The sequence below is a fragment of the Wolffia australiana genome, chromosome 14 (assembly GCF_029677425.1).
Source record: "Wolffia australiana isolate 7733 chromosome 14, ASM2967742v1".
NCBI lineage: Eukaryota > Viridiplantae > Streptophyta > Magnoliopsida > Alismatales > Araceae > Wolffia > Wolffia australiana.
This window is the reverse complement of record NC_135848.1, coordinates 11305055-11377143: the sequence shown is the minus strand read 5'-3', so window position 1 is coordinate 11377143 and position 72089 is coordinate 11305055. Positions and strand designations below refer to the sequence as shown.

Below are 72089 nucleotides of genomic sequence, written 5' to 3'. Positions count from 1 at the left end.
TCTGTATTAAGATCTCATCATAATTCAGTAAGTCCAATCATGTATTCATGGACTTCATTATAAGCATCAAATGTGCACTACAATGAATATGTTCTATTAATGAACACGGAATGATATATGAAATATGTGATTGGCTTGTTGGTGACATATATTTTGATTGATGTTCAATCAAAATATTAAAGTATAAGATGATGTTCAATCAGCTATCAAAATATAGATATTTCATTGTATCTAGATATGCCTAATGATAGACATATATGTTCAGATGGTACTCTTTAAGGAAGCCTAATTATTAAATAATGTTGTCATATTTGATGGCTAGAAAGGTTAATATGAGGTGACAGGAGTCAGACATTTGAATCCCCAACATAGACTACTGATGCAACAGATTTAATAAGAGATTGGGATGTATAGAGATTGATGTAGAATTAGGTACTTCAGATATAGATCAATTTAGTTAGAGATAGATAACGTGTACTGAGTGAAGTTTGCAGATATAAAAATATATGGGTAAGAATATTTTGTGACAAAGATATTCAGATGTAAATAATATATCATGTTTTAACTATACAGAGATGAAGATACACAACTATCAACAGATTTAAACAGAGATTAAGAGAGAAATAGTGTTGGATGTAAAGTCCAATTTTTGATGTATCGATAAAATATTTAGAATTAAATTACTGTAAATGGAAATTATATGGATAGGATATTCAGTGATTAATACGGAGAAATATAAATGGATGGGAAAATACCCATTCAATATTTTTCTCTTAAGCTCTGTTGGAGAAACAGAAATGGATGGAAAAAAGCATTCAAAAATAGAGCAGGCAATATGTACAAGAAATAGAAACTAGTTAGATAGATGGGCACTATAATGAGATATATGTATATATATACTGTATATATATTAATGGCAATATGTGCACAATATTGAAATGGATACGATGAAAGAGAAAAATCAGGAAGATAGATACAGATCAATGTTTTAGATAATATATGGGAGGTGAGATCAAGAAAATACTTGAAATGATTTTGGAGACCTTAGATGTCTTGGAGAAGCCACTCTGAAGCTCAACATCTTAGACAGATATCAGAAAACATTGTGGACGTTTGGAAGGCTTTGGACAGATAAAAAAACAGAGAAAAATATGCATGCAAAAGACTCAGGAATTCTTTCCAGGCTTCGACCATTTGTACTTCCACTTTTTAATTCCCTTTTAGAATCTCCTTTAGAATTCAACCTATTCTTAATAGCAATATTTCCATATGTAGAGGACACTTTAGCCTCATTGGCTAACATAATTTGGGTAGAAATATTCTATCATATTGAATATATATGTAAATATGTATAAATAATATATGCTCATAAATGGACTTATATTACACTTTAAAAGCACAATATTAACTTTATATTTAAATTTATCAACGTCCTTATGCATGCATGAATTCAAATCATACAGATTTAAAAATAACTATATTAATGATAAGGAGAACCAATATATTTTAGTTCAAAAGATTGAGAGCTACATTCAAACCTAGAATATTCTCATAATTAGGCATACTAGTTGAACATCAATGAGTAATAGATGTAGATTAAGTATTTTACCTATTAAATGTCATTTAGGTTAAACATGATTTATATTAAGTACAGCATCTTAACATTGACCTCGAAAAGGGGATTACATCTACGCCTGTTGATTGACCCATGCATTCTCTTTCCCTTCTATTGCATAACAAAACATCACCTCCATCATAAGATGAATTATATATTATAAGCATCAATTTATACTAATACACACCAAAGCATAAAATTCACACAAACATCCATTGCTCGAACAACCCATGTGTCTATGTTCTATGTACATAGATCGTTTATTTAAATCAAATGTCACTCTTTCTTGCCTATTCACCATTTTTAATAATGGGAGGTAAACATTGGTTATTCCTAGAGTCGAGATGAACTATAATTATCTAACATTAGTACGCCGATTACAATCTAGCACATTAAGATTTAGATTTATTGTATACAGCTGACTTAGGAATATAATTTATGGAATTCTTTCACATCTTTATCTCCATGTAAAACTCTTGGCACTCATAATAGAACTTGGAAACATTTGAGGAACGCCACTCATGTTATCTCATATAAACTATTGAATAGAGAAACCTATTTAAGCATTTGTGGGTTTCAGTAAATGTTTTATTTTATCTGTTTGAAGTCACAAGAGATATATGGAGTGACTGGATATGATAATATGCATAATTGTGCATTTACAAAGTATTTAAATTAAATAAGAATGAAAATTATCATTTGAATTTATGAACTTTTTTATCAACAATTGACTGATAGAACTATAGTTTTATAGATTTTGTGATGAGATAATTTAATATGTTTATTAATGAAAAAACATAAAATTCTGTTGGATAATGCAATGAGTGCCTCTCTGTTTCTACTATTTAGAAAAATCATTTCCGAGTTTTCTTCTGGGAGATGAAGTATGGATAAAAATACAAGTATATGGAGGAGGCATTTAGTGGGTCACACCTTAGCATAATCAAATCATCATCCTATTCAAATTTTGTCTGCTTAGGCCATAAAAATTAGGAGAATTAAAATTTTATTTGGGCCAATAGACCAACATAAATTCACTTACAATCACATATTTTGCCTAATTACTTTGGTGGGCTTAGGCCATAAAAATTAGGAGAATTAAAATTTTATTTGGGCCACTAGACCATCATAAATTCACTTACAATCACATGTTTGGCCTAATTAAATAATAAATAAAAATTAATTGATTATAGTCTTTCACCATATACACTTTATTCATGGTTTAATGTTTTAATATGGTCTCATGGTTTATATTGTAAGGGAGCCCGCATACGCGGATCCATATTAGTGATATTTATTGAAATAAGAATTCTGAATCATTATAGTGACTCCCATTAATAAATTTTGATATGTTCATAATATAAATATATTAGTCTTAAGATTTATATCACTTCTCAGGTTGAAATGCATATGAGTGAAATTTTTTTAATGAAAAGGAAACAATCATTGAATCGTATCCATATTAGGGAAAATAACTTCAATGGATACTAATATTACATAATAAGTGCATTTTAGGCATTCAAGTAAAGACTAAGGATAAGCTTATTTTACTAAAATGCCCAAGTTTCTGTTTTGATAAATGTCCATGGTGAATAATACAAAGTCAACCTTAGGTTTAGGTTTACATCATAGCTTCCATATTTATTCATATCATGAATTTTGCATATGAATATAATGAAACTCACACTTTTATTGGATACCTACCTTCACGTACAAAAACATAAGTGGTGTTTGATAATCTGGTCAATGGGACCATCATGGAGTTAGGACTAGAGATCTTTATGGCATCTTCATAACCAGTTCCTTTGTGGTTGGTCAAATATTTATGTATATCAGACATCATTTGGTGAGTTAAATGTGATGGCCAACAATGAATTGACTGCCTATCTTTGATATTTATATCCCAGTTAATAGCTTTTATAGAATTTGAATATGTATGAATATTTACAATACTTTGAAGATGATTGTGTCATATATCTAACAAATTAATTTAGTAACTTTTTGAATTTGTATTCAATAGAAATAGTTATAACATCTATATGAATCTATATGCTCTTAAATGGTATCATTTGATAAACATTTAAACAAATTATAAAGGAGGACAGTGCCATGACCCAAGATGTTCATGAATGAACTTGGTCTGAAGATCATGTTCTGTAGTCTTCTACTAATCACTTTTTTATTTGTATGAAAAAATAACATTTATTGAGAACAGTCATAAATGGGATACATGAGAGCAAACTAAAGCATTGAAAATTGAGGAGAAAAAGGAAATAACACACTTAAAAGATGATTTATAAGACATCCATTCAAAGAAAAATTACAAAGTCAACTCTTGGTTACATTTCAGGTTATCCTAATTTTTTGGATATTTGATTTTTTTTTTTTACATTATTTTTAAAGTTACACACAATAGGACAAAAACTCCAGAGCTGCTCAATAAAGATATTAACTAATGAAACATGATTTCTCTAAATCTTCAAATGGTCTTGAATTGGGCCATGAGAAAGATTAAATCTACATCAACATACATGAGGAGATAGAGATAACAAGAAGCTAATGAGAGAAACAAGAGATAGATAAAAGCAAGGTATTTTGAATCATCTAGTTATACTTGATTAAAAAATCAAAGCATTTTTATTCAATATCTCATCAAATCTATTTGGTCAAAATTATTTGCTAATCTGTCATTTTATGGATTCACTACATATAAAAACTTTAATGGAATCCTAGTAGGCTTTAGGAATTAACTAGGTGAAAGTTTTGGGGGCTGAACAAGAGAAGACTTTAGGCGTTGAGTGGAAGAAGGTCAAGCATCATTGCTTTGTAGAAGATTTTGGATTTGAGGAAGACAAAGCTTCACTACCATTTTTATTTTCTTCATATCCTTATTACGCCTTACTTCCAAGTACTTTGCTTGGGCGCATAAGAACAAACCTTGTCAGGACTGATCACAGCCTCGAGATGGATACCACAAACAGTATAAAGGACTAGCCTAAGATAAATAAAAATAATTGTGTCTACCTATCCTATATATCATTCCCTGGATAGGTGGACCATAAAAGTCAGAGTTACCTGGATTGGGATTAATATCTTATTCACACATCTTAGATCATATCTTAGCCACTCGAAACTAACATAACTGTTACACACTACCATACTCTTGAAAATATTGTGAAAATTTATTGTCATATACTTTAATTGATTATTATTATTAATGATTAAAAAATCTTTTTTTCATTTATAGTTTTTGGAGTACCACTGTGACTTAGGTATTCTTTTATTATTATTATTATTGGCAAAAACACGGTGCCGGGTACGGCCAAGCCTAGGGTTGTGCCTGTAGACCGATCCATCCGTGCCCTGGACGCCACCCACGAGGTTTTTATTTATTAAGTGAAGTGTTTTTCAATGTTTTTTAGGCGTGGAGCGAGTATATATATCCCAATTACACTCGGATCCCACTCGTCCACAACCATAGTTTAAGAAAAGAAAAGATACATAATTGATACCTTCTAGGCGCTCGGGGAAGTGTGGTCGTCATCATCCCTCTAGAGCTGCCTGACGGTATCGGTGTAGGTCGGGAGATATCCTTGCTGAAGTGCGTGGGGGCGCTAGTCGGGGCGGGTGCAATCCGCTCCTCAAACTCCACCATTCCACGCGATTCTCCAATCCCACAGGCCTGCCGTCGCATGGGTTCGCCGTGTGCGGAGGGTCGATAGGTCGAGACTATCGATTCGGTAACATCCCCGAGCTGTAGAAGGAAGCGCCTGCCAAGAGAGAAAGACGGAGGAGGGGGTCCTTGTGTGTACCGCGTGATTGGCGAGGGCGTCAGCGGTTTGGTTGCCCTCTCGTAGCTGATGGCGAAAGCACTTGATTCGATGACGACATCGCATGATATCCTGCCATGTGCGGTGGAGGCGCCATTGGGAACATGGACCTGTACGAAGCATATCAACTAATACCCGTGAGTCTGACTCTACGACGATATTGTGAAGGTTCCGCTCCTTACAGAGGAGTAGACCATCACGTATCGCCATAGCCTCGGCTACTGTATTAGTCTGTACTCCATAAAAAGAAGAGAAAGCGAAGAGTATACTCCCTGTATGATTCCGAAGGATACCGCCTCCCCCAGCTGGTCCCGGGTTCCCCTTGGCCGCACCATCCACATTCAATTTGAGGATGTCAACTGGCGGTGAGAGCCAATAAACAATCATGTACTGAGTGCAGATAGGGGCATGGGTCACGGGCATCCCTAAGGATCCAAGGAGCTCGCAGGCGAATGCTGAGCTGCCGTCTCGAGGGGGGATGAGGCGGTGAATACGGCGTAGCCATAACTTGACGTGACGTAGGATGTCCACAGCGCGCATGGGTGTACCTGCAAAACGACAAGAGTTTCGCCCTTTCCATATCTCCCATAGTAGATAAGCTATGGTGATGTATAGGATGGGGCGCCGTTTAGAGTGTATTGGCGAGAGAAAGAGCTTGCCAAAACACTCAAATGGGGTCAGTAGACGCCAATGGTCTGTGATTGGGCGCCAGCATGCCAATGCTACCTCACTATAAAAGAAAAGGTGATCCATGGTCTCTATGTGGAGAAGTGAAGGACAGCAATGGCAGCGGGAAGGTAGTGAGTGCCCTACACGGATCACTCGATCATCAGTCGGGAGCCCTCGATGTAATAATCGCCAAAGGAAAAAGGAGACTCGCGTAAGGATGGCCGGATGCCAGATACAGCGACCCCAATGCTGTATAGGGGATTTTGGGCGAAAGTGTTCCCAAGAAGAGCGGCACGTGTAGGCTCCATCAGATGTGAGTGTCCAGATAGCAGAGTCAGAACTCGAGTCCAGTGGTGTAGTTTGGACCTCAAGAAGTGTGTCTAGGGGGAGATTGTGTTGCTCCCAGAGGTGTGACGTATTGCCTCTGAGCAATTGAGTCACCGTGAGTCTCACTCGGTGTGGAACGAACTAGGGGTGGCAAGCGAGGGGCTCATCAGCATGCTAGGTATCATACCACGCACTGATGTCACCTCGGCCTATATGCCAACGTGTGACTTGAGCCATCTCAAGCCAATGGGACTGCCACGCCCGCCACCTCCTAGATCCCCAAATATCTATCTCGCAACGTGCCCATTCGCCATATTTGACGAGGATAAAATTCCCCAATGGGGAGGATGTGGTACGCATACGCCATACAAGCTTCTTTTCAAGCGTGTCCTGGACGTCCGAAAGTCTTTTGATCCCTAGACCTCCTTCCGTCGGCCGACATGCTTTCTCCCAAGAAACCCAATGATGGCGCATCTCTCCCTCGAGGTGACCAGACCATAGAAAATGCGCACATATGCGTTCTACAGAGCGGAGAACGGTAAGAGATAGGGAATGGACCGCAAGGGTATGTAACGGGATACTCATGAGGACATGCCGAATAAGTTGGATACGGCCTCCTGGGGAGAGGAAACGAAGTTTTCATCCCTCTAGCTTCTTTCTAAGCTTACCCAGCACGACATCGAAATAGTGATGACGAGCGGGGCCAAGAAAGATAGGACATCTAAGATAATCGAACGGAAGGCATCCTCGTGAGAATCGTGAATGGTGCTGGAGTATCTCAGAGCGCCTTATAGTGGTGGAAGGTCCCACTATAAAGCTACTCTTCGAGGCGTTAATGAGCTGGCCCGAAGCGTGCTCGTACGCGGTAAGGACGCTCATAAATTCCTTAATAGATTTTTTAGATCCATTGAGGAACAAGATGGCATCATCAGCAAATAGTGAGTGCGAGAGAATCGGGCAACCCCTCTTTGTAAAGTACGGCTGGATGAGGCCTTGGTTGATCGCCCGCGTGAGTGTTCGGCTGAAGACCTCCTCCATCAATATAAAGAGGGTAGGTGAAATAGGATCACCCTGCCTGAGCCCGCGTAGCCGTAAAAAAGGCAGTGGAATTTCCATCCATCAAGAGGGAGAAGTGATTCTCCCTAATGCAAGCATCGACATGTGCAATGAACGCCTCTGTGAATCCGAAGCGCTGTAACACTTCGAGGAGGAAATTCCACTCAACTCGATCAAAGGCCTTCTCCATATCAAGCTTGATGATGACATTGGAGCTCCGGATACGAGTGTCTATGGACTGGGCTAGCTCGTGCACTAGTGTGATACTGTCATGGATCTGTCGACGCTTGACAAAACCACACTGCTCTAGCGAGATAAGTCTATCAAGGAAGCATCCTAGTCGTTTTGTAATGATCTTATATGCGACTTTATAGCATACATTACAAAACTGATGGGACGAAAGTCTCGAAAGGAAGTTGGAGTGTCCACTTTCGGAATGAGCGCTAAAAAAGTGGATTTCCAACTTCGTGCGACGACTTTACTCCTGAACACCTCCTTGATAGCTAGTACCAGGTCGGTCCCTACAATGTCCCAGCACGCTATATAAAATTCTGCAGTGAATCCATCTGGTCCTAGGGCTTTGTTACGGCCCAAGGAAAAAACTACCTCTTTGATCTCCGCTCGGGTCGGAAGGGTTACCAAAAGTGCATTGTCTTGGTTGGTCACCAAGGAAGGGATGGAGGAAAGAAGGTCCTCGCTCATAACAGTAGGATGTGAACAGAGGAGTGAGTGATAGTACTCCACTCCTGCGGCTACCAGCTGGTCAGGATCCTGACTATACGTCTCCAATAAGGTCATATAGTTCGGGCGCGCTCTGTGACGGATCGAGGCGTGAAAGAAACTTGTGTTTCTATCACCCTCTCGCAGCCATTGGATACACGATTTATGGAGATAAAATATCTCCTGTCGTCGCATGGCATCCTCAAGCTGCTCTCTGAGACATAGCTGGCGCTCTCCCATGTCATCTGTCCAGCACTCCTATAGGTGGCGGTCGACATCAGCTAATTTCTTTTTAAGTTCTTCGACCAGTGAATGGACGTCGCCAAAGATGTGACGATTCCACCATTTGAGGTGGAGCTTGAGGTTCCTCAGGCGATAACTAAAGTTCTCCATAGGGGATGTAGAAATCGATCCATGCCAATGTTTACGTACATAGCTATGGAAATCACCATGTTCTAACCACATGGTTTGGAAGCGAAAGGGGGGACGCCGGACCCGATGACTTGACTCTAGGAGAAGGAGGATCGGTGTATGGTCCGAGTAAAGTCTCAGAAGGATCTCTACTGTGAGGGTGCAATGCATCAATGCGGTACTATTAGTAAAACAGCGATCAAGCCGTTCGTATATACGCGCGTCCGCTTGACGTTCATTGCACCAAGTCCACTTCTCCCCTATGGTCGGCGGTTCCACTAATGAAGTCGCATGGATAAAGTCATTGAAGGCGTGCATAGAGCGTAGCCGAGGTGGGCGGCCCCCTTGGCGCTCGCTGATGTCCCGTATGCAGTTGAAATCTCCAGCTATAAGCCAAGGTAAATCAACTAGCTGCGAGTAGGAGTGAATGTGTTGGGCGAGTTCCGCCTAGAGGGCCTCCTGCTCGGTGGGTCTATGCAAGGCATACACGATAGTAAGTAGGTAGGGCTTTGGGGAGTATGGTACGTCAAAGGTGACGTACCGTGTCCCTTCGGCCAATAGTGCGATCGAATAGTCTCGCTTCGAAAGAAGCCAGAGCTTATTCGAGGGATGGCAGTAAACATGGTCCATCCCGAGTTTCCTCGCGATGGAGTGGGACTGGTCCGATGTAATCATCGGTTCGAGGAGCCCCACTATGCCTAATATGTGCCTAGTGATAAGGGATAGGAGATGTGTTTGGGTGAGAGGGTTTCCGATCCCTCTACAATTCCAAATGAGAGTTGGAATCATAGATCTATCGGCTCGCGTGACGCACCCGAGATCGGGTGTTGTATGTACGGCGTGAAGGTGGAGGTGATGCATCCGAACGGTGTCTCGAATAAGGAGATGTATCCATATCAGAGTCCTTCGAGAGGGAGACATCGTCCTCCTCTTTTGTGGAATCCCGACCACTAGTACCGCTACCCATGTCCTCCGAACTAGTGAAAGTGGCTTGACAGTTTGTCAAGCTGTCCATTTGGTCAGAAGGTATATGTGATGGGTGGAGGGTGGGTGTGGAGGCGGGGGAAGGGCTTGAGGGGATGGGGACTGGTGTGGAAGCTGGGGGTGGGTGCGAAGGGATGAGGGGAGGTGGATCGCATGGTGGTGGAGAAGGAAGTGAATCGCGGGGTGGTGGAGAGGTAGGAGGTGGGGCATGGGGTGATGGGGAGGGTGGAGAGGGTAGGGTGGGAGGAGATGGTGAGGGGCAGGCAGCGGGTGAGTGATGCAAGGAGGGGGAGAGGGGCGGGGAAGATGAATGTTGTGATGGGGCGATAGGAGAAGCATGGGACGGTACACTAAGAGAGAGCGTGGGAAGCGGAGTAGGTGGTCGAGGAGAGGCGGTAGATCGGGTGGGGGGAGATATGGACCTAATGGGACGTGTGTCCGTAATGGGGATGCTATTCTCGGGAACCTCAGGTACCGCTAGTAGGGCAAAAGTATTCGAGGTCAGTGGGGCAACACTGACCTCCTTGCCCTTATGGGAGGAGGCATCTATAGTCCGTGGTGGGGTTTTGGGGCACTTCTCAGCACCCTTCCTCACCCACTGGGAAGTAGAGGGGGCAGGCTTAGCCGTTGGAGGCTTAGCTGCCCTGCTGGCTCGTGGGAGAGAAGCTGATACAACGGTGGGTTGCACCGATGTAACCACAGGGCGCGAGCCGAGTGACGGTCTGTCGACAGGTCATCGCCCTTGGGTGACGGAGATAGTAGCGGCAATGTAGTCATCATAAGCCAAGGGTTGGAGGTATTCCTCCTCAGTGATAGGAGTCTGCGTCGCCTTTTGGCGACATGTGTGAATGGTATGACCTAGTACGTTGCAGTGTGTACAAAACCTCGGGAGGTTTTCATACACCACGGTCTGACGGATCATCTCATCACCATTTCGAATGAGTATCATGTGATGTAGGGGGGCAAGTAGGTCAACCTCAACATGTACTCTTGCGTATCCGGGATGGCTAAAAAGTTGGACATCTTTGTCCGCTCGTATGAAAGTGCCGACCATGCTAGCAAGAGATTCCAAAGCCGTAGGTGTAAATAAATGCGGTCGTACGCCAGGAAATCTTATCCACACCGGGACAGAGTGGGAAAAATGGTCGCGTGAGCTCCCAGTCTGTTCGGCGGTCCAACAGTAAGTATGCATCGTGGAGTCCATAGGGTGCGGCTCCAGGCCTTTCGGAAGTCAGCCTCAAGCTGGAATCGAATAAAGACGCTCCTGTGATTCCTTGCTCCAATGACCACCTGTCCAATGAAAAAACCTGGTGCTGTATAGACTCTCGTGATGTCATCTATGAGCGGCAGCTTCGTAGCGAACCGCCCGATCAGTGTATAGGCGACTGGCGCTGCCATTCGCGTTACCTCCTCCTTAGAGAAGGTAACTAAGCGTACTCCATCGGAGTCTCTATAACCCCTCGTCGGGATCGTGTCATCATAGAGAGGGGGAAGGGTAGGTTTGGGGATCGGAGTAGAAGATGATGTATGTGAAGCGCCCGCCACTCTCGCTGCCCAAGTAATCGTAGGAAGTGATCCCGTGCCGTTAGATGTCATTGTGGCCTGCGTGGGGGGGTCTACTTTGACCGGGGTAGGGTGGCCAGGAGAGCCCATGTCCGGTTGGTGCAAGTCAATCGCACTAACCCGTGCATCTAAGCCAGTGGGGGCCGATGCACCCAATTCGGCGTAGGTCGAGTCACTCGAGTCATTTTTGTTGACTTGGTCAAGATTGACTAAGTCAAGCGGTTTGGCTCTAGAAGACTCTGTCAAGTCGAGCTGCTGAGGAATGTTCGCTATGGAGTCAACTTGATCAAGGTTGACTGTGAAGTCAACTTGGTCAACGTTGACCTGGGAGGCAATATGGAAAGGGTTGACCATGGTGTCAACCAACATATCGCGACCCATGGTACCTAAGTCATCAAAGGTGACTTGGTCCTGATTGACCGCTTCGTATTGGTCAATTTTGACCAAGTTGGTCAAGTCGTCACGGTCAAAATTGACCAAGTGATCAGCCCGTGTAAAGTTGACCGAGTCAACGGGGTCGACTCGGTCAACTTGGTCATGTTTGACCATTTGGCCAATAGGAGGGCGATCTACTAGACTAGCTCGGTCAATATTGACCGAGTCAAACATGTTAACTCGGTCAGGATTGACCGAGTTGACTCGGTCAGTATTGACTGAGTCGACCCGGTCGACTCGGTCAGGCTTGGCCTGGTCGACCGGGTCGACTGGATGAGATTCGACCGGGTCGCTTCGTCCTTGGATTGCCGAGTCGACCGGGTCGACTCGGCAGTCCGCGACCCGGTCGAGTCGGTATTCATTAAGAAAAAAAAATTCATATTTGATTGAGGTAGCCAATTTTTTGTGAAGGGTAGTTACTCAATTAGTATCATTTGAGTGATACTATTGTTTTCATTGAGTTTATAAGAGGTTTTAGGATGAGCTAAATTTTTATTGAATTTTTTCTCACTCAACTAATGTAATGTGGTTGACTAAAACTCACTGTAGTCGAGAAGTAACTCAGAGAGGTTACTATATTATATTTATTACATGAGTGAGATAAAGATGCCTAGTGTGATGAAGAAAGGATGCATTAAGGAGCTCTGGCTTTCACAAGGACAAAAACGTAAGAGATAAAGCTTGGCAAAAGGATCAAGTTGGTGCAATATATGTGGTACAGCATTGATGTCGGACGTCGTCGATGGCATCGTCCGATGGGTAAATCGCTAAGTGTGAATGTAACTACGTGATGCGAATGACCTAGGTGAAATGTACGGGCAGGGCTGACAAGTGGGGATTCGCTGAATTCTGAGATCCGGAGCGGACAACCGGTGATAATGATGGTGACCTTCTGACCCTCGTCGGAGCGACGACGGTGACTATGGCGCCAAACGGAATAGTTTCCTAGGGGCTGGCACGTAACAGACGTGTTCGACCTGTACCTACGAAAAACACTCGTGACGTAGTTTTCTCAAAGTAACTCTCTCTCACCTAATCTAACCCAAGTGCAGTGGAGTGCATCCAAAAATATGCTGCAGAAAGTACTATAATTGACGAGCAAAAGGGTACGATGTACCTTGTCAATGGCGGCGTTCATCGTCGATGTCTTCATCAATGCACAGACCGGTGCGGGCAGGTGAGGGGAGGCATGCTGTCGTCCGGCACTGCTGAGCACAACTGGTGGCGATGACATGGCGCAAGAGTGTGTTAGTGGAGTCCGGAGGCTTGCGGTGCATGGGGCGCGGTCACATCGATCAATATGTGCCCAGCGCGAACAGGATGTCGTAGTGGTCGCGCGATGTTGCAGCAGAGACGGAGGTCGTGGCCTACACGCGGGGTGACTCACAGCAAGCTTGGGCAGCGATAGCCATGGCTTGCAAAGGCCGGATGCAATTTCACGTCGAACAGTTTTGACACGTGTCGAACACGGTTATGCACTACGTAACGCACACTCTGCAGCAAGTGTACAGCTGGGACAGGGGGAACTGGCGAGGAGTCGCGGTAGGAAAACGACAGCATGCACGTCCCAACAGATGACTGAGCAGTGCCCTCCGCTTGATAAGTGACGTACTCGGTGGTTCGCCTGGATCACCAGTGGTCAACTAGGGCAACTTGAACTGTGGAACGGTGGCACTCATTGAGTGCGGCTTGTACCCCATGCACGTCATCGCATGGTCGCATGAAATTCTGAATCCACGTTGATGCCAAGAGCGAGGAATATTCGTGAAACTCCAGCTGGAGTGGGAGAGTCAATCGTCGCAGACACGGGTGCGGACGCATGATGGCTTGGCCCCAACCGATGGGTAGATCGATCGCGTTGACCCGACGCAGTTAGGGCAACGCTATCTGTGTCAAGCGTCGACTACGAGAACTGTCAAACGCGCCGGCGTGCGTTGAGGGCGTGGACGACGGTGCTCGTGGCCGTTGGCTCAGCGTAGGCGGATGGCACAGAAGACACTAAAGTGATCCGGCCGGGAAACAACGTCGCCTCTCTACTCCTCCCTTCTCTCCTTCTTCTTCCTCCTACTCTCTTCCCCTTCCTCTTCTTGGGTGAGATCTAAAAAATGAGAATCTAACGGCAATAATAATTTCCAGATCTAAACAAGGACATGGTCCCATCATGGCCTTATATAGGGCCATGATGGGCCCTTACATGGAGTCCAGAAAAGGGAGCCCAATAAGAACCTCCCCCCCCATTTACAACATAATTAAGAAAATAACAAAATAAAACAACGTGAAAATGAAAACGATACGAATGGATACGAGAACACAGTGATACGGACGCGTCACGATGAGTAGGGGCACTCGTCGTGACAAACACAAAACAGAGATTAAACCAACGAAAACAGATAACCAAAAATGCGAACACGTGCTTTACCCGGTGTACTTAAACGTGGGTGTCTTCTTGGATGCTTTGGCGTGCCAGTCGGGTTGGACACGGATTGGCGGTGATGTTGTTGTCAACGATGATGGCTTCGTTGACAATTCGTTGTCGTTGTCTGGACCCGCTCCGTCAAGCATTTATTCAATATCATATACATGTGATGCGTATAATGAAGTCCATGAATATATGAAATAACTAAGTGAATTATGATGAGATCCTAACACATAGATACGTATAATTTAAACATGTATGTTAAATATCGCCATTGATAGGATATTTGATACTTACATCAAAATACATAGATATAATTACACTCTCTAGTCTCACTCATATGATATATAGACCTGGAAGGTAGCAGTTAGTATGGAAACATTATCGAAATGTATTGAGTCCTCTTTAGGGGAAATAATTTAATGAATTGATTTGGAAAAACCCTAGATGAGAATATACCAAACTTCTGATCAGCCTAATTCATGTCACGGTAGGGGATGGGTGGTTGTGATTTGACTATGACCTAAGAAACCATAATCATAAAATTAGAACCCATTTAAGCGTGGGTGTAGCAAGAAGTTCACAAAGATGCAGAGTGGTTCAGAAGGGATCAACCACCATTAGTATAAGAGGAGAAAGCTCAAGGAAGAAAGAGTGATAAATTTCTTGGCCAAAGTAAAGGATATAAGAGAAGAATTGTCAGTTTACTTCCTAAGGCATCAATACTAAGTCGGCTGACTTATAAGATTTGAAAGTTAACCATAACAATGGTTACTTTAGGAGCAACAACTGGACGTGGGACTATATGGACAAGGTAAATTAGTAAAATAAAGTTCTATGAGAGACTCATTATACTTCTTAATGTCTTGTTACCCTATGGAGTGAAACTCAACCTATCAATTGAGTTAAATTGTTCCTTCATAGATAAATCTGTATTTTGATATAGATATCTATGTAGGTTGGATAGTAAAGGTTGTTGGGCCATTGGCATTATAATCTAGACTAATATATGGGACTAGAGGATCTCATGCAAATGGTCATTTTGATCTCAAAAAAGTTTCAGGGTATTAAGCAAAATTCCTGCCACGTACAACAAATAGGAGGCCCTTAATAAGTGTATCATGCCAGAATTCTTTAGTTTACTCTTGTTCTTCTCCCTTATTCACTTGGCTCCCCTCCACTCTCGATGCAATAACAATAGTGTAACATCGGTGATGGATTGACAGGGGTTGTCAAGATGAAGAAGGGTATTAGATGATTCCATGGATACAACAAATGGTTGCACTTGTGAAAAACTCAACACATCTCTATTGAGGAATAAAAAAATTACCAATATGATTCATGCAAATATGATTTGATCATGGTTTCAAAGATTTTATTATGATTTTGTTATATGTCTTCGGCTACAAAAATAATTTAAACATTCACCTGAATCACAGCCCTCGAGTCCAATAATGGAGAGCAACGAAGTGAACTCATGAGGTCTATCCCAAGGAGTGGGAGTGAATTTTATGCACCGAGGAGTTCCCTAAGATGAGTGTGTTTTTGTATCATTAGATATGTGTCTGTAAATGATATTATTGAATATAAACTTTATAATTATATATATAAATAGTTTATTAGGCTCCAAAGTAGGTGAAATATTAGGATGTGTCTCCCTGAACCAGGTTATAAAATATGGGATGAAGAGAGCCAATGTGTTGGTTTAATACATAATTTGGAGATCATAATAATGATGACGGGAAAAGATGATCATTCAAATTTCAAAATTAGTAATTGGACTTATACAACACGCAGGGCGATTCAAATCTATGCTATGAGTCTCAATTTTATTTATATTAAAAAAGTTTACATATTGACCTTAGTGATAGTGTACTTAAAAAAAGGATCATTGATCCTTATTATCATTTGGGGAGAACGTCAAGTAGTCGTTGATATAGGTTCTTGTAAAAATTGTCTCAAATTAGTGATACAATATTATCCTTAAATATTTATTTGCTAAGTTAAATATTTACAATGGTTTCCATGATAATTTGTGCATGAATTACATGTCAAAACATAATACATGCAATGCAACTGTTGAAATTAGTACTTTATAAGGACCTAATCCCCAGAATTCGTTCCCTAAAACAAGCATAATGTGGTTGGGTAATCATTTCATAAGAATAACTGGATTCCACTGTGATATTTATATTTGATTTTTTCTCTATAAATTAATATGATATGAAATGACAGGTACTCTCCATGCAGTAAAAGGATTGTGAGATTCATATATATTCTATTGTAAATAGAACAAAAGTATCAGAGGCGTACTTTTTTATTTTAGAGAATAAATTCACATAGAGGTGTGCATATAATATAAATATGTTTAGATATAGTTTTAGCTATATAAATATCAAGAAAATTTAATGTAGATGAATGCAAAAAGAATTTCCAACGACAATTTGCTATTTCAACGATAAGGCTATTGCACATTTTATGGTCATTTCTAATTTGAGTAAAGTAATTCAGGTTTCCCCCAATTCAATGCACCCATAAGCTTGATGATATTAAAATGTTATATTTTAATCTAATTATATGGGGAACTTACAGATTAAGGAATTAATGGGGAGAAGATCGTGATGCCTAAGCCCTAAAATATTGGCCCACAACTAATATTCTCAAATATAACCCTCAGAGTTCACCTTATTTTGGATCATTTGTCTCTTCTCATCTTATGCATGTTAGCATCCACAATTTGCTAAAAATATTTGTTCTGCCAGACAGAAATTTGAAATCATAGGACAAATTGAAAATCCTACAAACACTCCATTGAAATTTTATGCCTCATGAATTATATATGATGTGTCAATCATTAATAAAACCTATTGTCTTCTAGCCAAAATTCATTAAAAGATGGTAGACTTTTATTTTGTAACATAATTGCAATTTTTTGTGACATAATTAAAAATGTTTGGATTTCATAATTACCAAAGTTAGATACATAAATCAACAAAAAAATTTGTAGCAAAAAGTGCTCACCATCTGACAAAATATTAGGAAGTGTACAATGCACTTAAATGATCATTTTTAAACTATTAAAAATTGGAAAACATGGCAAAGACTTTTAAATATGGTCTACATAGTTGTCATAGAAAATTCAAGGCATCAGAGAATATGAATTCGTAGGTTTTTCTAACTAAATTTATTTCTGTAAAGGAAATTGATACTTAATACATCATTTAATATAATTTTTCCTTAAAAATAATTTATACGATTTTCTCATTTACTCTACTAAATATTAAGACTTTTGGGAGCTGTAAATCTGTGTAGCTAATAATATCAATCCATATTGAAATCTATGAATAATTTATAACAGACAGAAGCACCTAATTTAATCCAAAAGCAATGTTAGGACAAGAAATTCAAAACGTGTGGCGAAATGGAGGTCTTCCCTACAAAAATATCCCTACATATACCATAAAATTGTCAATTGTTTGCTTTCCACTCCCCAGCTTATCGTTGTGTGCTCAACCTACGATACTATGATGACATAGGTGATTAAATCAGAACCTAAAAATGATTGAGGACATAAATTTGAGAATAATATTAAATATTAAAAGTAGACAAAGACCTTGATCATACTGGGTATTATTTGACAAGTTTTATAATTGAAGTAGCAAATATAGTTTCTTTGGTCATCTCAACCTCAGAGTAGAAAAACTGTGATGAGTCCCCAAAGCCACAAGCATTAATAGTCATCAATCGCTTTACACACTTTTCCGCTTCTGTTTCTAAAAAATCAATTATCAGTTCATTAAATATATATAGTGATATTTTTCAACATTTGAGTTTGTTGAGGTTGATGGTTTAACAAATGTTGCTGAAAAGATAAGAAGGCCGAAGGCATCCAAAATGTCTAGATCCAGCAACGCTTCTTTATCTCAGCCAGCTGAGTAAGCACGTTGAGGGCATGTGCGAGTAATATTTTTTTAGTCGCACTAGTTGATCCAAATTAATGAAAGTAAGAAGCGGATGAAGTTATTGGTAGAGCAGTTCCAATAGAAGCATGTTACCACATGAAACCTGGAAAAGTGTCATTCCCGGAAAAGCCAGGCGCAAAGTGAATCGCTATCGCGGTGTGCTAAACAAGACGTCTGACAAAGCAAAAAAATGAATGGATCGTGTAATCATCCGAGAGCTGTGGCCAAATAATTTTCGAAGGACCACAACAATAATCAGTAAATTTAGCCCAAGATATTTTCACATCAATGTCGTGTCATTTATATCTGACAATATATTTTCATTCAATATTTGTTGAGTTTCAAATATAAGAGTTGATGCGTTAATAAATACTGCTGGAAATACTGCTGGAAAGATAAGATGCCGCCGGTTCGGCGTACACTAATGTACGGATACGCCAGAACGTCTTCATCAAAACCAGCTAAGCGATTTTATTTCAAAAAAAGAATACTGGATTGAATAGCATGGGTCATTTAAAAACGACGAAATAGACAAGGAAGTCCACAAAAAGCAGAAAAAACCCATATAAAAAATAAAAGTTAGGCCATACAGAAAACCCTCAAGTCAGGCCACAATTTTATTTCACGCTTTCACAACGGACCACCTCACTTTCCTCCAAACCATTATAAAATCAAATTAAACCACAAATCAAACACTTTGATTACTCTTCTTGGATGAAGCTTCCTTCAAGCACATGTCGTCGTCTTTTCCTTTGCGTCGAAGCTGAGGTCGGTACTGACAACGATTGTATTGTCAGCTTCCGTACATTAGTTTGCGCGTCAACGCTTGTCCTTGTTTATATTCGGCCATACGGAAAGGACGACCGACCCTCGTGGAACGCTTAGCGATCTGGCATGTATCGGGAGGAATCCGATTCCTCTTCTTCAAAACAAAGCCAAAGAAAAAAAGATCCTCGAACTGAAATGGTGGAGCACACAGACTTCTCTTTTTTCTCTTTCGGAAGTCCTTGCGGACGGAACGCATCAACCGGATATGGAAGAATTATTTTCCTCGGAAGGGGGAGGGGGCCGCCGGATTGAGAAAGAGGGAGAGAGTTTTAGAGGGAGAGATTAAGATACAGACATTGATGAGACAAACAGAGAGAGATATTAAGAGATCGGTGGAGAGAGGTTTAGAGAGAGACATAGAGGGAGAGGATTGCGAGAAGGAGAGCGACTGAGTGAGAGATAGGAAGATAGAGAGATGGATTGATAAAGAGATTGAGAGGATACCACAAATAGATTGGACGTATGTGACAGAGACTTCTGGAGATACTGAGACAGAGCGAGAGTCTGTCTGAGTGTCTGAGAGATATGAAGAGAGAGAGAGAGAGAGAGAGAGAGAGAGAGAGAGAGAGAGAGAGAGAGAGAGAGACTGTCCGACCGATAGGAAGGGAGAGGAGGTTGTCTAAAGGATTGGGAGAGAGGAATTGTCTGAGAGGTTCGGAGAGAGAGATTGTCTGAGAGATTGGGAGAGAGAGAGATTGTCTGAGAGATAGAAAGAGATCTTGCCTTCTAGATATGGAGAGATAGATTTTCAGATATATTTGAGATGTAGAGAGAGATAGAAAGAGAGAGAGATTGTATGAGATACCGAAAGAGAGAGAGATTGTATGAGATACCGAAAGAGAGAGAGATTGTCTTATAGATAGGGAGAGAGAATGTCCGGGAGATAGAAAACCAAGGGGATTGCCTGAGATATAGAAAGAGAGAGATTGTCAGGGAAATAGAAAGACGGAGATTTTCTGAGAAATATCTGAGATATAGAAAGAGAGAGATATCGTCTTATAGATAAGAAGAGCGAGATTGTCTGGGAGATAGAAAGAAAGGGAGATTGTCTGAAATATATCTGAGATATAGAAAGAGAGAGATTGTCTTATAGATAGGAAGTGAGAGACTGCCAGGGATATGGAAAGACAGATTGCTTGAGATATAGAAAGAGAGAGATTATCTTATAGATATGGAGAGAGAGAGATTGTATGGGAGATAAAAAGACAGTAAGATTATGTGAGAGATGGAGAGAGAGAGAGATTGTCTGAGAGAGATTATCTGATAAATAGGGAGGGAGAGAGAGATATAGAGATCCGTAGGGAGAGAGATAGAGATAGAGAGATTGTCTGAGAGATGGGAAGAGAGATAGAGTTAGAGAGATTGTCTGAGAGATGGGAAGAGAGGAAGAGATAGAGAGATGGGAAGAGAGATGGAGATAGACAGATTGTCTGAGAGATGGGAATAGAGATAGAAATAAAGAGATTGTCTGAGAGGTGGGAAGACATAGAGAAAGAAAAGGGAAGTTATAGAAAGATATTGACTGAGGCCTCTGGGACCATAAAGTCGGGCAAAACCGTCATCACGTCCCCAAGACCTGGCGAGTGGCGACGCCGCACAATGTAGACCATATCGTAGAGATTGGACCGAATTAATATATAATGATGAGTAATCAAATCATAAGCAAAAGATGGGCCCCCGGCTTAATGAGAAGAGCTTCCGCGGACCACGGCCTATATTTACCGCAGCTCCTAAGAGCAACTTAGTCTCCCGCGGTTGTAGGGATCGGTCATCTCCCACCATGAAGAAATCCAGAGGCGTCAGCGTGGGAAGAAAGCTTCTCTCCGTCTGGAGATGGGTTCGGCGGAGACGACGGCGATCGGCAAAGCACAGCGAATACATGCGTTTGTTACCAGTCTCCTCTCCATCGTCCGCCTCGCGACTCAACGTGGAGAGGACGGCGATGAGCTCCAAGACCACTGGTTTAGGCCGTTTCTTCTCCCAGAACCAAAAACCCACGAAGGGATCCTCGTCTCAGCCTCCGCCGAAGGGTTATCTCGCCGTGCATGTTGGTCTGCACCGCTGGGAACAGCCTCACAGGGCGGTTGTACCAGTGTATTTCTTCAACCATCCGCTGTTCGAAGAGTTGCTGCAGAAGGCCGAGAAAGAATTCGGATTTCACCAGCCGGGCGCGATAACTATCCCCTGCCAAGTTTCTGACTTTGAGGGCGTTTGCACCGTCGTCGCCGCCGAGGAGGGTCAACGTCGCCGCGGATTCCGGCGGCGATTTCTTTCGCTTAAGCGATCGTAGCCAGGACGTAATCACCTTTACATTTTATGTTCATAGACCGAGATCATGGTTGAATTTGTACGAATATAGTGGATTGAGATTGATGAGTTCATTTTCTCATCTGTCTCCAATGGGTATTATTCGTATGCATATACACCGCGCGGTGAAACACTAGCTCGATTACGCCACTGGTGTTTGACATGGGAAAGGTACCTTAGAATGAAGGTTTTTTATGATTTTTGACGACTTGCTTCAGTGTGAATATTGGCCGAATTTGGCCGGTTGGAGGGCCGTTCTTGTAGTCTAATCGACCAAAAATCTTGTTCTAATGATGCTCGATGACCGGAGACTAGGTTTGCCAGTCTAGATTGCTCACAGAAAATCGAATGGGCGCCTTGGTTAATTAATTCGGCCTAGTCCATCCGATCGCCCCTCTTAACCCCGTCGATTTTATTTTCTTCTATTCTTTTTCATGAAAGCTCGTTAACCCTTTAAACCAGAATATTTACGAACGTGAATAATTTTTAAATTCATATATTTTACATTTTAAATATTAGCCTTGTTTGATTTTTTATTGAGACCACAATATTTAAGTAAATCTGAAATGAACCAAGTTAATGAAATAGTTGGGGATAATTTAAGTACACATTTATAATTAAGATAATTAAATAAATAATTAAATGATTTATTAACCTATGAATTTTACAATATACCAATTGGAGAAACAAATAAGCACAATACTATGCAACTTTCAATGTATACGATTGAAAATTCTAAAGTGCCAGTAGTTACATTGGCTGTTACTAATAATAAGATTATTAATACTTGTATATTAATATGATTTTGAATAATTATAAAGATTTTTGTAAGTTCGTTAGTTATGTGTGATTGTTGACACTATAAGTTTAGTAATTACTAACTCTACATCATTATTAAGTATACTTTTACGATAATTTATTTGATACTATAATTTTAAAATGGAAATAACTTAAAAGAAAACAAGGCATGAGTTTATTTATATTATATTTACACATTATGTATACAACTGAAATATTCATTCATTTGGTACATACTATTAATGTGCTGATGTACATGTATAAAAAACTAGTTAGTAAATTCTGAAATTTGAATTGGTTCGTTTTCTATTGAAATTAGAATTAATTTCAGAGTATAACATAGTTTTATTTGATTCTTTCATGATATAATTCAGTCGATAAAATTTAGCCATAAGTTTACACAAAGGGGTCTGTTAAGACACTTTATCAAATTATTTATGAGATATGTCAAATTATTTATGAGATGTGTGCACAAATGCTAAGTTTCTTTCACCATGAGCACATTTTACATTATTTACATAAAAATAAATTTATTCAACAAATAAGTACATTTAACGTTTTGGAAAATTTCCTGAGAATATATCAAAAGCACAATATGTTTGGGAAAATTATAGAGTTTTTTGGCTTAATTTTACTCAATATGATTTTCTATTAAATTAAATTAAAATAATGAAATAACTAAAAAATTTATATTGGAATACTATAAATATGTATGGAAATGAATTATTTTAATTATTAAAACTATTTCAAAGCATCAATTGGTGATAATGAGATGGAACTGTGTATTATGAATGTGTGTCACCATCTACTACATAGTTTTACTCAATATTGTTCTCTCTCTTCATCAAAACGAATAACCAGAAATCCACCTGTAATATGAAATTCAGAATTAAAATAAAGGTAATACATAATTCTTGTGCTAGAGGAATAAATTAGTTGTCATTCTTTTCAGTTTTGTGCATAACTTTATTTATGTTTTATCTACCAATCACACATATGGTTATTTGGTAAAATCAAAATAGAGCCAAGAAATATCTATTCATTGGTTGAAATTAGTTTATACAAATTACCTAAATACCATAATTTAAGTTTCTTGATATTTTGTTTCCATATTTTTTTAAAAGTAGCCAAATACTTTATGCATGTTTATTAAAGTCACAATATTTAAAAAGGAGGAATAGAAGAGGAGTGAAAATATCATGGATTGTTTTTTAAAAAGTATGAAGCTAATTACTTTTGGAAAGTTTGTACTTTATTTCATATTTTTTGAAGTACCAAAAAATGAATCTTGAGAATAAAGGTATGAAAATGAGGAGATCAAGGATACGAGTATAATTGGAAGACACGCGAAGGAATATGATTGAAATTTTATCTCTAGTATTATTTATTGATTTACTTTTACATGAAAAATTTACGGATTCAGAAGCACATTTAGATAAACCTATGATATTAATAGTTATTTATTAAGTTTGATGTGGAGAGAACCAGGAAATATGGATTTTAAAAATAAAATCATAAAAGTGAATTGCGTTATTGAATGATCAAAATATTTTTTAATTCATATTTATAAATTTTATAACAGTGAGAAAGGAAAAAAGTATTTGAGAGTGGACGAAAAATAATTTTTCTGTTGATTTTAAGAGAAAAATACAAAAGGATTGAAATAGACGTGAAGAGATATCTAATTGAATTTACATTTTGATATCAAATTGATAATAAAAATAACAATACAAGTGTCATGAATATTTGATTGAGAAAGATCAATATCTATAAGTAGACTCTTAGATATGAAAAAGATAATATTAAATTATTGGAGGGGTTGGTGAAGAGTCATCTGATCTTTATCGAGCTGAGGAATAAGAGTAACATCAAAGAGTGGAGGTACGTATTTCGATGTCGCTTAGATTTTTTAGTAAAAGAGAAAAAATGGTGAACGTTAATCGCACAAATATCTAAAAACGAGATGAATAGAAAGATAAATCAACATTATAGTGCTGAGATAAGTACAAACTGGTAAAACATTGAAAAACGGTTAGGGGATTGCATGAAGTGTGAAGAGAGTGAGATAAATGAAACATTTGAATTAAAATAATTTTAAATAGAAAAATGTTTTTATTGGGTAATTGGTGCTCAAATTCATATATAAATATATAATTATTTAAGTAACGTTTTTTACATCATCTATGGTTATCTTTATTCTTGCACCATTATTTGGTTTTCTCAAAAAATAGTGGCTGAAATTGGAGTTAAATAATGAACCTGAGTTTCTGAAGCCTTAATAACCAGTTTTTTGTAGCATTTTTAACATATAAACATATTCATTTTGCTTTTTTCACTGTATTAACCTAACTTAATGGTCTAGGATTTGGTTATGAAGATCTTTGGTGGGATATAGCGTGAGTTTGAGGCTCAAGGTTATACGAATTCACAAGAGAATATTTGGAAATATCCAGAACCTATAAAAATACTGTGTTAGATCTTAAAAAAAATATTATGGGATCCTACGCAATACAAACAAAAATTTTGTTTATGTGTTTCTTTTCTCTTACTAGATATTCTCGCTCTTCTAAGTACATAATCAATAAAGGGCGTGAAATTATTTTGAGTACAATTGTCAGTTATAACATAGAGTAGTTGGTTAGCCTGGATTCATACCATATGAGCTTGATAAGTAAGTAAAATCAAAATAAGGATGAGTACATTCGTATGGCTAATACTACAACAAAAATGGATTACGAAGTTCTTACTTAGAAATTGAAGATCCATATGAAGCCTAACAAGAGTCTCAAATGTTTTGCCTTCATTCCTATATGCTTTTATGTCATCTATATCTCATGTCTTAATTCTGGGAGTCATACTCTAAATAATCCCTAGTCAACCCACTTCAGTTATTTCTTCTTCGTTTAAATGAGAGTTAATGCCTAATCTTTACTAAAGAACCATCAGAGATTTATTTTAGAGTGTTTAAAGGAAAATTTTACAGGAGGGAAGGAGTTAGAGTGAGAGTAGGTACACACTTGGATAACATCCTGACATCACTTATGGATATAGCTCCCTAAACTCATCATTGTTATGGAATTTGAAATTTAAACTTACCAAATAAATTTTGATTTTTCTTACTGATGAGATGAGGTCAACCAATACATAGATGTTACATAATTTTTATTATCTTTTGTTGGGAAATTTTTTTAGATCTATTTTCAAGATAATCAGATAAAAATAAGATTTGAATATTATGATCATCTAGAAGCTGAAAAATTACGATGATCAAAATGTACAAAGATGGTCATCAAGTAACCTTAATGACTCATGAAGTATAGCACCTTTTTTCAGACCATTACATGTGCATTGGTTTCCTTATTTGGTTAAAAATCTCATTCAAACCTTGTTCTCCTTTCCTTCATGTCTAGTTATTCTTTTCCTGAAATGAATGAAAGACAATGGTCTCATCTTTGTTGTGTTAAAATATACACATTTTCATGAATTATAATTTAACAAAGTCTGACACAATTCTAATATGTTACCATGTAGGGAAAATGCAGCATAACATCTGAAATATGTATAGAGAGGATCTTAAATCCTGGTTATGAATGGAACATGATCATTTAACATCCTGGTTAACCGACCTTTGCAACTTGTGTGGTGATGATGCTTTCAAAGTTACTTTTTATATTTTTTGTGGTTACTTCCATGGCATGTTTCTTTTCATTAGGTATTTCATGTTTTTTAAGATGTCCAATCATTAAAGTATATTGTGAGATGGTCACGATGACAAAACACAGGAAGTGTCACGTGCCATGAAATGTTTTAGTAAACTATGTCCCTTTTTTTTCATTCTTGTCTTTCTCTCTCTCATGTTTTTACGTGTTCTTTCACAGACCTATTGGATCAGGATAATTTTAACTTGGATAAATATTTTAACTTTTACAATGTAATTTTTACCTCTTTTTTAGATTTTAACTTTTACAATATCTATTACAATTTTCATCACTGTGATTCAGATTCGCGGGTAGATTTGTCTTACCCCAATGGGCATTCTTATTCTATATGACATTTTAAACACTAAATGGATTGGAAACTGTTAGTGAGATAGGTCTTATATGGCTAATGGGCCTTGTGCTATTAGCCCATTATCCTCTTATTCTCATTTCTCTCTCTCCTAGGGTATATATACCCTTCACTTGTAACCTATCTGTTATGAGATTACTCTTCCTCTCATCGCTTCCTCTTCCTTCCTAATCCCAACCTAGATTGGGATTCCACATGGTATCAGTGCACTGCTCTTGATCCATCTCTCCTCATCCCTGGCCCTCTGCTGCCACTGTCTGATAGTCAGACTCACCAGCCAAGCCAGAGGACCCCTCTCAACCCGTCTCTGCCGCAGCCCGCCGCCAGCCACAGCCGTAGCCCGCCGCAAGCCGCCGCCAGCCGCAGCCGCCGCCAGCCGCAGGTCGCAATCGCAGGCCGCAACCAGCCACGAAGCCGCGCAGGCCGCAAGCGCGGCCGTAGCCGCAGCGCAAGCCGCAGCCGCGGCCAGCGCCGCCAGCCATAGGCCGCAAGCCGCAGCCCGCAACCAGCAGCAGCCCGCCACAGGCCGCAAGCCGCAGCCTTCGCCAGCCGCAGGCCGCAACCGCAGCCCGCAGCCAGCCGCAGCTGCCGCCGGCCGCAAGCCGCAGCCCGCAGCCAGTCGCAAGCCGCAGCCCGCAGCCCGTAGCACGCAACACGCCGTAGCCGCCGCCAGCTTCGGCAACTAGTCATCACTAGCCATGACTACAGATTCTACCCTCAACTCAAGGTCTCTACTCCCTGAATCCAACCCGGCACCGTCTCCCGTCTTCACGGTTGCCGACTTCGGGCGAGATCTACCCTCCCCCAAGATTGGTCTTCCTCTCCCGCCTGCCCCGGACTGCTGTCGGTTGAGTGCTCCGCAACTCTTGGCCTGGATTAAGTTTGTTGAGTCTACGCTGAAGGGCCGTCTCCTCCACAATCATTTGATCTGCCCGTCCCTGCCGTCGACCGATCCGCACTACGTTGCATTTGACGCTGAGCAGAATTTTGTCCACTCTTGGCTGTTGAACCACACGCTCTCTCCCTCGGTCTATGACAAGTATCTCCACTTGACTACTCCGAAGGAGATTCGGGATCATGCCCACAAGTACTGTGGTCACGATGCCGACCATTGGCGGATTTTTTCTCTAGTGGAGCGCGCTGGTGCCCTTCGCCAAGGAACTATGTCCATCATGGACTATAGTTTGGCCCATACTGCACTCTGGTGGGAAGTCGACTACTACATGCCCGTTGGCGATCCGAACGGGGTTGATAGACGTCACACCCTTTGCCTTCGGTTTCTGCCCTTTCTTAACCGCCTCAATCCCGAGTATGCCGAGGTTCGACGCAGGACTTTGCGCACCAAGGGTACTCTCCCGGATTTTGACGCGGTGGTCAAGGAATTGATAGAGACGGAGAGCAGTCTCCGTCGTGATCGCTTTGAGGTGGAGACCTCAGCTGACTCCACTGCTTTGCTCTCCCGCCCTGGGGATTCCTCCGGTCTGCTGTCGCGTCCACCGGAGCAACCCAAGTCCCTTGCCCCGGACCCGGCCTCAGACCCGCGGGACAAGCTGGTGTGTACCTACTGTGGCAAGCGCCGTCACACGGCGAAGCGGTGCAGGAAGAAGCAACTTGATCTTCAAGCTGCCAAGGATGCCAAAGCCCATGTCGCCGCCGCCCCGGCCTCATTCCCTCCTCCGCCCGGCAGCTCTGTGGTGACCATGGAGCAGTTGCAGACCTACCTTGCTCATTTGACCGCGCAGTTGACCGCCTTGCAGACCCAGCCTATGGCCTCCTTCAGGACATTTGGTGCGTTACTTGCCCCTTCTTCAGATCAGTGGTACTGTGGACATACGGCTCTCACAGCCCCTCTCGTGTCGGATACCACTTGGGTGCTTGATACGGGGGCCACGTTGTATCCTACGAGCGGCATATTGGGACTCGGGCTGTCCTCACCGCTGGAGGTGGACGTCTTCGAGTGGCTGGCATCTGGACTATCCACGTGGATGGTCTCGGCCTCATTCGCAACGTCCTCCACGTTCCGTCTCTCCGTGCCTTGCTTATGTCTCCGCAGCGCCTTGTCGATGCAGTTCAGTGTTCCTTCCACATCCAACCTGACGGGATCTTCTTATCTAACAAGGTGCGGAAGACTACACCGATTAGGCGAGACCGGAGGTTGTAGCTGTTCGATGATGGGAGCCAATCGTGCTTTATGGTGTAGTGAAGTCCTCGACCAGCTGCTGATTCTCGCCGAGACCGCCTCCAGCTTGCTCACCAGCGCCTCGGGCACCCACCGTTCTCTACTTTACAGCATTTGTTTCCTTCTTTATGTATGGGCTTGGACCTTAAGACCGTTGTTTGTGAGGCGTGCCAGTTAGCCAAACATCGACGCTCGTCTTTTCTTCCATCTGCTTCCCATACGACGGTGCCGCTGTATCATATTCACAGTGATGTTTGGGGTCCGGCTCCACAGCCCAGTCTGAAGGGGCACCGCTGGTTTCTGATTTTCGTAGACGAGGCCACCCGCTACACGTGGACTTACTTGCTTCCAGCCAAGTCTGATATAGCGGCCACGGTTCGACAGTTTTGTGCCATGGTTCAGACCCAGTTTGGCCGTCCCATTCAGCGTTTCCGCTCGGACAATGCTCGCGACTATGTCAACCAGGAGTTGGCGTCCTACTTTGCCGAGCGAGCCATTCTGCATGAGACGTCGAGCATTGCCACCCCGAAGCAAAATGGCATGGCAGAACGTCGTATTGGCTATGTGACGTCTACTGCCCGCACATTACTGCTGAATTATTGTGTCCCCTGGACGTATTGGGGAGAAGCCATTTTGACGGCCACTCATCTCATCAACCGCCTGCCCTCCCAGCCTCTTCAGTTCTGCAGTCCGATTGATCAGATGTCCACTGCATTTCCTACCGTCACGTTGCGTACCAATCTCCTTCCCCGTGTCTTCTACGTCCATGACACAGCTCCCACCTTGACGAAGCTTGATGCTCAGGCTCCCAAGTGCATCTTCGTCGGCTACTCCTCTCTCCAAAAGGGTACAAATGCTATCATCCGTCCATTCGACGGTTATTTATTTCTGCGAATGTCACTTTTGCTGAATTTCAACCCTTCTTTGGCTCCTCCTCCTCGTCCGGCCTTTCGCTGGGTGAGGCCTCTTCGGCTCCTTCCTTGGACCCCTTCCCGGTCGTCGAGCCCCCGGCTCCTCCGCCTACCACGGATGTCGCCCTTGATCCTCCTCTCATCCCTCATGACTCCTCTCCTGCGGTGGCCTCTGACCCACGTCCTCCCACGGTGTCTCCCCCTCAGTTTTCCTCCACCCACGGTGAGCTCCCCCCTCCTGATTCCTTGCCTCCGCTATCCCCTCTCTCTGAGTCATCTGCCCCTGCTGCGATAGCCTCTCCCTCCACCACTTCCGCTCCCTCCCCCTCTGGCCATCCCTCTCCGTCGGCTTCCCTTGGGGCTGACGATGCCTCCCTTGGTTGGCCAATTGTTCTTCGCAAAGGGGTCCGCCAGTGCACTCGCACACCTCTTTACCCATTTTCTCACTACCTTTCCTACGACCGACTGAGTCCTCCATACCATCTGTTTTTTACCCGCATTGCGTCCGTTCCCGTCCCACACCGTCTTGACGATGATCTTGCCTGCCCTCATTGGAAGGCGACGATGGACGACGAAATGCATGCCTTGATCAAAAACCACACGTGGGATGTGGTTCCTCTTCCGCCTGGTAAGAAGGCCGTGGGGTGCAAGTGGGTTCACACCCCGAAGCACCGTGCTGATGGGTCCCTTGAGCGTCGCAAGTCTCGGCTTGTTGCTCGGGGCTTTACGCAGTCCTACGGGGTCGATTATTTTGAGACCTTCTCCCCCGTGGCGAAGATGGAATTCGTCCGTCTACTCTTGGCTCTTGCTGCTCATCATGGGTGGTTGATTCGGCAATTTGATGTCAAGAACGCCTTTCTTCATGGCGATCTTGAGGAAGAGGTCTACATGAGCCACCCTCCCGGGTACTCCCTTGGTCCTCCGAGAACCGTCTGTCGATTGCGGAAGTCCTTGTACGGACTGAAGCAGTCTCCGCGGATGTGGTTTGGTCGCTTCTCCTCCGTCATGCGTGCTGAAGGTTACACCCAAAGCAACGGCGATGCTACCATCTTCCTCCGCCGCGGCCCGACCGGGGTCGCTATCCTGGTGGTCTATGTCGACGATATCCTGATTACTGGCTCGGATACGGTTGAAGCCTCCCGCCTCGGCCTTGCTCTTGCTCGGGAATTTGAGATTAAGGCACTCGGCCCCCTCCGTTATTTTTTGGATCTTGAGGTCGCCTACTCATCTCGCGGCATCTTTGTCTCCCAGCACAAGTACACCGTTGACCTGCTGACGCTGACTGGTATGACCGATTGCTCCCCACTCAGAACGCCCATTGATCCCACCGTTAAGTTGGGTGAAGGGGGCGACTCTCCGCCGGTCAACCATTATCAGTATCAGATGCTGGTGGGGAAGCTCTTATATTTGACCCACACTCGCCCCGACATCAGCTTCGCCGTCAACCTCCTCAGCCAGTTCATGCATGCTCCCCATGAGATCCATGCCAGGCCGCCAATCGGGTCCTTGCATACCTGAAAGGCTGCCCTGGGAAGGGCCTTCTCTTCCCACGGAGCTCTGACACGACTATGAAGGTCTATACGGACGCTGATTTTGCCGTGTCCGTTGTCGACTACCGCTCCACCACCGGGTACTGCGCCTTCGTGTTTGGTGGCCTTGTCAGCTGGAAGAGCAGTAAGCAGGACAAGGTGTCCCACTCCAGTGCCGAGGCGGAATTCCAGGCTCTTGCCGATGGGGCTTCGGAAGGCCAGTGGATCTACGGGATCTTGCGCGAACTTCGCGTCAAGTATTCTGGCCCGATTCACTTCTACTGCGACAACAAGTTGGCTATTGCCCTCACCAAAAATCCTGGCCAGACCGGCCGGATCAAGCACATGGAGCGTGACCGCTACTTCTTCAAGGAGCGGATGGACGAGGGTATCTTCGACCTCCATTTTGTATCTTCCTCCGACCAGGCCGCCGATGTCTTGACCAAGGGCTTCTCTAATCCCCTCCTGGTGCGCGCTGTATCCAAGATCGGCATGGACGACATCCATACCTCGCTTGCGGGGGGCTGTTAGTGAGATAGGTCTTATATGGCTAATGGGCCTTGTGCTATTAGCCCATTACCCTCTTATTCTCGTTTCTCTCTCTCCTAGGGTATATATACCCTTCACTTGTAACCTATCTGTTATGAGATTACTCTTCCTCTCATCGCTTCCTCTTCCTTCCTAATCCCAACCTAGATTGGGATTCCACAGAAACGTTAAAGAGCATGATTACTGGGATGGTATCACCTTTAAAAAAGGGCAAGTTTAACTCATCAACAATATTGTATAAAATATGGTGATTTTAAAAATGTCAATTAATGAGTATGCTGACTCAGAACTGGTTTTAGTATATGGCCCCTAATAAGCTATGAGACATGAGAGATATTGGAAGGAAGTTCATTTTTACTATGTAGTGATTACGTTGATGGAGGAAGGATTAGAGTTGGTAACAGAGGATATTTGAGTCAAGGACATTTGAGATTGCTGATCAGATGGATCTGCTTTAGAATCATCCAGTTGCGCACCTGAACTTAGGCATGGAGGACGCAAACGAATGATGAAAATGGACGGACAGACCGTATCGGAATGGAATTCCGTTCCGATATCCGTTTATCACAAAATTTTCCATCATTTTTGTCATTCATTTCTGTTCCGTTATCTGTAGGTTTTTGTCATTCCTCCGTTCCGTCATTCGTATATTGACATAAACGGAACAGAATGACACAAAACCCTCCCCCCCCCTCTCCCCCCCCCCCTCCGGTTACTCACAAACTCTGAGCCGGTGGGCCCTTTGGCACTCTTCAGTCTCGAAACCCTACGCCAAACTCTTCAGTTCCCCTATTTCAGTTCAGTTCAGTTCCGTCCGTTCAGTTCCCCCCTTCGTGTTTGTCACCTTGCTGCTTATTCTACCGGAGCCCCTCTCCCCGTATCTCGCCCCTCTCCCTCTCTCTGTTTGTCCCTTCTCTCCCTCCCAAAGCATCTCTTCTCCCCGCTATCCCCTCACCTTCACTTCCTGCCTCGCCTCGCCGCCGCGGTCGGCACTGCCGTCCACGCCGATGTTTGCCCGCCATTCCCGTCGGGAAGAAAATCCCGTCTAAAATTATTAGCATGTAAAAATTAAGTTTAAAATTATACATTGATATTTTATGTTGTCATCCGTTGTTTTCATCATTTGTCCGTAATTTTCATCATTCGTTCATTCGTTACAGATGGCAATGACAAATGACGAATGACGAATAGAGGACCGTTCAGTCATCCGTCAATCGATCAGAACAAAACGGAATGACAAAAATGGAATGGCGGATGATGAAATCGTCATCCGTTCTCCATGCCTACCTGAACTCTACTCAAAGGGGCAGTGCACTTTTTGCTTTCATAGGAGAATGCAATGTCTAAATGAAACAATCACATCCCCCTTGTTCATGATTCTTTTCCCTTGTCATATTTTGTTTTTGTAAGTTGATGATTATGAGCACTTTTCCCCTGCTTTGTTTATTTTTTTATTCCTTTTTCTCCTTGTTTCTCATTTTACTTTTGACCAGGAATCCTCGGTTGTGATGCATTACCATACATCAACTTAAAGCCTCCACTACTGAACCAAAAACCATGACTTCATAAAAAAATTCTTCCCTCAAACTGCCATCCACACCTCAATTTTTGATCTAGAGTATTGTCTTTATGCATTTAGGATCATGAATATGTTCCTGGGGGGATCATTAATCATATGAACATCATTTTAAAATGCAAATACTTGATAAAAATATTCTATATGAATTTAAAAATTAAGCACATACCCAATTTAAGGAACCTTTTTCATCCGTGGTGTTGGAAAATTGTGCATAGTACTCAGGCTGTTTAAACATATTTCAAGAATGATATAGATTTTTGGATTTGGCCTTAGCTTCATTTCAAGTTGATGTTTTAAACATTATTTTACTTCGATCTCCCTTTGTTTTTTAAAAATATTGGGTATAAGAAATCAGAAATCGCATTTAAGTTATAGGTTCATGAAATTGACTAATGCACCGACATTCTTTTTTCTTTTGTACCAATCCTCCCTTCTCTTCCCTCTCCACCCATAGCTACCTATCACTGCACCAACCTCATTATCCACCAGTACACGGTAAACTGTTGACAATCTATGCCACATGAGACGAGAAGAATAAATTTAGGAGCAAAAGGTTGTGACGTTCTTTCACAATGTTATGAATAAATAAACATTATTAATTAAAAATAACCTAAAGAATACTACGATCTCTATGGGCATTCTCATAAACTGATGCCTGCGCTTAAACCTTTTGGAGAGTTTCTATGGCTATGGAGATAACACCACTCCTTTTTGTCCTCTCAAATGATATTTTTTTCCTAAAAAGCACAACTTTAGGCACAACATTAGGAGCAACATACTTTAGGAGCATGTGATTTTTGTTTGTAAAGTTGTCCACTACCCTTGATAACCTCCTCCTTTCTGGTTTTTGAGGAGCCCCGTTTTTGTTAGTTTAAGAACAAAGTCATGGCTGTATAAGTGATCCACTGACCTGAGACACCATGGACATCTCGTGTGTAGACAACTACATTTTTACTATGACTTATGAGCCTCTTATCATGGGATTCAAATCAGTTATAGATCAGATGTAATAAGAAGCTTATGGAGATGATTGAGTTGTCAAGATGGGATCATCCACCCTTGATATAAGAGGAGATTGACTCAAGGAAGACGATGTAAAAAAATCCCTGACCAGGGTAGTGAGGATATTGGAGAGGGCATTCTCCAATGATCCTTGTTAGGCATTAGTACTAACCGAATGACGGATTAGGGTATGAAGATAAACCATAACTAAGCCGTTCGAGAGTCTCACACAAATGATGGATTATACATATACGGTAACCGATGACAGTAAAGGTCCATGAGAGAGTTTGAGACTACTCGATATCTTCTAGAGCACGAGGTGTAGCTTTGCACCCCACTGGCTGGAAACTTAACCTATCAATTGGGTTAAATTGATCCTTATTTAATTAATCTATATGTTGATATAGTTAATTAATAAGGTTTGTCAATAAATGTTATTGGGCTATTAAAGTTATTAACTAGAATGATACATGGGCCTAGAGGGTCACACGCAGAAGGTCATAAGGGCATTGGTGGATATATTTTACTTTGTAGGGTTTTTAGAAAAACCTTAAGTAAAATATAAAGAGGGAATGGGGTCTCATTTTAAGCACCCATGCAAGCCTGATTTAAGAGCTGCTCCCTCTCTCCACTCTCTTCTCCACTCATCCTAGCAAGAGTATCTTCATGGTGAGGAGATCTTCAAGCCTTTCAAGAAGAGTTGAAGAAGAAGACGTGGAGATCCAAGTGCCAAGTGATCGCGTGGATACTTCTAGAGGCCGGACGCGTGAGCAGCTTTATAACGATCTCGAAGCAGCAAAGTCAAGGGTGGAGCAAGTTCTCCAAAAGGTACTTTCAATGTTTTTTTAAAGATCAATTGTGAATCAATCTACACGCTTTAGCATCCATGGAACGTGTTTTCCATGGCCAAACCAAGGCACCAAACCCAACATTGCTTATCCCCCAAAATGTTCTTCTGATTTCCCCAAAGGCTTAATCTGACTAACCGCAAATATCTAACAATATTAGTACATTTCTAAGCAATATTTTCTTCTCAAATACTCTTAGTATGACAACTTCTTAAATAGTTTTCAAGGGAAGAACCAATTTCATTTATTTTAATAGGAATATTCTTAAATTTATTAATTCAGAGATAAAATTTTATAAATTTAAATATGAACTTTCTGCAATTAATACCACCCTATTTGTGGTCGTTCTTTCTTAAAGTCCTTGATGGGGGACCATCGAAACGACGCCGGGACGGAACGAGTTCAACCACGCCGGGATGCTCGCGTCGACACTGGTCATCCAAACTTCAAGTATCCCGCGTAAGTGGTATTTTCCGTTCCACGCCTTATATGCTTGATTATTTTCATTTTGTTCGAACTTACGGACTAGGTCAGTGTGTTTGGGGCCTCATCCGTCGTTATTTTTCCGTTCTTTTGTAACCGTAGACTAGAGGTCAGACCATGTCTCGCAACGGTTCCTTCTCCCATGACGTCATTTGGCTCCTATCCTTCCTTTATAAGGGGATAGCCTGCCCAAGTGAAGTTAGCTGTTGTTGAATTGAAAAGCCAAGTGTTGTTTTCTTTCTTAGAGCTAGATAGAAAGGTAGAGAGTAGATAGAGTAGAAGGATTAGGAACGTCGCCGCCCTTCATGTCGAGCACCTCCGTGAAGACGTCACCACCACGCTCTCGTCGAGATCACTCTGAGACCCCTACGGTGACGCCGGGTCATCCTGTCCGCCCTGTTAGAGTTTTTCTTGATTTTTCAAGATAGCAGTTTTACAATAATCTAAAATTTTTAGGTATGTTTACCACATCATTTTAATCAAGATATCAACATTTGATAGTAATCTTTATGTGATTAAGTTTCACAGAATCATCAGTAAATTGAGCCATAAATACTCGAACATAGTAATTAGAAACTTAAATAAGTTATTAGACAAATCAAATGGAGTCAAATTCATAAGTAGAAAAGTGTCATCAAATATGCTTGTATTCATGTCATATAAAATATAAGTCCTAAATATATTATTTGACTTGTTCACCATATGGTCAAAACCTAATCAATAATCAGAGATAGCGTTGATCTATTCATAAATCATCAGTGAACTCTTCTCCGATATTTCACTGCCTCAGTAAAGACTTCATCACATCGTGTTATTTGAACTATTTCCTCTTATACCGAGGGTGGACAATCCCATGTTGACCTCGTAGTCAAATTCGTGAACTTCTTGATGCACCCAAACTAAGACTGTTTAGAATCCCATGATGAGAGACTTGTATGTCATAGTCAAAGTCCAATCGTCTGTCCACAATATGTCTTTGGTGTTTTAGGCCTAAGCACCATTTACATAACCATGATGTGAATCAACCTTATTGACACCTTTGTATACTAGTGTTCAGGTTTTTTTTTTTATCAATTTAGTGTCTTCACATAGAAGGCTATGGGACTGTTCATACTCATCATATGAGTGAGGCTAGATAATGTTATTCTATCCATATAATTCATTGTCCTTCTTGAGTATTATTTGGGTAGAAATATTTAAAACACATGCTAAAAGATAGTGATCTCTATTTTACGATCTCATCATAATTTACTAAGTCCGATCATGTATTCATGGACTACATTATGAGCATCACATGTGCAGTATAATGAATATGATCTATTAATGAAGATGGAATGGGATAGGGAATGTGTGATTGGCTTGCAAACCACATATAATGAATATGTTTTATTTATATATGACTCGTTGCAATTTAACGGTTAGGAGTTTTTTGTGTGCTCTAATCATTATGGAACTGAATCACATATCTTGGTTGAGAATGACTCTGGAATTCATTTGTAGTTACTTTGCTGGCTTCAAGGAAGTTCCTATTTTTTTCTAATTGAGTCACCCCCCCTTATTCTATTTCTCCGGCCTTCATCACATACTAGTATAATTTATCCCACAGACAACCAAAATTATTATCAAAAAAATAAAGAAATGGGTGACAATATGACACCAAATATCAAAAGAGGTGGAAAAGGCAGCTGTGAGAAGCAAGAGGGACAATGAAAATTGAAGACTATTTGTGAAGGGTTCCCTTGGTTTTGGAAAATGGATCACAATTACAAGTAATTAGGAACATTTTGGTTGAATGAACAAAATACAAAGTTCAGATTGAGCATATCAAGAGGATTGAAGCTATCTAATAGATTATCCAAACTATGTCCATAGAATTTTTATGAAGTTTCAAGAGGGGGTGGGACTTAGTCTCATGGTATGTCTAGGTGCTCCCAGTATAAATCGTCCAGTTGAAAAATGAAATAAGCTGTTTCAATTCATTCTGAATACCACTAGTGCAAAATCACTTCTTCCTTTGAATCTCTAGGATGAAGCACTGAAAATCACTTCAGTTAATCAACAAACATATACAAAAAAATGAACATTTCTTGTGAGCTTTAGATATCCATAAATGACAAAGAAAACATTTACGTGCATGCATGCAGTTGTGAGTGTTGGGTTCTATAGGCCCAGATCTGGATGAACATAACAAAACGATGCGCAACGGAAGTCTTTTGCGAATCGAACGGCATCAACGAAAACATTGAAACAATGTACCTTTGCACAAATATGATTTTTTATTTCTTCGATCCCGGAGCGAGACGAATCGAGCTGCTCAAGTGTGCAGCCTCTAGACGTATCCACGCGGTCCTCGGCACGTCAGATCTCCTCCTTCTCATTGACGACCCCGTTCTTTCTCCGTCGGCGTCGTTATGTCGTCCCGATCACATCAGGGATGGAGAGGAGTGTGGGTAGAGTGGAGAAGAAGGGGAAAGGCCCCTGACCAATTCTGGCCTGGGTGAATTTCTTTCAGGGCCTTTCCCTATTTATACTAAGTGGGTATTTTTCATAAAACCCCCAAAACTTAAGTATATCTTCCAACATCCAAAAGACCATTTGCGTGTGATCCTCTAGGCCCATGTATCAGTCTTAGTTAATGACTCCAACGGCCCAATTAACTATATCATCATATAGATTAATTAACTGCGGATCAATTTAACCCAATCGATAGGTCGAGACTCCGACTCGTGGGGTGCCAAGCTACACCTCGTGTCCTAGAAGATACAAAGGAGTGTGTATCGACTCACTCATGGAACCTGTTCATCATCAGTTACCGTGTATGCATATTCCCTCATCCACTTTACGCTCCTTGGATGACTTAGGGTTTGGTCAACTGTCAACCCTAATCGGTCGTCCGAGTTAGTACTGATGCATTTGGAAATCATCGAAAAACTCTTCTCCGATATTTCACTGCCTTGGCCAAGGACTTCGTTGCATCGTCTACCTTGAGCTGTCACCTCTTATACCGAGGGTGGACGATCCCATCTTGACCACTCAAATGCCTTCGTGTACTTCTTGATGCACCCGAACTAAGTCCGTTTAGAATCCCATGATTAGAGACTCGTTGGCCATAGCCAAAGTACAACCGTCCATCCACAAGACGTCTTTGGTGTCTCAGGTCTAAGGACCACTTACACAACCATGACGTGAATCAACCTGATTGACAGTTCGGTATAATACCATTCAGGGATTCGTACGGATCAATTCAGTGAACTCTTTCCACTAAAGAGCACCCACTATCTATCCTTAGTGTCGCCACACTAATGGCTACGGGACCAGCCATACTCATCATATGAGTGAGGCTAGATAGTGCTATTCTATCCGGATACTTCGATGTCCTTCTCGTGTATCCTTCGAATAGGAATGTTTAGAACACATACTTAAAGACTAGTGATCTACGTATTACAATCTCATCATAATTCACTAAGTCTGATCATGTATTCATGGACTTCATTATACGCATCACATGTGCACTATAATGAATATGTTCTATTAATGAATATGGAAAGAGATGTGGAATGTGTGATTGGCTTGCCGGCCACATATATTTCCATCAGTGAGGATGATGTATTACCTGATATTCCCAAGGAAAGAAAATTAAATTCGAAGATAGTCAGTTGTTACTTTTTTGGGTATCATGAATAGAGTAGGTCTTTTCAGTTGTATGCCCGAACTACTAACAGAATTCATGAGATGAAAGTGTCTACTTTATGACTCCAATAATGTATTCTGAAATAATTTGTTACAAACTGTCTCATTTTAATATTTTATATATTGGGCAATTTGATATGTTATGATCTCATGGAGAAGTCCTTAATAAGCAATCATAGTGTGTTACACCATGGCAGCGTAATTAATAGCATACTACCAGGCGAAGACTCATGAGAGATGGTTTTTTACATTGTCAAAAGCTTGAGAGTTATTGATGAAACCGAAAAGACAACCAAATCTCTATTATCACAATTCACTGGTTTTTCTGATCCAAAACAAATGAGCATGAAAAGGTATCAGCACATGTACCTCATAAATGTGTGTGTATATTGAAAACAAACTCCACATCATCAGATCTACTCACAAATGTAGTCATGTTGAAGATCTTTCATGAACCGACCATTTAAGTCAGCCGAATCAATTCCTCAAAAGGATATGTTAGCATTAGGTTTAGTGTCTAAGTTTTGACATATACAGGAGTGAATTAGATTCTTTAAAAATTATTCACTCTAATCTAGTTAACTATAAAAAAATAAAGTATGCCTTCTATAAATTAAGATAGACTATAGGGTAGATTTTTTAAAAACAATCAGCTTAGTCTAACATTAAAAATCAGCTTTGGGTAAATTTTTAATGTTGTTCATGGGCATGTCCCAGGGAAAACAGTCAAAAGTAAATTATACAAGGATAAAGGGCTAGAAAACTTTTGTGTTCTTTGACCTTCAACTTCCAAAGTCTTCCCCAAGGAGTGATGATGTGTGACCTCTTTCAAATTGGCCCCCCAAAGTCTTCTCTTCTTCATTCCCCAAAACCTTTGCCAAGTTGACCCTAACAGCCTACTAAGATCCGCAATTTTTTTCTGTTTAGCTATTACAAATAGTCCATGATAAGGATATAATTTTAAAAAATAAAAATTTTAGTATAATCAATAATAAGTAATCAGTAAATATATTTCAATGGAATATACTATGAATATTCAATCAAGTATAACATTTTTTCAGTACACCTTGACTTGACTTACAACCTGATGATGGTCATTCCTTCTTGTTATCTCTATCTCGTGTATTATGTCAATGTAGATATCTTTCTGAGGATCAAATTATCCACACGCTTCATACTTGTAAAAATCAAGATTCTTTGTTTCAAATATCATCTATGCACTTCTAGGTGTTTGCTCCTATTATTTCTTGGAAGTTAGAGATCCGAAACAATAATTTGAGATGATTTCATGATTATTACTTCCATTAATATGGCATCAATCATCCCTCCAGTAAGACGCTTCATTTTCTTTGTGATTGTGCAATGCTTTCCTTTGTTCCCAAAACTTTCTGCAATCAGGTCTCAAATAGATAATAATGGATTATATGGGTGTAAAAAATAACTCTTATTATTGACTCCTATTATTGACAAATATCCTAAGGATGATCTTCAAGATAAGTTTACTAGTGATACCAATGTTGAGGGACAGTATTATCTTCATTGTAACTTATTCTATCTTCAATCACATGGTATCCTTCTAGAGCCTATGGGCTTTTATGCATTTTAGAAACAGCACTTATTTTAAGTAGAACTTTAAGAATAGTTTGCACGAATCTCTAGGGGATGATTTACAAGACACTATTTTTCACATGAATCTCGAGTTGAAGTTTCTTTTACTAGAAACCTATTTGATTCTGTATCCAATGGTATGATGCTTGAGCCTACGCATTTCTATGGATAATAGAACTTCAAAAACAATTTTATTAGATCTTGAAAGGACAATATTGAGACCAAAAATTTCATTTATGGTGCAAACTCTAACACACAATGCTGTTCTCATTTTAACTTCATCAAATATGCACTAAAACATGATCCTAGACCTTATTGATCTGTAATGAGGTTATAAAAAAAACTTTGGCTGGAAACATTTTCATAAAACAGCTTTTACATTTCTGAATAAGGCCAGCTCTAATGCGGGCTTTCTAACAAATAAGAGTGATGCATTAATTTGAAATTTTTCCTAGATCTTTCTGCATGTATTTGAAAGTGAAATTTTAGGTCTGTAATTTTCACAAACCAATCATTAAGATATTTTTAAAATAAAAGAAAACAACAGGGCACAATAGTTGCTACAAATTTCAATGGACATACCTACAACTTTTCCATTATCTTCACAAGTCAGAAAAGATAAAACAGAATTGTGCATTTCCTTCGTCAATTTAGCATAACAATTCCTAGAACATATGATGGATGTCTGAAAATATTGGGAAGATAGCAGTTTATTCACCTATATTTAGAACTGATATAATAATTTGATTATTCAGATGATAAATGAGATTAATGAAGATATCCTTAAGAATGATTAATTATTTTTTGTGGTAAATAGATAATGATACATAATGATACACATGATTCTGCCAATATATACTCTCTATCTGGGACATCATTAATTTTAACATCTTTTATGACTATTCACTGATGAACCAGAAATTAAGGTTAGAAATGTCACTCAAGGCTTATTGTTTGTGCAAAAATATTTATAGTATTCCTTACAATCACAGGGGGAGCAAGGGACAAACCCATAAGGAGAGAGTAATCAATAAATAAATATCATATTTTTATTTTTATTTAAATTTTATGAATTAAATCTAATTTAACAATGGCAAACTATCAAAAAGTAATTCAAAATAATAATAGGAAGGTTAGAAAATATTAGTCATTTAATATAATTTTTATTCAAGTTTTATAAAAGTATTTTGAGAAATTCAGTATGATTTTATAGTTTAAACAATACTAATTAATTCTAATTTTTATACGTTAGCCAGCGCCTTAGGAGTGTGAGCTGATAATGGGAGCGATAAATGTGAATAAAGTGGAATGGATGAAATAGATATTGACGTTGATAGCAACATAGATGAAGGTGGATACAGGCTGAGGAGCAGTGGAAGGGGGCAGACTGGTGATGATATTATGGTTGTGAATATGATGAAGAGGGAGGCAGATATGCATGGAAGAGTGGGGGAGTTACAGATGACATGTGTAATGGTCAAAACATAGGCTATTAATGACAATAACCAAGGAAAAAGGATGAAGACATGATTCAAAAAAGACAAAAATCACACTAACCTCGTCATCACATGCCCAACAGGTCGAGTTGTGCCTTCTCTTCATGAGTCTTCAGCTGAATGTCACCCCTTCAATCCTTAACTCTTATAGTGCATTTATGAATCCAAAGTAGATTCTGAATGAATATATAACTTGTCTAAATGTAATTAAGAGAAAAATCTAAGGGTGCCTGTTTAGAAAGGATTTGGGGATTTATTTATAGATCCAAGATATTGGATTGTTAGAGGACATAAATATGGAAATAACCTTAAAATTCAGCATGAATGTTCTTTTTGGATTGTTAGGTATCATCATTTGAATTAAGAGCAATTTGAACCATCTGATTTTTCTCTCTCCTCCAGTTTCTCTATCCTCTGTCAGAGAATTGCCAGCGTGGCATGCACTTCTTGAGTGGAAAAAGTCAAAATACTCATATGAAATAATTTCTAATTCATATAATATTTTATTTATGAATTTTAACGTCAAAACATTCTGCAAAAATGCCATAAATCAAGATAACTCTAAAACTAAGTAAAGTCTTGAAAATATTTAAATAATTATTTCATTTATAAAATTAGTTTGAAAATTTATTTTAAAATTCCATGAAATTAAAAAATGTCAAAACTTTATTATAAGAATATAATAATTCATTTTAAGCATTAATAGCATATATTTATCATCATTTTAATGAAAATAATCATATAAAATATCATGTTATTTGTGATTTTCAATCATGAGATACCAGTTAATAAGTGATCAGGTAACTCAATTTATTTCTGGGAATATCAATAACTATTGGAAGAATTAAGCATAATACTATGTTTATTGTATTTTTGTTATGAAAATAGTTTGAACTAGGCTATAGAGGTTTGAGTTTCTCTCTATACAATATATAAAGGTCAAGTTATAGAGACACGTCATGGTAAACCTCTTTTTGGGCATCCCATTACATCTAAGGTAGAATTGTCTATTTTTCTGTCCACGAGGAATTGTCTCCCACATCTAAGACCTTACAGCTTGTTCGGTTTTAAACTTCAAGAAATAGACAGTGTATGGTTTATGTATACTGATGCCGATCATCCTCAGGAAATTGATGCAAGCATCCTTCCTACACTATCTACAAAGAGATGATAAAAAATACAGTTAGAGAAAGATAAAAGAGAGAACAATACAAAAGAGAGCTGAGAGTAGCAGACCCAAAATGAAAAAGACGAGAAATGAGTGGGATATAACAGAAATGAGAGAGACGAGAAATGAGTGGGATAGAACAGAAATGAGAGAGAGAGAGAGAGATAAGAAATAAATAGAGTAAGAAGTAAGAGAAATAAAACAGAGAGAAATATGATAAATGAGAGAGAGAGAATGAGATGTGAAATGACAGAATGAAAGAGAGAGAGAGAGAAATAGATGAGAAATTAGAGAGAAAATAAGAGGATAAGAGAGATTATTTATAAAAAGATGATAAATGTAGAATCCATAAGAGAGACATGATATACCAAGAGACCATAAACATAAAGAGATAGAGAGGAAAGAGAAAGAGATGGAAAAGGGCAAGATAAGGGAAGGGGAGACATAAAAGAAAGAGTGTAAATAGAGGAGATAAGGAGGAGAAAAAAAGAAAGATACAGACTTTGGAGTTAGTCATAGATTTAATGTCTCTGACTTAATTGAATACAGAGGATTTTCCAATATTCCAAGATAGCTGATTGAACCTTTCCATTTTATTCAAATTCACACAAACCCTACACTAATTAATCAGCCTTCAAGTGAAAAAAAAAATTACAATATTATTATAGACCAATTTATCTCCACTCTGAGACGTGTCAAAATAGGCTTATTAAAGATTGGCCAATTTACGCATTTCAGATGTTTTTTAGATCTCATTGCCCAAATTCCATAATCCCGTCTTGTGGGAACATTTGTTTGCCACACCAATGATCTCTTTGGTAGAATTAAATTCATCAACACAGAAGGAATTTATTGGAACCAAGATATAAACACCACTAATGGGAATCAAAAAATGTTACATGATGAGACATTATATGAGGAGCCGTGTCATTAATAGCACCAAATCTTCCTACATCAAGAAAGAATGCTATGAAGAGTGTCATGCACCAAATGAGAGGGTTTTTTATCCCTTGCGTCTGATGAGGAATATTTAATGATGTTTAGGAAGATGGTGTAATACTGAACTTGAAGATGACGAAGAAGACACTGACATAAAGACATAAAAGAAATGACAGATGATAAAGAAGGTTAAGAGGACGACAACCCGGAGGATGTTGACAATGAGACAAGTCATTTTGAATCTGAAATGAAGGAATCAGCTGAACACGTTGATGACTTCTTAGACCCAAAGTAAGAGGAAAGATAATGTTACATCAAATCAAGGCAACTAGAAAGAGATGGAGGACACCAATGTTGTCAAGGGAGAAGCAATTTATCATTAGGGCAATAGAAATATCAAGAGAGCCAGCATGGAAGGTGAAAACTAGTGTGACTTGAGTTTCTATAATGCGGGGAAAATGATGGGAAATGTGTAGAGCATTTACCCTTCTCTTAGTCCCTCTTCCTTGCTCCCTTTCTCTCTCCTTACCTTGGATTTTTTCTTCTTTGTCTCTTCTCTTCACCTCTATTTTTCTATGTCTTCACCCAGACACTCACTTCGACTTTACTCCATTTATTATTTTTCTATCTGCTCTTTCATTCTGCCAACTGCTTGCCATCTTTGACTATTGTAATTCTCTCCCTTTATTTTTTATTCTTGACAACTTTCCTATTTGACGTATCTCAAAATCTCACTTCTTTTAAAATTATCCCGTCTCATTGTTTTCTTGTACCTGTGTGTTTTCTTTCCCTTTAAAAGAGTCATAAGCCTACATGCAGGGACACCTTTTCTTGAAATTTATTATTAAGTGTTTTTTATTTGAAAATAGTGATATTCGGGTGATAGCGGCAATGAGTATGACCATAGCTTCATCATCAATCATCTCATCCTCTACAGCGATCAGCTTCTATCTGTTCCCTTTCAACCATTCTTCAATACCTCACCTTCTTCACTCATCCTCTTCAACATTAGACCATTAACATCATCAACCTCACATCGACGTCACACCCTTCACTCTCCATCTTGCCTCTCACTTTTCTCACGTCTCTATCCTTTCTCTCATCTTATCACATATTGTGAATTCACATTCATCCCTTCCCTTGCTATCTCCCCATTTTACAGGTGTTCATCTTCTCTCGTTAAGTTGTTTCTTTCACTACAGTCAACATCCAAACTAAACACGCTAATCATTTTCATTATCTTTCCCAAATTATCGATTATCCTCTAAACTTCTCGATCAGTACTATATTCCTCTTCCTTTGTACATGTTTCTCATGACTTCCCTTTTCCGGCCATACTATTTATTATAGCTGTAGATAAACCTCAAACAAGGCCATAATTCAACATTAGAACAACAAAACTATTAGCTCCCTTCTTTCAAGATACCTTGTGACACCTTAATTTAGACTTAATTGTTGGTTAATCAAGATTATTTACTTTCTTCGAGTGTTTTTGTAATTGTTTGGCTTCTTCTGTTCTAAACTATAACTGGGTAGTTTTGTACCACTTGATTCCATTAAATTAGGGACGTCTGAACCATTCTCATGGTGGGTCATATCTAAGTCCATATCTCACGCATTCAAGCCCCTTCCTATAGGTTTAAATTCATTGAGATCACCCCCCCAGTAATATATTACATTGTATTAACTAAATTTGCATGGCCCTGTATGTTCATCTCACGTCACAAGATATGAGGGAAGAGAGATTGAGATAAAAAAGATGAGAAGCAAAGGAGAGTTAATAGAGAAAAGAGAGGAGAAAACAGAGATGGAGACACATATAGGAAAATATAGAGAAGAGATGAGAGAGAAATAGATAAGAAACAAGAGGATGAGATTGCTGGAGAAAAGAGAGAAAGAAGGTGAGGGAAAAAGGAGAGAGAAGTGATGACAAAAGAGAGATAGAAATGAGGAACCATAGAGAAATATGTAAGGGAGAAAGATATAATAAATAAAAGGCAGAGATTGAGATATGAAGATTTGAGAAAAAATAGAGATGAGCGAGAAAGATGAAAGCGGTATTGAGTTCAGCTTGGAGGTCTGGCCACATCATCATCACATCGACCAATAGGACTTTAAATAACAGTAGAATAGTAATAAACAGAATTGTTGAGATAATTACTAGTCAGGAGTTAGTCAAGGATTATAAATTTATTGGCTAAACGAAAAATATAGGTTTCAATCTTAGATTGGCAACATAGAGACAAACAGGATCACATCTAAATGTAATCATTACTGTGTGTTTTAATGACTGTGACTAGAACAATAAAAGGATAAATTATAAATCTTTCCTTTGTAACTTCATTTCAATATAAATAGCCAAACATCTAGTGTTATCATTTCAGGGAATACAAACAATTTATATTGATTGTACTTGTTGCGCTCTTCAGCTTCTTATTATGCTTGTATTTCGACTATTGACATGAGAAAGAGATCATAAACAAGATGGAACGATTGTGAGAAAGAGGAGAGAGAGAGAGAGAGAGAGTGAGAGAGACAAGAAAAAAGAGCGAAGAAGAGTAGTCAGAGAGGGAAGAAGAACAAGAAAAGACGGAGAGAGAGAGAAAGAGCCGATAAGACAGAGAGAAAATAAGAACAACAACAAAAACACCAAGAAAAGTGGGAGCATAAAGACAAGAAGGGAGAGAGAAAGAGAGATGAGAAGATATAGAGAAGAATAAGAAAAAAGGAGAGAAAAGGACAAGAAAAGAAGACGAGAAGTGAGAGGAACATAGAGAAGAAGAATGGAAAAAAGAAAAAAGGGACATAGATAGACAATAAAAGAGAGAGGGAGAGAGAGAGACAGGGAGAGAGAAAGTGAAACAGAGAGGCAAGAAGAGAGGGGATTGTTGAAAAAACCCCGAAACACTCAAATTCCTAAACGATCAGGTTCTTGTTTGTTCTTGTTTGATACATTGTCTTATTTATTTTTTGTCATCTATATTTTCTGTATTTTTGGATTTTTCAACAGGTATTAAAGCAGATGGTGTCAGTCACTGCCGATTCTTCATCAAGCTGTCCAAGCGCTTCTCTAGCTCTTCTTTAAATGGCAGCTCATTTTCCTATTGCTTTTATTCCCACAGGAATGACAATCCCGTGAAGCTCACCAGAGATAGCTTTCTATTTTAGAAGAACCAACTCATGATCATTCTCAATGGAGAAGGTCTCACTTGGCTCCTTGAGGAAAGGCCTCTTCTACCATCGATTGTTGATCAAGTTGGTCAGATTTGCTCGAATCCTAACTATCTCAACTGGTGGGTAGCTGATCAACAGGTTCTTGCGGTCGTTAACGCCTTATTATCTGAATCAGTGCTGCCATGTTTAGTCAATAAAAGAACAGCCCACAAAGCCTGAGTGGTGCTCAACAAAAACTACTACAGCTAGTCCCACACACAGATCATGGCACTGCACAACACGCTCCATGGTCTCCAGAAAGGCGTTCTCCCACTTGAAGACTATATCCATGCCATTCAAAGCACCTACGATGCTTTGTTTATCGCTGGCCAATCCATCCCGGAGGATGCAGCCATCTATGCTTTTCTTTAGAGACTTGGACTTGAATATGTTGTCTTCATGGCCTTTCTTCACCTCAAGGTGGAAAGCTGAGCTTTGATGATGTGGTCGCCCTGCTCCAAACTCACGAATCTTACTACTACATGCCATTCAAATCAGTGCTGCCATGTTTAGTCAATAAAAGAACAGCTCACAAATCCTGGGTGGTGCTCAACAAAAACTACTACACCTAGTCCCATGCACAGATCATGGCACTGCACAACATGCTCCATGGTCTCCAGAAAGGCGTTCTCCCCCTTGAAGACTATATCCATGCCATTCAAAGCACCTGCAATGCTTTGTTTGCCGCTGGCCAATCCATCCTGGAGGATGCAGCCATCTATGCCCTTCTTTAGAGACTTGGACTTGAATATGTTGTCTTCATGGCCTTTCTTCACCTCAAGGTGGAAAGCTGAGCTTTGATGATGTGGTCGCCCTGCTCCAAACTCACAAATCTTACTACCATCGCATCTGACTACTTAGTCTACAATTTTCCCTCCAGAAGCAAATCAGGTAAAATTTCAAACCTAAAATCCTTCTTGCATAAAAGGGTAGTTCCATAGGCGTCTATAGCGTGGTCGGGATCTTTCCACATGCGTTGTCAGCTCTGAGCCAATATGGGCATTGTGCTGCTCAGTACCACGAATGCTTCAACAAGCAGTTTGTTGGTTGGCTCCCCTCTCCTTCTACCTCTCCCTCTCTGCAAGCCTATGCCACCTTACTTGCCTCTCCTGCCCCTGTTTTCTCTCTTCTCGCCACAAACTGGTATCCCTATACTGGTGCCACGCATCATGTTATGCCACTACTACCCAACTCTCCCATGCTTAACGATACCATGGTAGTGCTCAACTTAAAGTGGGCAACGACACTAGGCTGCCTATTAATGAGGCAAGTACTCCTCTTATTCCTACCTTTGCTCATCCTCTCTTCCTGCAGAACTAAAAATCTCCTCTGTGTTAAAAAATTTGCTCATGATAATAACACTTTACTTGAGTTTCACACTGATAGCTGTCTTGTGAAGTACAATCTCACTAAGGAAGAACTCCTCTCCGACATCCTATAGATGGCCTCTACCATTTGCAGCTTCCTCCCCACCCTCAAGCTCCCCTTGGTGAAAAGACCTATGCGCCTGTTTGGCACTCTCGCCTGATTCTCATTTTTTCATTCTTCTTCATGTAATCGAAACTTTTGGCCTTCCAACCACTCATATCTCCCAAAATTTTCTTTGTAAATCTCATCCGTTTCCTTACTCTATCTCTTCTAATCAATCTCCTCATCCTCTGAGCCTTATTCATTCTGATGGGGGGGGCCTCTCCCATTCTTTCTCATGTGGGTTTTCGTTACTACGTTATTTTTGTGGATGATTTTAGCAAGTACACTTTGTTCTACTTCCTAAAGAAAAAAAGTGATGTCCTTCCCACCTTAATTGTTTCAACTTCAAGTTGAATGCTAAAATCCTTGCCCTTCAGTCTGATTGGGGTGGTGAATTTCCCACCTTAAGTCCCATCTCCTAACTCATGGCATCATGAATTATTTGTCTTGTCCTTGCATGCCTCAACGGAATGGTACAGCTGAGCGCAAGCACATGCATCTTATCGAAAATGCACTGACACTTATCGAACATGCTTCTCTGTCCTCTCTCTACTGGGATAAGGTTTTTGCCATTGCCACCTTCTCATCAACTGCCTTCCCACGCTGCATCTCCAGCATCTTCATCCTTGTGAGCTCCTTCGTCATCGACTGCCAAACTATCGCCTGATCCACACTTTTGGCTGCCTCTGCTTTCCTCACACACGACCTTACAATCAACACAAGCTTCTTCCTTTCTCATTACAGTGTGTCTTCTATGGTTACAGTGTACGTCATCAACACAAGCTTCATGGGATGTTATCTTTCATGAAACTATTTTTCCTTTCTCTGTGCTTTCTCCAGCTGTCACTCCTACCCCCTACCTAGCAAGTTCCCGGTACCCCTTTCTGTTCATCCATTGGCTCTTGTCTCTATTCCGCCTATCAACCCTACAGAACCTCCTACCTCCGCTCTCTCTAATCCCACACCCGCTCAATCCAGTTCTCCTTGTCCTGCTGCTCCTTAGTCTCTGATTCCCTCCCCAATCTATGTCACCACCGACTCAACCCCGTTCATCCTAAAGTTGGCTCTCTCAGTGACATCTACCACCAATCTACCGGGCACCCCCTTTTTGAATGTCTCCCTGTCTCTCTCTCTCTTCCGCTCAAGCCATCTTGTTTCTCCAAAGCTATCAAACGACCCTCCTAGCTCCATGTTATGACCCTTAAATTTAATGCGCTCCTTCACAAAACAACATCTTCTCTTGTCCCCCAGCCTCCTCACTACAACATCATCAGCTGCAAACGGGTGTTCCCCTGCAAGTATCATCAGATGGCTCTCTTGATCTCCGCAAAGCGCGTTTCGTGGCCAAAGGCTTCTGCCAACAGGAAGGTATGGACTATTTTGAGACCTTTATTCCCGTTGGCAAACTCACAACTAGTCATTGATAGACCCAAAATGTATCATGTAGTTTTACATATTTTAATGCAATTTTGGGATCATTTGATGTGTATTTCGTCTAATTTTATAAGAATTTTGCATTTCATGCACTAAATAGAGCAAGTGATTAAAATGGCATTTTAATCAAATTTTTATGCATGTTCTACATACTAAAGAATTTCGTAGTAAAAATATATTTTGTAATGTTATATTTAGTATGTTATCTATGTTATTGCATTGAAGAAGTCAAAGTTGGAGAAAGAAATAGACAAAAAGAAAGAGAGGGAATGAAATGAAGAAATATATATACATATACATAAAAAAACTGTTTATTGGACAGGCGCACCAGCGCCCAAGCCAGCCCGCCCGCACGCAGGCGAGCACAGGGCGCTCAAGCTTGCCCACAGACAGTAACGAGCAGCTCCCGGTAGGCAAGCCCAACCGACCACAGAGAGCCCAATAGAGAGGCCATAATTAAGGCCCACATTGAGGCCCATTGAGTCAGAGTCCGCATGCACGCATGGGGGCCCTGCTATTGGCTGGCGAGGATGATGTAGATTGTGGGACACTCAACGGACGAATCAGAAGGAAGAAAAGTGATGAGGAAGGCTGACGGGGCTCGCTGACGTGGCAACGGAAGGGGTACACCGATCCACATGGGTCCAGGGGTGTGATTTAATCGCCACCGTTGACCTAAATAAATTGAGGATCAGAAAACCAAGGGAAATTTTGTCCAGCCTCGCCCCTGGCCATCGATGCCACCGACCAGAGGGCGTTTGTGGTCGATGGGGAGAAATGCAGGGCAATCCAATGGCCCGGGAGGATCCCTAGGGCCATTTGCCTCCATTGGACGGCCTTGGAGGTCCCTCCCAAGTCGGTAAAAGGGGCCCAAAGGCCCGAATTCATCGTCTTTTATTGAGATCACAGTGCGGTGAGAGCGGCAAGAGGGTTGTGACAACCTCCTGTATGTTCGAGAAGCTTAGGGAGGTGTCAGGAAACATCACAACACCCTTGGATTCACACTCGGATGAAAGAGACGAACGAGGGAACCCATATACCAATGCTAGGCAGCGGCGACCGGTTCCGCCACTCTCCTCTTTGAATCAGGGAAATTTAGATACATTGATGAAGATCTACTATTGATTCAAACTCTGGATGTGCTAGTTTGAATTAAATATCATTAGAAATTGAATTTCGTTGATATTAGTACCATACACTCTTTGTGGCATTTCATCGAACACCTCGTGTGTTCGATGATTTACCTAAGTTCTACTATCTCGACCTTATAAAAAGTATTAAAATATAAATACATCCATCCTACCCCACTTCTATCGGACATTCTGTCAAACACCTCACGAGAGTTTGTCACAAATACCCCCTTACCTTTGATTTCCTCTATAAATCCTATATAAAATACTTATAAAAATCATAATATAAGAAATTAGATTATACATCTATCTGTTTTCGACCTCCTCTCGGGCATTTGGTCGAACACCTCTCAGGTGTTCGATTAAATCGACCAATTATTTCATTAAATTGACTATAAAAACTATATATAAAAAATAAAAAAATCATATAAAACCTATAAAATAATTGTATTAATCCATAACAAATATCTTACCTATATAAGTAGTATTATATAGTTAAAATCTATCTTATAGTTATATAAATACTTCTTACTTTCTATTACTACCTATTCACTCCTAAATATCTTTCTCTACTTATCTAAACTCTTACTTAGTATATTATAGTTAGATAATTACTTAATACGCTCTCCTTTTATGTATTCATGATATATATACATATAACTACTTCTCTAACCCCTCTTGTTTTCTCTTAGTATATTTGTACCCATCTATCTAACTCCTCTTCTTCTACCCTCGTACTAATTACTCTTATTAAATACTTTTTACTTCTTCGCTAACTATCTTACTATCATCTTAAATATAATACCTAATATTTTAATTATTTCTTATTCTTTGTACCTATAAATACATATACATATAATATCTTATATTCCTTCTACTTACTAATTAGTTATCTCTTTGGTATTAATACTATATATTATTAACTAACAGTTGAATTATCGAACACATCCCGAAAGGCCAGTCCCTGTGGAGACGACCTCACTCCAACTATACAGTTGATTAAGTTTATATATTTTATCAAATTTATTTGATTGTAGGAAACTTAAAAATACAACGACAATTAAAAATAACTATATTTATTTTACCAAATAGATGAAAGTAATGATATTCTTCATGGTGATCTTCATGAAGATTTTGACATGGAGCAACCCCCGGTTTTATTCATCCTCATCTTCCCTCCCATGTCTGCAAACTTCAAAAATTCCTAAATGGCCTTAAGCAAGCTCCGCGTGCACGGTTCCAAAACTTACCACCGCCCTCCATCTGCTTGGCTTTGTGGGCTCCAAAACAGACTCGTCTCTATATTTTCGCCTTCAGCCCACTCCTCTCTACCTTCTAATCTATGTTGATGACATCCTCCTTCTTGGGCCCGATTCTTCTGCTATATCGTTCGTCATTTCTTCTCGCATGCAGCAATTTGCCCTTCGTGATCATGGTCCAGCGCATTACTTCCTTGGGCTTGAACTCCATCCGCAACTCCAGCATGCTTCTCTCTCAATCTCATTATCTTACATCTCTTCTTCTCAAATCCTTCATGGCTGACAGTAAACCCCTTGCTACTCCTGTGTCCCTCTCATAACCCTCCTCACCATGTATGGATTGTTGGTGCCTTGCAGTACCTTACCCTCTCCCGACCGGACATTGCTTTTGCTATCAACCGCGTTTGCCAAGCTAACTCCGGATCCCATCGACTGGTCGCAGCTGAAGCATCTCCTTCGCTACTTAAAGGGAAGTGTTCTCTTCGGCCTCTTGATCTCTCGTGACTCTGATTTAACTCTTTCTGCCCACAGTGATGCTGATTGGGCTGGTTTCCCCTCAGATCGTCGCTCCACCTCTGGCTACTTGATCCTCCTTGGTGACACTCCCATTTCCTGGAGTTCCAGGAAACAACATACGGCCTCTCGATCTAGCACGGGGCCACCGCTAAAGTTCTCTGGCTTCGATCGCTGATCACTGAACTTCAGTTGCCAGTTCCCTCAGAGAACTGAGAGAGATACGGGAAGAGAGAGAAAATAAAAGAGGGAGAAAGAGAGAGAGAGAGAGAGAGAGAGAGAGAAAGCGAAACAGAGGCGAGAAGAGAGGGCCAAGAGAACTGAGAGAGATACGGGAAGAGAGAGACAAGAGAAGACGGAGAAAGAGAGGGGGGGGAGAGAGAGAAAGCGAAACAGAGAGGCAAGAAGAGAGGAGAGAGAGAGCTGAGAGAGATACGGGAAGAGACAGACAAGAAAAGAGCAAGACAAGAGAAGAGGAAGAGACAAGAGAAGAGAAAAACAAAGAAACGGGAAAAGAGACCGAGAGATAGAGACGGGATAAAAGAGAAACAGAGAGGAGAAAAGAGTGAGACAAACGCGAAGAAAGAGAGGGCGAGAGAAAGTCTATCAGAGGAGATAAGAGAGAGACAGAGACGAGAAAAGGGACCGAGAGAGAGGGAGAGAGATAAGAGAGAGATAGAGAGACAAGACAGAGACAGGGAGAGAGAGACGAGACAATAGAGGGGGGGGGAAGACGAGAAAAGAGAGGAAGAGAGCCGAGAAGAGGGAGCGCCGGGAAAAGAGAGAGAAAGATAGACAAGGAGAGAGAGAGAGAAAGAGAAAGAGAGCGAGAAAGTTGTGGGTGGGTGGGAGGAGATTTTTGGTGTTGGGGCCAGGCCGGTTTGTAGAGGACTCCAGCCGCAGACAAGGGGCAGATAGTCAATCAAGAGAGAAGGAATCCAAGGCCCAATGTGTTTCGCGTCCACAGTATTTCCCCAACTTGTGGTATTTGACACAAGTGCTTGAGCGGTGCAGATCTATCTCGAGAGCTTAAATTTAATTTAAGCTTAATTGTAGACATCTGATATTACGTAGGCAGAGCCGTCAGTGCACCGACAAAACATTAGGTACCACATTATTTTCAGTGCTATCATAAACAGAGCGATTATTTGGAATCGGTTCCCGAAGTCAGCTCTTCCTTGACGCCTTCCTTTCCCGCAAGATCTCCTAGGCGCGAGGGACGAGTAGACAGGATGAACTCCGTGATCGCGTTCAAACACTGGCCTTGGTCGGCTGAGCCCTATAGTGTGAGCTCCTTCAATTTCATTGGGGTCGTCCTGATGGCTCTGATCAGTCTCTCGTTGCTGAAAAGGCAAAGTGTTGGGGTGTGTCAGCCCCCCCCATTACGGGAATGTGAAGGGGGAGGGCTTGACTAGTCAAACCCCAATAAAGGAAGGGGGAGTTGAAAAGTTTTAACCCCCCTCCTCTTGTCTCTTTGTGGGAGTATGAAGAGACTTCTTTGGAGAATATGAAAAGGCTCTTGGCTTTTCATATTCCAGACCTTTCAAATTCCCTGAAACTGTAATTGGCCCTCTATATATAGAGGGCAAATCTATTCTGAAATGCAAGGCATATGAGTTTTCTGTTCATTCTTCTTGTCTCTTCCTCTCTTCTCCTCTCTCTCTCTCCTTTGGTTTGTCTTCATCACTCCTTGGTGGCCGCTCCCTTGTCTTGGGAGTTTAAGGAGTTGCTCCGCAGCACCGTACGAGAAGTCGTTGCCCTGCACCAAGAGCCTTGCACGTTGACGTCACGCCGGTGACGTAAAGAGGTTCTTATTTCCTGTCTCTATACGCCGACACAGTTATCACGTCCGAGTTGATTCTGCATTTCACCGTAGCGTCTTGGGTCGTTGTTTCTCTTCAACGAGTTACAACACAGAGAAAAAAGAGATCCGATAAAAGGCTTTTTGCAGCACTACCTCCGGGTCCACTAGGAGTGCCGGTTTTGGGAAGCCTCCCCTTCCTTCGAAGCGACCTCCACAACTACTTCAAAGAGCTCGCAGATGTTTACGGCCCAGTACTGAGTCTTCGTCTGGGTTCAAAACTCTGCGTGGTTTTTAGCTCGCCGGAGAGCGTGAAGGAGGTTCTCAAAGACCAGGACATCACCTTTGCCAACCATAACGTCCCCATCGTTGCAGAAATATCCTTCTACGGAGGCAGAGATATCGCATGGTCACCTTATGGACCATACTGGCGCATGGTCCGGAAGATTACTGTGAGAGAGCTGCTCAACCCCGCTACCATTGCCGGCCTTTGTCATTTAAGGACGGCCGAGATTCGTCGGATGGAGGAGAAAGTGTTGGGGATGGCAGGTCAGCCGTTGGATCTGCGTGGAATTATCTCCACAACGACACTGAACATTGTGACGGAGATGCTATGGGGCGGTGGCGTGACTCGGGACAGCGTGGAGAGAGAAACTCTGGAGAGAGAATTCAACGACGCCCTCGTGAAATCGGTAGAGCCGTTGGGCACCCCTAACGTCTCAGATTTTTTTTCCTGCGTTGGCCTGTCTTGACCTGCAGGGCCTTGCGCACCGGTCCAGGAAGCTAGCTTCTTGGTTAGATAACATACTAAACCGTATAATTGAAGAACGACTGAGAAGCACGCCTGACGTCTCCGAGGAGAAGCGCTGCACGGATTTCCTACAAGTGTTGTTAGACCTCACGAAGAAGCCCGACCAGGAAATTCCTCTGACCCTTGACGCCGTGAAGGGTATAATCTTGGTAAGCATCTGGTACCCCTGAAAGAAGTTTAGTGATGTCAAAAAAGTCAAATTATTTTAGTGCTCATATAGCCAGGATTGCTATTTGATAGGACATGCTCACTGGTGGAACGGACTCTACGACGACCACGGAGGAATGGGCCATGGCGGAGCTTCTCCATCACCCTGAGATTCTGAAGAAAGCTGTTGAAGAGATCAGTAACGTGGTAGGGAAAGGAAACCGCGTCGAGGAGGCTCACCTACCAAACCTAAAGTACCTTGACCTCGTGATCAAAGAGACGTTGCGCCTGCATCCGGCGCTGCCCCTTCTCATACCACGCCACCCCACAAGAGAGAGCACTGTCGGCGGCTACAGGATACCTGAGGGAACGCTGGTTTTCTTGAACATATGGGCCATACAACGTAACCCAAAGCTTTCGGACAAAGCCTCCACTTTCGTGCCTGAGAGATTCAGTCGCGAAGAAGGTAGGATGGAGCATGATGGCGATGACTTCTGTTACTTACCTTTCGGTAGTGGACGGAGAAGTTGTGCCGGAGTCTTGCTGGCGCAGAGGATAACAAAGTTCATTCTTGCATCCTTGCTGCTTTCGGCCAATTGGGCCGTGCCACAGGAGGAGTTGGCAGAATGGGGCCTTCAGGACAAGTTCCAAAGTATATTAAAGAAGGAAAAACCCCTCGTCCTCGTTCCCAGTAAGAGATGACTGCTTTGCACTTCCGGCGCATGCAAGTATCGACCTCCAACTTCTCCAACTTCGATATATCTATGTATTGTAAGGTACTGATTTGAATGTTGTATTGTGCTCCATCACCCATTATAAATGCTATGAAATTGCTGTGTTATGAGCCAGTCTCGTGATTATTGACAAGGAGGATATTTGAAATACGTAACACTTTCGTTTCCCCGCGGACCATGATTTTTTAAATCGATGTGCAAAAACAAAATCTCAGAAATTACCAAAATATTTGACTACTTTGGTCAAATAGTTGCATTGTTCTCAGATATGTCCTCTGAGTTGCAATCTTCAACCTCCCTTTTGCAAGTATCATTTCAAATTACCAATTTTGTAGTTCAAGATCCATTCGACTTATCGGTTAATCAGAAACAGTTAGCCTCCAAGGATGGAGTAGAAAATAAATGTGTTGCATTTACAGCACTATGTTTATATTACACGGAAATTAAACTCTACACAGGGAAAATTCATTCCGCTTGTGATATTTATGATGCGACAATGGTACACTGTTGTATTTCTACACGCTAACTGGAACATACTAAATGACATGATAATGGCAAATTTGAAAATCTGACATTTAGGTTCATTCATTTGTTGCTTAAAATTTTTTTACAATCTGAGTGTGTGATTTTTGCATGATAAACGATTGTAAAATAAGTCTCTTCAAGCATGTTAATGTTAAATCGCTGTCTTATATTTATCCTCATCTCTTCTCCGGCGTACCCTTAGGTATGTCAATCGTTAAAATATGAATGATGATTCATATTTTTCATCAGTTATGACTCCAATGGTTTATTGGGTTTCTAATTTTAAATCGGTATTTGGGGTTTCTCGACTGCAAAAGTTAGGTATTAAATGAATTTGAAATGGGTGATTGGTTAAGTCCCCATTAGTTTTTTATTTTTAAAATGGATAGAGATCAGGGATCTGCTGCCACCGGATCATCTGTGTACCGGAGACTATATCCATTTGACCTTATAAGAGGTGTTCTTCAAAGCAGATCAACTGGCACCAAAAAATAAAGGGTTTCGATTCTCTCTTATATGCAATTTAATGCGTTCTGATTGATGTTTGTTTGATTTATTCTACTATTGAGGTTATTAATTGAAGTGAAACTTCTGTTTGTAAGGATGAATCTACTAGCAGTAGGCACACATAGAATCACGAACTAAGAAACTTAAACATACTTTCATAGTAAGCTAGTTTATTTGGAATTTCTAGTTGATAGTTAAGAGTATGTATGATCATGTTGGATTATAGGAACTATGAAAGTTTGCCAGTTTATGATTCATTCTCTTGCATCTGTCTTCTCATGGTTAGTGTTTTGAATTTTCTTCTACTACACTAAAATCATTCAAGGATTTGATATAATACCGACTTAATTATTCTTCATGAATCCCAAGTTTAAGCTAGCGCCACTGCCAAGTAACCTGGCCACAACTCACCATGTATATGATTATGGGATCTATTAAGTTTTCAATTATAAATATAATTAACTAGCTCATAAAATTCACTTTATAAAATAGACTCAGTAGATACCTAACGATATACTATAAGACAGTGCCTTTCAATCTGAAACCCTGGTTCTAGTAGAATGTAGGGACACAATTTAAGTTTTGCTGACCATTTTTCTGCATGGTCTCTCTGTGACCTTTTTCATTGGGATTTTCTATTTTCCCCCATCATACCATGCTTAAATTCATTTAGTTTTTTATCAAACTCAATTCAGATTATTATCTTAACATAAATATCAATGACTGTATTTGCCTATTTTTTATGAAACTCAATTCAGATTGTTATCTTAATATAATATCAATGATCATATTTGCTTGCTTCTTATCAAACTCAATTCATATTATTATATTAACAAAAATATCAATGACTGTATTTACTTTTATCCAACTCAATTCAGATTATTGTCTTAACATAAATATTAATGACTTATTTACTTGCTTTTTAACAAAGTCAATTCAGATTATTATCCTAACATAAATATTAATGACTGCATTTACTAGCTTTTTAAGTAACTCCATTCAGATTATTGTCATAACATAAATATTTATGACTGTATTTACTTACGTTTTGTCTAACTAAATTCACATTAAAGTTTAATCTCTAAACAATCCCATTTACCAATGATTCCCAGTTCTAACTCTCATCTATCCCAAGTTATCACTACTCTGTTTTATTTTAAATTACGTGAAAACATATAATGTAAATAATTAATATTTAAAAAGACATAAATTATTTTTAAAATGAAATATTATTTATTAAAATGAATTAAATTTGTTAAAATTAATAGTTATTATATTTATAATAATAATACATTAATAGCTGTTTAAAGGGAATCTAAAAATAATTTTGGTCACTTATGAATTAAAAGATGAAGTTGATGTTTATTTATCCTATCTATATAGGAAGGGTATCAGACATATTGAATTAATTATCCCATGAAATATGCAATAAAAAGACACCAAGTGTATAGACAAAATAAGATTAACCCTACGTACAAACTGTCGATAAGAGGGAGAGATTGTGCTAGAATATTTAAGGGCATTCCAAATTTATATGCAGTAATTTATATTTAAACAGTCTATATTTCAGGATAACCCTATCAAAAAGCTATAAAGAAAACAATAACACTTTAAAATTGAGGTTCATAAAAGTAAACTTAATAATTTAATTTTAAACCTGAGAGTTTTACTTTCCAATCATCCTAGTTAGATAATCAGTAGAAGTCACTATCTTTGAATCATCAGAGGGGCGTCATATGATTGGCATATTTTCAATGTTTTCTATTCCACTTTATTACATTCAATTTTTCATTATTGTTTGTTGAGTGATAAATATACCAGAATAGGTTTCATGCCATTATTTGACTAAATGGAGTGGAAAATTTTTAACCACTAAGGCACATTAATCATTGTCCCTCGAGGCATAGAACTCAAGCCAGATAAAAAAACAACATGGTTGGGGAGGGACAGTTCAAAGACCTAGATGAAATTCAAGAACGGTATAATTTTCCTTAGCTTCTCCCATTCTCATGTGTTAACCTTATGTTAAGAGTGCTAATCAATTGTGAATCTATATTTGAGTTTTTTCTCCTATAGCTCTTGGTCAGTAGAAAAAAAAAACCAGAGGTGAAATTTTTTTGTTTAACTCTGGTCATTATAATGATTCTTATTATTTATTTGGATTCTCATGTGTTTATTACGTAATGTCTAGCTTGAACGGAGTGTAGAAGCGTTCATTTAATACCTTAAATTGAAGGAAATTCTAGGTTGAATTAGAATGCAACAAAAATTTGATTAAAATTAGTTAGAACCTTTTGCATAGATAATTAGTTTCAGATCATTTGTTTTATTCAAAATCATTATATTCTTCCAGAATCTTGATCTCTATTTTCTTGATCATCTAACTATTATCCAGACATTCCTGATTATTCTGATATGCTACATATTCCCTTCCTCCATCTCATTCTGACTTATACAAAAATTTTGCCCATTTTTTTGAATCTAGCACTCATATCAATTTAACATTCCTTTCATTCGATGAGCCCCTTAGTAGAATACTTTTGGTCAACTATTACGACTACAAACTTTATTGCATAGATTTTGCTAAACAAAATTAACCTTGTAAACACCATCCATATTTGAATTAAAGAGTGGTGATGTGTCCTAAAGGAAGGATTGATGAGAATATAATGTGGCCGGAAAGTTGCTTGCCTACTGAACTTGTCACCTAGTAAATAATGTAACACGACGGTCTGAATTGACTCGCCATGTTATGTCCGACGAATGGACTCTAAAAATGATGAACTGACCTGAAATATGAATAGATGATTCGAGAAAATAATAACAAGAAAGTATGTCGATCGTCGAATTATCCGAGACGTAGATAAACAAACGACACAAGAAGGGTCAAGTCACAATCAAGCTCCCAATGACCTGTGTAATCAGATCGTAAGATGACAAGTGGGGAACGATCTCGCCGAAGGCCGTTCACACCATCAACGTAGACAATCTGGCTCGACACCGCCAAGAAATTCTCTAAATTTGATATGGTGGCTATTCCTAAAATTCACGTAAGAGGCAAAGATCAAAATAGCGACCGGCACTGAAAGAAGTAAATAACACCATAATGTAAGGGGAGAAGAATGTGACATGGGGATATGCCCAACCGAAGACAGGGTGCCTGGAATTTGTGGAGGGATGAAATCCTTAGATGCGTACGCTCCGGCAAGAATTACAGGACGTCTGGGATTCCCAGAGGGGAGAAATCCTTCTGTGCGTAAGTTCCAGCACGAAGACGGCGTCTGGAGTATCCGGAGGAGAGAATCCTTCTTCAATTTCAGTCGAACGTACTCACTTGCACCAAGTCATCGTGGCCAACAGATGACTGAAAAAAATGGATTCCACTGGTAGGGCCCAAAGGAACCCGTTCAGAGGAAAGAGATTCCTTAGGTCAACTCGTTTAGCATGGTCAAACACGTCCCAATGAAGCTCGATCGACTTGGCAATTATGAGAACTTCCGTTGGATGGTGGGGTCTCCGGCGGACGGCGGACGCATTTCAAGGTGGGGGAGGAATCCCGTGAGGCAAAGGAGATTACGGGCGGGCTACCAGGACCGTAAGGTTGTCAACAGATCCCACCAGCGGTCAGTTCGTTTTTCAGCTGGAAAATCGCCAGCAGACGGCAGTCGACGAGCGACGATTGAAAACCCCCACCACGGAATCGGAAGTTGATTCACGAGAAGGCCCCAGAGACCATGTCCGGTGGCAGCATGATAGCTTCGGGCGATGGCGGGTCGACGTTCACGGGGATCCCAAAATAAAATCGTTTGATTGGAAGATCACCGCCGACGGAGTGGAACACGAACTAGCGACTGGAAAACGACGGCCAAGTTCAAAGAAAATAACTGGTTTCTTTATCAGGAGACGGGGCATTGAATCAACGATTCTGTTCTGGATGTGGACGACGGTTGTCTGATGATGTGAGCGGCCGTATTTCACCCAGCGATGAGATCTGTCTCGCTGTGGTGATCCGAATAACGGCGGGGTCCTCGAACTGGAGCGGCAATTCCAACAGAGATCTAACTTCCGACCCCGTCCTTAGAACCGGATCTGGGATTCCTAGGAGAGCAGCATGGGTGGATCTCCAAGAGATCACTTGGCGGGGATGGACTCTTCTTCTTCTGTTGTATCTTCTTCTTCTTCAAAGAGCAGTCACCATGAAAAGAAAACAAAAATAACTGCCAACAACATGAACGAGATCTGAGTTTTCAACCTTGACTTCTCTCTAACTTCCACTTCTCCCCTTCTTAAAGGGTGGGGGAAGTGGCAGATATGGAAGCCAAAATTGGGCCCCCTTTAAGGGAAAGGCCTATTGGGCCTCCGTTTTAAGAGGGATTCTTTAGGGGGAGAAGAAGCCCATTATGGATTTCCTCCCCCTTAAGATGACACTTAAACACGACTAAAAATAAACACGAACGACGAGGGAGGCCGGTACTCACATAGGAGGGGCCTCCAACAATTCAAAAACAATGAAAAGGAAAAGTACACGAAGACGACTCGGCACTCTCCAAGACGACGCGACAGTTTCTTCAAGCTTGAATGTGGAAATGTTCATTCTTCACATCAGCTCTGGTTCCGCGCAAGGGCTGGCGACGAGTCTGGACGCGATCAGCTGGTTGGTCCTCCATCAGTAAATCCACAAGATGTGTGGAAAGAGAAGGAAGCACACCTTTTCAAATGGGAAGTCTAACGATAAGATGAGTCTTGACTCAGATAAGCAAGGGTTAAGGATTATGAGGTATGGATTTCATGGATGTCCAAGGTAGAAAACTTGGATACTACTTTTACCATCCCAAGGAACAAAAGTGTTTTATTAGCCAAAGGAATGTCTTCTTGGAAGACATGCATCTTCTATGAGAAGATAATGGGAGATGAATTAGTCTTGGAAGGAATTCCAGATCCAAAAATATCATAACCTCATTGGATGAAAACTTAGTCCTAAAATTGTTCAGAAATGTACTCAAGAAGATCATATGTATGGTAGAGAAAGCTAGATAACTTTGTCAGGATGTTGGATATCATAATTTGAGTTAATGTCAAGATACTCTATCTTAGAGATGGAGATGTTAAACATATGAAGAGGTCATTTTAACCTCTGGAATGAGCGAGAACATATGGATTTTGAAATTTGGTCCATGAGTTGGGAACTTGAATAATACTTCTAAGGACAAATAGAAGTAGCTCCAAGGGAAAGTACATGGTGGAAGGGTTCACACTGGCGGTCATGATAAAGTCCACCAGAATTGTTCTCGCCATGTATGCACACCGTAATTATGGAATGTGGGAAATGGATGAAGATGTATTCAAAACAAACTAAAATTGCATCCAAGTGAGCGATGACAAGCATTTTTAATAACTTAATATGAATATATTTACATGTTTATTTGCATTGAATAAATCATATATGCATGTTATCAAGTTTAAAATGATTAAATTCATTTTTAGAATGATATTCTAAGATTTCTTCATTTTGTGTTTTAGTGGATCTTTCTGAAAGCATTTTCTAAAAGAAAACATTTTTTGAGTCAAAGTATGATTTTTGGAATTTTTTGACATTAAATTTGGAAAGATATGATTTTTCTAAGTCAAAATATATATTATTTTGTATTTTTTGGACAATATTTTATTTTATATGAACTTTAGGATATATTTTGGGTTTTTCTTGAATTTTCCTGGCGTAGGTGATGTGGAGCAATCAGAAAAAGGAGATTTTTTAGAATAAATGTGTTTCGTTGCCCGAAAAAGAGAGGATTAAAATATTATTATTTATATCTCTTTCTTTCTCCTTGGAATAGTCAACAATGATAGCCCGCGACATGGCAACACCACTGAGCGTCACGTGTACATGTGGCACACATGCACACATGGCACATACATATCATATTTCTATTGGTTTTGGAAGGGAAATCGCTGACGTGGTGCACGCTGATGTGGCATCATGTAAGCTGTGACAAAGCTATTAAATAATATACGACCATTATTAGTTTTGTCTTTTTCTAAAGGCGACGCGTGGATTGCGAATGACGAGGACAAATCTCAGCCATCATCGCATTTAATGCCTAGAAGGCATCCAAGTTCCAGGCTTGATATCCGACGATCCAGAACTCAGATTGAGTTAAAATTTTAATGGTAGCTTCGTTTTTTTGTCCTCTATCCATCCATATGGTTGGTTTTATAAATTGAGCCCTCCATATTTGTTAAATACATCTTTAAGCTCACTTCCTTTGAGTAAGGCTGATTAAAAGAAAGTGAAGGTTTGAAGGTCCATCAAGTGTTCCTTGGTGTCTCTAGTGTTTGGAGAGGTTCAAGAGAGAAATGGGGAGGCTGATCTGCAGCAAGAAGATGCCTTGATCCTAGTGGAACATAGGGATCAAAGGTTAGCCTTTTTCCGTACACTGAATCATTTCTAACACTCTAGTTAGTTTCAGCTTCTTTCAGTGTCATCCTTCAACATCATCCATTCCCATCCTTCATCCTCACTGCCATTATATTTTATTATCCACTCTCACCCATTTCATATTCCATCTTACGCAGTGACAATCTTGTCACCTACCTATATCTTTCCCATTTAAGCTAACATTCTTTCTCCTTATTCAGCTTATCATCCCTTATCAATACCATTACATCACTCATCGTATCCACCACCTAACACATCGTCGTTACGACCCCATCTCAGTTCTCCATCCTCGTCTATCTTAAAACCTAATTAGTAGAACCCTAATTAACCATCTCTCATCTTATCGTTCACTCTCATCACGCATTCACTACCGTAGATGTAACTCTTCTCATCTTCGTGCTTCACCCAATTGAGATCGTATTTCCCATAATATGCATTCCTTGTGGAGATGAACCTTACTTGTCGCTATATAATTTAATTATATAAAAAGTATAAGTTCATAAATTTAAACTGAAATTTATGAACTGAAATTTATATAATTTGATTAAACTGAAATTCTCGATGATGTAATTTTTACCCTAATTTTGAGTTTATCAGTGAGCAAGCTTCAAGAGTCTAATTATTTATTGAAGCAATCTTCCCTGGCTGATAATATGAGTTTTTATAGATTGATCAAATATAATAATTGATTGCGAATGAAGTGAAGCCATGTGTGTATACATGAAGACCAATGGGAGCATAAATATAATCCTTCAGATTTTTTATGTAGAGGTCATTCTACTCTTTAGGAATGATGTAGCATTGTCTTCCCCAATAAAGGATTGATTGTCAGATATCTTATTCATGAAGGGGCTTAGGATAAGTAACATGTGTAGTGAGAGTACGAATCTATACAGATAGGTCAACAAGGTTATTGCTAATCTCCAAATACAAGAACATAGAAACCATCACCTAAAAGGGTTTTGGAATGAAGAACTCTGAAGGAGGTCAATCGTACCGTGATCATAAGATTAATCATGTGTGTCATTCTATGCGCAAGGCCCAAACTGACTTGATCTCTAATTTTTATGAGCCCTAAAATTATATGAGATGTGTTGCTGATGTCTTAGGAATACAAAGGTAAATGTTTGAGTTCATGGAAAATATGAATCAAAACTCAATGCTTACACAAAATTTAGTTTTAATTGTTATCTGAATGATAGAAAGTATACATTTGGAGTTATGCTTTTATAGCATGGAATTAGAACCTAATGAAAAGTTATAAAGTACCAATTTAAAACCTGACAATGATATCAGAGAACACCACTGTAGCTAAAGCCTCCAAAGGTGAAAGAGTGAACTAAATGTTCATTACTAACCTTGGAATCACGCAGAAGATAAATCTTGGCACCCCGCGGCCTGGAGAATTGAACAATCCATTGGGTTAAATTGATCCATTATTAAGCTATATAACGGTATACTTAATTATTTGGATGGCCAATAAAGGTTATTGAGTCACAAGAGTCGACTAAACTGATACATGGGCCAAGAGGTCCATACACAAATGGTCATTTGAACATCAGAAAATATGCATAAAGTTCCAGTTTTTATGAAAACTTCCTACTTGGTATAAAAAAGGAAGGCCCTGAAAAACATTTCACATAGGCCAGAATTTTTCAAGGCTCTTCCCCTTTCTCTCCCTTTTCCTCTTAGCTCATTTTCATCGATGATACGATCACCTTGGTGTAATGATGGTGAGAAAGGGTGAATGGAGCTCACCAAGGTGGAGAAGCAGATTCAATGTGGCAAAGCTCGTGTACATATTTCTAGAGGCTGCACATTTGAGAAGTTCGACAAGTCTCACTCAAGGATAAAATAAATCGTGGATGTGGTACATGCTCAAGTGATTTTATTCATTATTTTTTTGATGTCGTCGCTATCAATCTTCAGCTAAATGTTTTTCTAAAATATCAACCAAATCAAGACCCTCGAACCCAGGGATTGAATTGGTGTATATGCCTTTTATGCTTTATTTCTTCCTTTTATATTTTAGGTTATTATTAATTCACTCCTCTTTTTTCCCAGACATTTTTCATCCCATGTTCGATTGTCCACAATCTTGGATATACAGATTTATAGGATCCAAATAAATCCAATAAACTCATTAGAAAATGTCACTCTCTCTCAACACTTTTATCGTGAGTGTGAAGATAACTGATACAAAAAGTATTGCACAAGTTTTGAATAAAAATAATTTTGAATAACACTTTATTAATGACAAACAGGATCACATCTAAACATAATCGTTACGATGTGTTTTAATGACTGGGACTAGAACAATGAAAGTATATGTTATAAACCTTTCCTTTGTAACTTTAATTTAATATAAATAGACAAATACATGTAGAGTTATCATTTAAGGGAATACAAACAATTTATATTGAGTCTACTTGTTGCGATGTTGCTCTTCATCCTTGGCTTCTTGTTATACTTATATTTCATGTGGACTCTTGACATGAGAAAGAGATCATAAACAAGATATAGAGATTGAGACAGAGAGAGAGAGAGAGTATAGAGAGAGAGAGAGACGAGAAAAAAGAGAGAAGAAGAGTAGTCAGAGAGGGAGAAATAACAAGAAAAGAGGGAGAGAGAGAGAGAGCAAGAGCCGAGAAGACAGATAGTTAATAAGAACGACAAAAAAAATGCCTAGAAAAGCGGGAGCAGAAAGACAAGAAAGGAGAGAGAAAGAGAGATGAGAAGATATAGAGAAGAGTAAGAAAAAAGGAGAGAGAAAAAGACGATAAAAGAGAGATGAGAAGTGAGAGGAACATAGAGAAGAAGAATGAAAGAAAGAAAAAAGGAACATAGGTATACAATAAAAGAGAGAGGGAGAGGGAGGGAGAGATAGAGAGAGAGAGAGAGAGAAAGTGAAACAGAGTGGCAAGAAGAGAGCGGGGGAGTATTGAAGAAACCCCCAAACAGTCGAATTCCTAAATGATCAGATTCCAAATGGCTACATCTCTCCTCTTTATATGACCCCTGTATACATAAACGGACATCCGTGTGTTTTCTTTGTTCTTGTTTAATACATTGTCTTATTTCTTTTCTGTCATCTATATTTGCTGTCTTTTATATTTTTCTACACTGTATCAGAGCAGATGGTGTCAGTCCTTTCTGATTCTTCATCGAGCTGGCCAAGCGCTGCTCTAGCTCTTCTTTCAATGGCAGTTCATTGTCCTATTGCTGTTATTCCCACAGGAATGAAAATCCCGCTGAAGCTCACCAGAGATAACTTTCTATTTTAGAAGAACCAACTTCTGTCCATTCTCAATGGAGAAGGTATCACTCGGCTCCTAGAGGAAAAGCCTCCTCTGCCATCGATTGTTGATCAAATCAGAGTCAGATTCACTCGAATCCTGACTATATCAACTGGTGGCAAGCTGATCAACAGGTTCTTGCCATCGTTAATGCCTCGTTATCTGAATCAATGCTGCCATGTGTAGTCAATAAAAGAACAGCCCACGAATCAGTGCTTCCATGGGTGGTGTTCAACAAAAACTACTCCACATAGTCCCACGTACAGCTCATGGCACTACATAACAAGCTCCATGGTCTCCAGAAAGGTATTCTCCCCCTTGAAGACTATCTCCATGCCATTCAAAGACCAATGATGCTCTTCTAGTATCTGGCCAATCCAACTCAGAGGATGCAGCCATCTATGCTCATCTTCATGGACTTGGACATGAATATGTTGTCTTCATGGCCTTCTTCACCTCAAGGTGGAAATCTGAGCTTTGATGATGTGGTCGCCCTATTCTGAGCTCACGAATCGTGCTACCATCGCATCTAACTGTTCAGTCTCCAATTTTCCCTCCAGAAACTAATCAGGTAAAATCCTTCTCTCAGGAAAGGGCAGTTCCATAGTCATCTGCAGCGTGGTCGTGATCTTTCCATTCCGCATTGTCAGCTCTGAGCCAATATGGGCATTGTGCTGCTCAGTACCACGAATGCTTCAACAAGCAGTTTGTTGGTTGGCTCCCCTCTCCTTCTACCTCTCCCTCTCTGCAAGCCTATACCACCTTACTTGCCTCTCCTGCCCCTGTTTTCTCTCTTCGCACCACAAACTGGTATCCCGATACTAGTGCCACTCATCATGTTATCAGACTCCCACCCAACTCTCCCATTTTTAACCCTACCATGGTACTGCTCATCTTCAAGTGGGCAACAACACTAGGCTGCCTATTGATGCGACAGGTACTCCTCTTATTCTTACATCAGCTCATCCTCTCTTCCTTCATTACGTTCTTCACGTTCCTACTATCACTAAAAATCTCCTATGTTAAACAATTGGGTCATGAGAATAATGCTTTTTTTTTAGTTTCACACTGATAGTTGTCTAGTCAACGACAGTCTCACTTGTGAAGTACTCTCCGGCATCCCTAAAGATGGCCTCTACCATTTTCAGCTTCCTTCCACCCTCAAGCTCCCCTTCATGAAAACACCTCTGGGCCTGTTTGGCATTCTCGCCTTGGTCACCCTCATTTTTGAATTCTTCGTCAGGTAATCAAAACTTTTGGCCTTCCGACCACTCGTATCTCCCAAAAGTTTCTTTGAAAATATTTTCCTCTTTCTAAGCTCATTGGTTTCCTTACTCTACCTCTTCTTATCAATATCCTCGTCCTCTGACCCTTATTCATTCTGATCCCTAGGGGCCCTCTCTCATCTTTCTCATATTAATTTTCCTTACTATGTTATTTTTGTGGATGATTTTAGCGAGTACGCTTTGTTCTACTTCCTGAGCAACAAAAGTGATGTCCATCCTACCTTTACTGATTTTCAACTTCAAGTTGAACGCCAAAATCCTTCCCCTTCAGTCTGATTGGAGTGGTGAATTTCCCACCTTAAGTCCCATCTCAAAACTCATGGCTAGTGTTCGCCGTCCCGATATCCATCCGATATCTGGTATCGGGCAACCGATATCCGATATCCGGAAAAAAATGGGACTGTTCCAGATATCGGATATCGGATATCAAGCGATATCCGTCTATCAGGGGTAGACGGGTATCGGTACCGGATATCGGGGGTTGAGGACAAGGAACGGTATCGGATACCGGATATCAGTTTTTCGATATCCGGATGTCGGAGACGAATACCGGATGCCGGATATCAGAAAACCGATATCCAGATACCGAAAAACCGATATCCGATATCCAAAATCCTTTCCCTTCAGTCTAATTGGAGTGGTGAATTTCCCACCTTAAGTCCCATCTCAAAACTCATGTCTATTGTTTGCCGTCCCGATATCCGTCCGATATCCGGTATCGGACAACCGATATCCGATATCCGGAAAAAAATGGGACAGTTCCAGATATTGGATATCGGATATCGGGCGATCACCGTCTATCAAGGATAGACGGATATCGGTACCGGATATTGGGGGGTGAGGACGAGGAACGGTATCGGATACCGGATATCGGTTTTTCGATATCCAGATGTTGGAGACGGATACCGGATGCCGGATATCGGAAAACCGATATCCGGATACTGAAAAACCGATATCCGATATCCAAAATCCTTCCCCTTCAGTCTAATTGGAGTGGTGAATTTCCCACCTTAAGTCCCATCTCAAAACTCATGGCTAGTGTTCGCCGTCCCGATATCCGTCCGATATTCAGTATCGGACAACCGATATCCGATATCCGGAAAAAAATAGGACAGTTCCAGATATTGGATATCAGATATCGGGCGATATCCGTCTATCAAGGGTAGACGGATATCGGTACTGGATATCGGGGGATGAGGACGAGGAACGGTTCCAGATACCGGATATCGATTTTTCGATATCCGGATGTCGGATACGGATACCGGATGCCGGATATCGGAAAACCGATATCCGGATACCGAAAAACCGATATCCGATATCCGATATCGGATATCGGATATCGACCACAATATTTGAATTCGAAATATATTCAATGCCCCTCATTATATAGTGTGCAATTTTTTTTTCTTCCATATGGGATAACAGGATTCAAAGTTAACGTAAACTCTGAATCCAGTTATCCCACATGGGAGATTTTAGAAAATTTTACTAGTATATATTAAATGAGGTTGAGATATAGTAAACATTATATTAATAGATATTCCTCTGCGAAATGTGAGATGCTATCGGTCCGAAATGTTAGGAGAGAGAAATGTGCCTTTAATGTGTGTTTCATATTTTTTAGAGAGAGAGAGGCATGAAAAGCTAGAGCGAGAGGGAGAGAGGGAGAGAAGAGAGAGAGCGAGAACGAGAGACAGAACAAGAGTGAACGAGAGACGGATAGAGCGAGAGAACAAGAGGAAGAGAGAGCGAACGGGTGAGCGAGACAGTGTGTTAAATAATTCGATGCGGGTATCGAAAACCGATATCCGTATCCGATATCCAGTACCGTCATCTGCTCCCCTGAGATGGGGACGGATGCCCGTATCGGACGGATACCGGTATCGGATATCGGCACTGTAGCAATCGATATTCGATACCGATATTCGGTATCCAGATATCGAAAAAACTGGATACCGGAAATTGCCTTTCCGGTATCCGATACAGCATCCGTCGCGATATCGGCATCCAGTACGGGTATCAGGACGGGCAAACACTACTCATGGCATCATGAAACATCTGTCTTGTCCTTACATGCCTCAACAGAATGGTACAGCGGAGCGCAAGCACATGCATCTTATCAAAAATGCACTGGCACTTCTCCAACATGCTTCTATGCCCTCTCTCTAATGGGATAAGGCTGCCGCCACTACCACCTTCTCATCAACTGCCTTCCCACGCCGCATCTCCAGCATCTTCCTCCTTTTGAGCTCCTTCGTCATCAACTGCCAAACTATCGCCTGCTTCACACTTTTGGCTTCCTCTGTTTTCCTCTCTCACGACCTTAAAATCAACGCAAGCTTCTTCCTCGCTCATTATATTGTGTCTTCCTTCGTTATAGTGTGTATATTCAGGGCTACCGTTGTGTCTCTCTCACCTCTAAAAAGTTATTTACTCCGCACGATGTTATCTTTCATGAAACTATTTTTCATTTCGTTGTGCCTTCTCCAGTTGTTACTCCTCCCCCCTCCCAAGCGAGTTCCCGATACCCCTTTCCATCCATCTGTCGGGCCCTGTCTCTGTTCCGCCTATCAACCCTATAGAACCTCCTGCCTCCCCTCTCTCTAGTCCTCCTTGTCCTGCTGCTCCTTAGTCTCTGCTTCCCTCCCCCATCTGTGCAGCCACCGACTCAACCCCGTTCATCCTAAAGTTGGGTCTCTTAGTGACATCTACCACTAATGTATCGGGCACCTTCTCTTTGAATGTCTCATTGTCTATCTCTCTATCTCTCCCTTCCAGTTGAGCCATCTTGTTTCTCCAAAGCTATCAAACAACCCTCCTAGCTCCATGTTATGACCCTCAAATTTAATGTGCTCCTACCAACCATACATGGTCTCTTGTCCCCCTCCTCACTACAACATCATTGGCTGAAAATGGGTGTTCCCCTACAAGTATCATTAGATGGCTCTCTTGATCGATGCAAAGCGCATCTTGTGGCCAAAGGATTCTCCCAACAGGAAGGTATGGTCTATTTTGAGGCCTTTAGTCCTGTTGTCAAAATCACAACTAGTCCTTAATAGACCCAAAATATGTCATGTACTTCTAAATATTTTAATGCAGTTTCAGGATTATTTCATGTGTATTTTCTCCAATTTTATAAGAATTTTGCATTTCATGCACTAAATAGACCAAGTGATTAAACCTGCATTTTAATGCAATTTGTATGCATGTTCTACATACTAAAGAATTTCATAGTAAAAATATATTTTCTAATGTTCTATTTGGTATTTTATCTATGCTATTACATAGAAGAAGTCAAAGTTGGAGAAAGAAATAGACAGAAAGAAAGAGAGGAGGTGTCCACCATTTTCGTGTTAGAAAACTTCTTGATGGTACCGGGTTAGTTGTTAGCGAAGATGGTCTGGACGCTGTCGGACTGCCGGTCTTTCAGTTGGTCCCTTGGATCATAAGGAGCTTGGGCACGGCTCAGTACCCCGGTGTCGTCTCCTGACTCTTGCTTGTGTCAGCTTGTCGCTGCGATTCTCTTGTACAATTTTCCTCATCTAAATAGCTTGCAT

General features: G+C 40.5%; 3 protein-coding genes across 3 annotated transcripts; all 3 read left to right on the top strand.

The window, feature by feature from the left end:
* The first annotated feature begins 20470 nt into the window (after window positions 1–20470).
* On the top strand, window positions 20471–21331 carry LOC144712402 (uncharacterized). The gene has a single exon (XM_078586657.1). It carries the CDS (start codon window positions 20486–20488, stop codon window positions 21104–21106), a length of 621 nt encoding a protein of 206 aa, XP_078442783.1. The 5' UTR covers window positions 20471–20485; the 3' UTR covers window positions 21107–21331.
* Window positions 21332–26687: 5356 nt separating this feature from the next.
* Window positions 26688–29374, top strand: LOC144712498 (uncharacterized). The gene is made up of 3 exons (XM_078586796.1): window positions 26688–28108; window positions 28190–28298; window positions 28442–29374. Exons 1-3 carry the CDS (start codon window positions 26688–26690, stop codon window positions 29372–29374), a joined length of 2463 nt encoding a protein of 820 aa, XP_078442922.1.
* A 269-nt stretch (window positions 29375–29643) lies between these two features.
* LOC144712497 (cytochrome P450 93A3-like) lies at window positions 29644–56501 on the top strand. The gene is given in 9 exon segments (XM_078586795.1): window positions 29644–29865; window positions 29956–30468; window positions 30570–30960; window positions 49133–49281; window positions 49905–50021; window positions 52179–52206; window positions 54944–55515; window positions 55517–55750; window positions 55842–56501. Coding segments are annotated over 9 exon segments (2835 nt in total). The 3' UTR covers window positions 56451–56501.
* Window positions 56502–72089: the final 15588 nt, after the last annotated feature.

Coding starts and splice junctions, on each gene's coding strand:
- LOC144712402 (XM_078586657.1), top strand. CDS start 20,486: ATGGGCCCCCGGCTTAATGAGAAGAGCTTCCGCGGACCACGGCCTATA.
- LOC144712498 (XM_078586796.1), top strand. CDS start 26,688: ATGACTACAGATTCTACCCTCAACTCAAGGTCTCTACTCCCTGAATCC. Junction 28,109..28,189: donor GGATCTTCTTATCTAACAAG/GTGCGGAAGACT, acceptor TTTATGGTGTAG/TGAAGTCCTCGACCAGCTGC. Junction 28,299..28,441: donor GCATTTGTTTCCTTCTTTAT/GTATGGGCTTGG, acceptor CCGGCTCCACAG/CCCAGTCTGAAGGGGCACCG.